This window comes from Ovis aries, chromosome 16 (genome assembly GCF_016772045.2).
Source record: "Ovis aries strain OAR_USU_Benz2616 breed Rambouillet chromosome 16, ARS-UI_Ramb_v3.0, whole genome shotgun sequence".
Taxonomy (NCBI): domain Eukaryota; kingdom Metazoa; phylum Chordata; class Mammalia; order Artiodactyla; family Bovidae; genus Ovis; species Ovis aries.
In genome coordinates, this window is record NC_056069.1 from 5,156,040 (window position 1) to 5,226,880 (window position 70,841).

General features: G+C 47.7%; 1 protein-coding gene and 1 long non-coding RNA gene across 2 annotated transcripts; one reads left to right on the forward strand and one right to left on the reverse strand.

The window, feature by feature from the left end:
* Window positions 1-2,110: 2,110 nt before the first annotated feature.
* STC2 (stanniocalcin 2) lies at window positions 2,111-16,149 on the reverse strand. Its single transcript, XM_027979996.2, has 4 exons — window positions 15,787-16,149; window positions 13,600-13,742; window positions 10,671-10,882; window positions 2,111-5,523 (listed from the first exon to the last, which is right to left on the reverse strand). Exons 1-4 carry the CDS (start codon window positions 15,935-15,937, stop codon window positions 5,121-5,123), a joined length of 909 nt encoding a protein of 302 aa, XP_027835797.2. The 5' UTR covers window positions 15,938-16,149; the 3' UTR covers window positions 2,111-5,120.
* A 1,354-nt stretch (window positions 16,150-17,503) lies between these two features.
* LOC121816790 (uncharacterized) lies at window positions 17,504-48,040 on the forward strand. Its single transcript, XR_006056482.2, has 5 exons — window positions 17,504-17,537; window positions 34,530-34,699; window positions 36,319-36,424; window positions 37,182-37,295; window positions 38,803-48,040. It is a non-coding gene; the product is annotated as an uncharacterized LOC121816790 (long non-coding RNA).
* Window positions 48,041-70,841: the final 22,801 nt, after the last annotated feature.

A 70,841-nucleotide genomic window follows, 5' to 3' on the forward strand; every position in this document is an offset into this window, starting at 1 on the left:
TGATCTCTCTGACTCCACAGAACAATTTCACATGAAACTTGTTCTCTGGCCAAGACTTGTTCCCTCTTCAGTAGGAGGCTTTCTTTTTTGTCAACTTTAGAATAAATTCAGATTTCTGTCTCCAGATTGTGGGACCCACAGCCCCAGCTTCCTTTGAAAACTTTGCTTAAATCCAGCATATTTGGAAGATCTTCTAGCCCTCCCACAGCCTCATCATTCCTGAACCAGTGGACTGGAGCAGTTCTGAGCGTTGGGGGGAGGGAGGTAGCTGCGTTTCTGAACACTGGGTGTATTTAACCCATATTTTCACATCAGGGGTAATCGACAGGTAGAAGAGAATGCTGACTGAGCCCTGCCACCCTCTGGAGCTTGCTAGCCTTGTGATGGCTCTAGGCAAATGAAGATGCCTTTGGGCTTCAGTGTTTTCATATGTAAAATGAAGCTCAGAAATGATATCTGTAAAGCACCAAGCAGCACAGAGGGCATGTAATAGATTCACAGGAAACTGCAGCTATCATGATGAGAGTGATGGCGGTGGTGAAGATTTCAGCGAAGCCTGACGTCTCAAGGCAGGGCTGGCGATCAGGTGGGTTTAGTGGAGAAAACTCAGCCTGCATGGTCACTCCAGCCAGCCACTCCCCAAAGGCTTTCCTTAGGAACACTTAAGAAGCATCTTAAAAAAAAATTACTCATATGCACTGAAAAGCGATCAGACTCCATGATTTTCCTCCCCTCCCTTAATCTGAACTAAAATCTGAGTCTTTGCAGAGAGGAAAGGTGAGAGCATCAATTTTCCTTTCCATTCTAAAGCAGAATTCCTTGGAGGCCTGGTGCTATAAATATAAGAGTATAATTATTCTTTCTTTAAGCCCTGTGTAAAATAGAATCGTACTGATTGGTTTAAATTAAAAATAAATCGCATGTGAAGAATCTGGGCCTGAAGTAGGGGAAAGCATGTGGACTTAGAGTCAGGGATCTGGGTTCGAGTTCAGATGTCCCCCACCCCCACCCCCGCCACTAGTCACATGGTTTGGGAGAAGTTGCTTTACTTTCCTATACCTTGGTTTCTTCACCTGTAAAGTGGGGATAATACCTGCTGCTTGTGGGATGTAGTGGGGATGAGGTTACGTATGCAAGATGCCTGGCATGGTGCTGAGAACAGAGTAGGTATGCCAATGGTGGAATAAACCATAAGATTAGTAAATCAGGGACTCCAGCTCTCCAGTAGTGCTGAGGAAGCGAGAGGGGAGGAGGAGGCTTCCCTGCCTGTGCAGAGCCCCTGGCCCCTGAGCTGTTTTCTGGCCAAGACTTAATTATGCTGGGGGTGTCCTCTGTAGGCCCCATCTGCAAGAAAGGGTAGCTGACTCCAAGGTCTGTGCACTTCAGAAGGAGCTCTGAGGACCACCCTGATGGCCCTGGGGTTGGTGCTTTCAGGCTGGCCACAGAAGCTCAGCCTCCTCTTTGGGTGGTTCAGGCAGGGTTTTGGACAGAGTCCCTGTGGGGGAAGAAAAGCCCAGAGTCGTCTTCTTCCCTGAGTTCCTCTCCCTGTAAACTGAACAGTCACCATTACATTTTTTAAACTGACACGATTGATTTACAATGTTGTATTATCTTTTGCTGTATAGCAAAGTGACTCAAATATATATGTATATGTACACACACATATATGTATACATTCTTGTTCACATTATTTTCCATCATGGCTTATCATAGGATATTGAAAATAGTTCCCTGTGCTATACAGTAGGTCCTTGTGTTGTTTTTTCTTTCGGTTACACCATGTGGCTTGTGAGATCTTCTCCAACCAGGAACTGAACCTGGGCCACCACAGTGAAAGCCCAGAATCTTAACCACGAGGCCACCAGGGAAGTCCTGGGGCCTTGTTTATCCATCCTATATGTAACAGTTTGCCTCTAGTCCTAAACCCCCAATCCTCCCAGCCCCCTCCCCTTTCTGCAGCCATGCCTCTGTTCTCTATGTCTATGAGCCTGTTTCTGTCTTGTAGATATCTGAACATCCAGCATTTAATGGACTCAAAGCCCACTTGCTCACAGCCATCCCCTTGGCCCACCCAGAGCTCTCTCAGACAAAAATGCTACTCAAGAGGAAGTCAGTTATTTAAAACCTTTATTAAGTCTTGGAGAAAGATAATGCAATGTGACAAAGGACAGATCCTGCTGCCTAAATCCGTAACAGAAACAGATCTTATAACTTAGCAAGCCCACATGGTGCTGATGCTGAGATCACAGGAGGGTTGCTCTTCGTTAGGAAACGGGCCCTGGAGGCGCTGTTTGTCCATGTTGTTCTAAACAAAGCCTTTTCCTAGGTTTAAGCTGAAATTTCTGTGTGTGTTTGTCTGTGTGTGAAAGTACAGCTACAGCTCTGGGCTAGCATTTTCTATTTATTTAGTTTTGAGTGTCAGCGTTTCACTCTACTGAGGCCTCTCATTTCAGAATAACAGGGCTATTTATTGATACAAAGGAGAGGTGTTCAGATCATCTTGTCAAGATGCAGGGCTCAAAATAAACATCATATCTTTATTTGGAAATCCACATCCTTCCTCAAAGGAAGGCTCAGGAGTAAATTTGTATGAAGTACGAAGCCCCAAGTGGAGGGTCTATTTTTAAGGACAACTTTGCTTACATTTTGGACTGTACAAATGCCTCTGTCCATGCTTACAGGAATTTGGATTTTCCTCAGTTTTGAGATAAAGAAATCTCAGCAATAAATACTACTGTAGGCTTCAAAAGTTTAGGAACCAGAATGCAAGGATTTCTACCTGGCTTTTGAGGAGAAACAAAGCAGCGGCATGAAAAAATATACAACAGCGATCAATGAGGGGGTTCAAATCAACATAGGAAGCAATTGTATGTCTCGGGGGAAAACACCGAGATAATAAATACAAATGACAAATATTTACAACAGAAGCAACACATGGGGTGTCAGTAGCGAACACATAAAACATTTACACTGCGGAAAATATAAAAGTGATGCCTTTCACCCACCCGGCCCAGAAGCGGGCGAACAAATGAGCAGCTGACCCAGCAACGCGAGAGAATGTTATTGCTTCAGCTTTTGGGTGATGGAAGGAAAACAGTCCACGTGCTGTGTGGCTTCAGACAGCCACGGTTTACGTTCAGTTGCCATGGCAGAGTCTGACACACCGGTCCTCCTCTCTCCGAGGGCAGAGATGGATCGAGCACATCTCCTCTGTTTTCTGCAACTCCAGCTCTTTCTAGGTGCTTCTCCCAGGCTTTTGTACCCCTCCCCCCAACAGATGGTTTCTTTCCAACATGCATCGTGAAAGATTGGGAAAACGACGCTCTGGCACCCTGTCCTGGCAGCAGTGAGACTGGATTTAGGTTATATAAACACTAGCTGGGCTTTGGGTAAGGGCATTCTGTGGAACAAATCATTTTTGAGTAGATAAATATAGCCTCTTTATCTCTGGCCTCAGGTTGCTTTGAGGGAGAGCTATGAGTTGATATAAATGGAGGATGCATACTTTTTTGCCCAGTCATTAGAACAGCAGTCGGCAAACTCAGGCCCAAGAGCCAAATCCAGTTGGGCGCTTGTTAAATAAAATTTTAGCGGAGTGAAGCCAAGCCTATTTGTTACGTGTTGTCTGTGTATGTTTCTGCTTTCAGGCAACAAAGGCTGAGTTGAGTAGCTGCAACAAAAACCATATAACCTGCCAAACTGAAAATAGTGTATTCACTATCTGGACCTTTACAGACAAGGTTTGTTGACCCCTGTTCTAGAAGGACCCGGCCCAGAACATCCATCCATTCCTTGCAATACTGGGCTCCTATTTGAGTACTGGCTGCAAGAAAGGATAAGCTCTGTCAGAAAAGAGAAGAAAAGGCCTACCTCTGAGGCCTCTTCAGTAACGAGACATCCATTGCCAGTGCTTTCTGTTCTAATCCTTTCCCTGTATCCTCAGTTCTGTCTCTCCTCCCTGCTTTTCTTTCTACGCTCTGACTCCTTTTCTGATTGCTACTTCTTCATTCTGGATCTGGGAAATCTTGTCCCCCAGTGACGTGCAGCAGTCTCCTTCTGTGTTCCCCTTTTCCAGCCTCTAGCATGGACAGGCCAGCTTTCCAACTCGGCCCAACAGAACCAGGGTCTGTCTTGGCTGAGGGTCAAGGCGAGGTACCGAAAGGCAAAGGGAATTCTGTCCATTGCACTCCTGTGTGCATTTTTTCCAGGGTGGGCTTTGCTCTAGTGGCAATGAGCCCATGTCAGGCAGTCAGACATAAAGCTACATCACTTTTTGATTACTTTAAAAATAGCACTTAAAAAAAAAATTCAGCCCCCAAAGATGGGTTGCTTTTTGCTTTCCTTTGAGCTGGTTTTAATGACCCAGTTGCTTGTTTGAAAGCTATTTATTTAGACGACAGATAAGGAGATGTAACTGGATAAATAAAAAAAAGTGAAATCGAGACTGGAAGCAGTGGTTAAAATACAAACACACAGGGGCCACTCCCTGCAGCAGGGTCCCCTAGACAGAACAATGGCTCAGAAATTACACTTAGAATCCTCGCCACCCCCACATCCCCCGCCCCGTCCCAAGTTACTCCAAACCTCAAGGTCCCATGCAAGAAACTGGATTTCTGTTTGGCACCAAGCACCCACACGGCCCTGCCCCCGCTCCACCCTTCTCCCGATTCCCTGGGAGATTTGCACACCCACTCCTGCGCCGGAATCCAGCTGCACTCCGCTAGGACGGTCGGCACAGAAGCTGGGGGCGGGGCCCAGCACCAAGCGCACAGTCGAGCCCCTGCGGGTCACCCCGCCCCTCTCGTCACCTCCCATGGCAAAGGGAGCCGCAAGCCACAGCCCAGGGTCTCCGCGGATGGAAAGAAGGCAAAGTTGCGAGGAGGCCGACCTCCCGTCGGGATGTGTGGATGCGGGACACACCAGGCACAACCGAGCCCTCGCTGCCCAGGGAGCCTCTGCCTCACCTGTTCATGCCGCTAACACACCTCCAATCAAGTCCGCAATCCCCATCACATCCTGCGAGTGACAGCCCCCCTCTTTAATGGCAAATGTTTTGGAATGTCCAGAGAGAAGAAAATGGACGGCGTGGAGGAAAAGATTTCCCGGCCGGGCCTTTCATTTCACCTCCGGATATCGGAATACTCAGACTGTTCATCCTCCCACTCGCTGCTTCCAGAAGTTCCTTGGGCCCCGGGTCCGGCCGTTCTGCCCCGGGCGTGGGCGTTGGGGTGGCTCTTGCTAACTCGCTCACCCTTGGCACCTCGGCCGGTCTCCCGACTGCTGGGCTCCGCAAGGTGGTGACCCATTTCCGCGGGGTGGCCCCTGGAGAGCTTGGCCCTGTCGCCCTGGAGCTGGCGCTCGGGCGGCGCCGTGGGGGGTCTCTGGATGGCAGAGGTGCAGAAACTCAGGATGGAGCACAGGCTTCCCCAGCTCTGCTCACACTGAGCCTGGACGCTGTGGGTGATGGCCTCCTTCACCTCCTCCCCACAGGTCAGCAGCAGGTTCACTAGGTCCACGTAGGGTCTGGGGATTGAGAGAGAGACCGGGGCTGGAGAACGCCTCCTGTGGGCTGCGGAGGGCAGGACCCACAGGAGGGGAGAGACCTGGCCGGTGCTTGACTCGGGTTTGGTTTGGCAAACGATGTTTCTGGAATTACTGCAAGCCTTTACCTGGATTCTGTGGAGTACTGGGCTCCCTGCCAGGCACTTGAGGGAACTGGAGCCTGGGGGAGGGAGCCCGCCACAAGAAAAAGGGCCCCAGACAATACACAGGTGTCTGTGCTAGGAAGCCTAGAAAGAAGCCCCAGGGAGTGAGGCACACAGCTGTGGGGATGAGGCCAGCAGGGGAGCTCCAGGCCCGTTTGTGCTGTGCTCTGCGTAGTTGCTCAGTCGTCTCTGACTCTCTTCGATTCCCATGGACTGTAGCCTGCCAGGCTTCTCTGTCCATGGGGATTCTCCAGGCAAGAATGCTGGAGTGGAGTGACATGCCCTCCTCCAGGGGATCTTCCCAACCCAGGGATCAAACCCAGGTCTCCCACATTGCAGGATTCTTTACCATGTGAGCCACCAGGGAAGTCCCTGGGCCTGTTTAGGGTGTGCTAACTAGGAGGATTTTAGCAGGAGGGGAAATGGGTCTTGGAGCCAGTGGAATACTACTTAGGCAAATGGTGAAGGGCCTTAAATACTAAACTGAGGAGTCTTTATGGCAGGGAAGTGAGATTGGCTGGCTTTGCACTGGGTGTCCTTCTCCTCGATACGCCTAATCTAAGTTAGGTTCCCCCAAAACCACTTACCCCATGTGTGTATTTGCCCCTGCTTTGGGCTTATGATAATGAAGGGTGTTTGGGGAAGTTTCTGGATGCATTCTCCTTTGTATCTGGAGGCGTCTGGAACAGGTGAAGGGTGGGGCTGGGGTGTTGATTCCAACCAAGATTTCCCTTCCTTGGTGGCAGAGGCTGAGGCGGGGGAGTGGCTGTCTGAACAGCTCTATTCTTTCTGTCTGGGCTTCCCCACAAAGGGAGGTGAGAGCTGGCCTGGCGGAGAGGGGCCTCTGTGCTTGGGACGTGAGCCAGCTGTCTGTGAAATAAGCATGCTTGGTTCCCAGGGGGAGGACCAGTTCCTCAGGCCATCTTTAGGAAAAGTGCTGAAGGAGGAATGACTACGTACCTTCCTCCTGCGGATGGAGGTGTGTGCAGAAAGCCGGAGCAGTGTGCCTATTTTGGGGCCCATCTGGCAAAAGGTGCCCCCAGCAATGGGCTCTCCTGGCCAACTCACCAAGCCTTTCTTACATCTCACTGGACTCTTAAAATCCCCAAGGTGTGGGGAGGCGTCTGGCATGTTCCAGGTGGCTAACAAGCTTTCTTAAGCAGCCTTCACTGGCAGAATTTCCGGGTCTTTCTGATCATGCACTGGGCCATCCCCCTGGGCAAGAAACCACTCTGGCACATGAGCTCATTTATAGGAACAAGCCTTTTTTTCCTCGGTGAGCCTGTACCACGGGACGCTGCGCTACAGACCATTTGACTCTTTTCTCTGCATGTTGGCTGTTGTTGCCCAGCAGGAAGGGCAGATTGTTTGAAGACTTGTGAAGCAGTTTGCTGCCATTTTTATGAATTAGTCCTCAAGTTGTAATTGAGTGAACTGTCCTCATTTCATAGATAGAAAAACAGGGACATGGTGGGGGAGAAAGTGGCTTTTGGAAGCTTCTGGGCTGAGAAGGCCTGGGGCTGGCCTGAGAGCGGAGAGGAGGAATGTTCCGGCTGACAGAGATCAAGCTGCCTTTTAAGGCTCACTTGATGCCTTTGGAGTCGGAGAGTCTGGGCACAGCTGATGGGCAGGGTGCTGAAAGTCTTGAAGGCAGGCCCCTAACCGTGACAAGGACAGTGATGACCCAAGTTGACTTCAGCCAAGAGAGGAGGGCATGGTCACACGAGGGACGTGCTCCCTGTATGTCTGTTTTTTCCCGTCTTTTGAAAACTAGCACTGACAGCCTCAGGGAGGTCAAGTTCACTGAGTGTCTGCCAGAGCATCATTGGGATTTTAGCACCTGATCCTGCCTGCCACCTCCTGCGGCTAGATAAGCAGATCACGGAGACTAAGCATTTGTCTTTGGGGATGCTTTTTTCCAAGTTTCTTTCCCCAGAGTAAGGAGAGGAGGGGCCCTCTTGGGAACCCATGGACTGCCTCTTGGCCTCCTTCAGCAGGGCATCCTGGCTGCCAGATGAGCTTGCTGAATCCCGAGGCGGATCCCAGAAGGCTGGACTACCCCACGCTCTTTTCTGCCCTTGGTACTCTCTGCCGAGGAGAAAGCTGTGAACCACGGGGAGGGGTGTGTTCATCTAAGCTGTATTTCAAGCTGGCATGGTGCCTTCTCAGGCTGCTAGCTCAGCCCGTGTCTAATGACAAAGCCCAGCTCTCTCCACTGGGCGTCAGCAAGGCTAAAGAGTTTTTAAAAATACTTGGAGGGGGATGTGCCTGGAGGCTGCCAGCACCCAGTGACAGGGTGTCTGATGGCCAAGCGGGTGATATGGAGAAAGTTGGACGGGAAGGGGTGAGGGGAGCAGGGCGTTTGAAGGAAGTCACTTTAACTGAATGTGAGTGTTTTAGGGGTTAGGTGAGGGTCAGGTTGAGGGATGGGGGTGATGTGGATTCTAGGATGCCTATGATTTCCTTCTCTCTAGAGGGAAGAGCAAATTCAGTTTTCATTTTCTTATCTGTGGCCAAGGTCACACATTCTTAAATGGCCTTCTCGCTATTCGGGGACTGATGGGATCTTTGGTGCCCAAATCAGTTAAGGTAGTTAAGAAAAACTAAAAAAAAAAAAAAAAAAAAAAAAAAAAAAATTCAGTTCAGCTTTAAATGCTAGTTGACAGACGTGCAGTTACAGCTTCAAAAGGGAAGGCAGTGGGATTTTGTGGGGAGCTAGAGTTGCTGGCTTAGCAAGAGGAATTGCATGTGGCCACACTGAGTATTTAAGAAAAAGGTCCAGGTTTGCTTTTGGGGTAGACCACCTGCATTTCCAGAGCAGGCTGGCGTAGGGGCTATGTGGGCTCTAAATGATGCATGGAGCCTTTTGGAAGTAAGGGTCCCATGGACGATGTTTCCATGGAGGAGGTATCAGAAAGCCATAGTGCTTTCTGTCCTCTTAAATGCAAAGGTGGGGTGGGGTGGCAAAACCCCTCAAAACCTTCAGTTTTCCCAAAGAAACAAGTCTTCTTGGCTCCAGGAATGTGTTACAGAATTAGTCAACAAACTATCTCTGATGGAGGAGAGTAAGTTGAGGACAAATGAACCTCATGAGCTTCTCAGCAGTGGAGTGTCTGCCTCTTGCAGGGGCACCTGGAGGAAGGAAAGCTCAGTGTTCTGCTTGTGTAATGGAACTGTTTTTGAAAAAAGGGAAAAACTCCTGCTGCACTTGGGGACCAATGAGCCTTTAGTTGGTCTAGTGGGGAGGATGGAGGCCAGGACAAGGAGGTTTGAGGTCCATTCCTGACAACTGGCTTCAGAAGTACCAATTCCCAAGTTGGAAATTAGGAATTGAACCTCAGAGCAAGATTTTTTAACTTTTTAGCTTCGCGTTCTTTCTCTGTTGCATGGGGTTAGTATTCTCTGGCTTGTAGCACTGTTGGGAAAGGTAAATGAGATAATCTAGGCCAAGTTCCTGGCCAAGGGCCTGGCCCACTCAGAAAATGACAGTTATTGTTATTGCTATTGTTGTTGATGCTATTGTTGGTTTGATTCTTTATAGAGATTTGGAAGAACAGAAAATATTTTATTGGGCATTAGTATAACTCAGGCTTCCTAGGTGGTGCTGGTGGTAAAGAATTCGACTGCCAATGAAGGAGATGCAAGAGATGTGTGTTTGATCCCTAGGTCAGGAAAATCCCCTGGAGTAGGAAATGGCAACCTGCTCCAGTCTTCTTGCCTGGAAAATCCATGACAGAGGAGCCTAGTGGGCTACAACCCATCGAGTCAGACATGATTGAGCAACTGAGAACACAGTGTAACTCAAGGTAAAGGCAACATGACTTTGCTCCTGGCAAGAGCTGCCTATAGAGATTCATGGTGTATCTAATAATTCTAACACTGCACCAGGGGTGTTGCAAGTGACAGGTGATGGCTGCTATTCTCTGTGGTCTAAGTGGTGTGGGTGGCATGGGGCGTGGCCTGTTTAGTGACATAGTTGAGGGAGGCTATGGCATGAACTAAGGAGCAAGGGTTGATAAAACTACTGATTTGGCCCAGTGAGTCACTGGGCAAAGACCAACAGTGCAGTGACTTGTACTGGGCTGCTTAGCCAGTACCTTACTTTCTGCCCTGAGTCCCCAAGAAAGGAGCCATTGTATGTTTTTAAAGGAAGATGTCATGGATTTATGATTGAATTGCAAGTCTTCTAAAGAGTATGTTCCTATCCCCTCATTTTGCCATAAAGGTGTTTAGCTGAGTAATGTTTTTATCATTTGTTTTGCATTTTCTCTGGGAGGGCACGAATGTTGGAGAAGGTGAATTGGACTTTCTAAGGGAAAGCAGAGCTTATGGAGGCAAGGGGAAAAGCTATTGGTATTTAAGAGTGTAAGTCCTGGAGCTGCAGTGCCAGGCTCCTCCATCATTGTCTGTGTGACCTTTACCACAGTGAATCTCAGTTCTCATCTGTCAAATGGAGATGAGAATGGCACCTAGCTCATGGTGCTGTCATGACGATCAAGTGAAAAATTCATATGAAGCCTTAGCACAATGCTGGGCACTCAGTACATACTCAGTATATATTACCAGCCCTTGGCCATCTGCTGGGGCACCTACATGGCAACCCGGAACACTCAGAACCTTTGGGATCCTGGCTGAAGGAAAGACAAAAGGTATTCCTGAATCCCACACGTTTCACACTCAGTGAAAAAGATTCCCTGTTGCTATTGCTTTGGATTTTGAAACTGATGGTGGAAATTTCTTTTGCTTTTCCTGAAGGCCAGCTGGAAAGGGATGCTCAGGGGAGTCGGTGCAGCTTTCCGTGGTAAACCACAACCTCCCATTTAACAGGAGAGTTCGGCCTCTACAAGTCAACCCATCAGACTGAAGAAGACTGTCTCTGGACCGCAGCAGGCCTCTCCTCCCTCCATCCACGTTCCAGCATCACCCCACCCCACCCCCGACCCACCCCCACAGGGCAGCACTCACTCATGCAGCAGCAAGTCCTTGAAGTGAATCATCTCCACCATCACCCGGATGTTCTCCTGTGCAGCAGAACACAGGTCATGCTTAAGGTAGCACTCCCGCTGTAACTGGAACACCATCTCCTTGATGGCTGGACACTTCCGGCTTATGCAGCTGAATCTGTGCCGCAGAGCGTGGGCCTTACACTTCAAGGCATCTTTGATGAATGACTTGCCCTGAGAGAGGAGGGGACAGGGGAGGGAGAGAGGGGTGGAAGAGACCAGTCCTTATTACACGCTTTGACAGTCTGACCCTTGTTGGGCTTGCATGGGATTTTTCTGACGCCCGAACCTCAAGGCCCCATCCAGACGGACATCCTTGCTGGTGACAGGCTGAGGCTACATTGGGAGGTCTGTCCAGAGTGATGTGAGACCTCTGCCTTCAGCCCCAAAGGATGTTACCTGGGAGACTGACACAGCTGCTTCCTTCCTCCCAAACTCCTCCACTAGCCTCCCTTGTCCTGCAGCTCCTGTGGCCCTCTGTCCTCAAGGGAGCCCAGTGTTGACTGTATGGTGGCAACGTTTCTGAAACCCTGGACAGGCATAAGCCCAGAGCTCCTTGGCGGTGCGTGGTGAGAGTTCTTCCCAGGTGCCTGCTTGTGCAGATCTCGCATCTTTCCTGCTCCTTCTAGTGATGGGAAGGTCGGGTGCCAGCTGGGCCTGCCTTTCCTGCCTCAGTGCCTCCCACCGACCCCAACCCATATTCTCTCTCTCCTCCTCCTCCTAGCCTTTAAGGAGGAGCATTCTTTTCCTTTTTGAAAGCAATTCGACTCCTTTAAACTGTTAGGATTACTGCCTCTAAAAGGCCCGCCTGGCACACTGCCTGCCAGCATCTGGAGCCTGAACTGCCCGGCTGACAGCCCCTCCCCCTCGCCCCAGGCCTCCGAGTGGCGAAGGCAGCCAGGCATACATCTGGCCTGCAGTTCTCTTTCCTGGCAACCCCATGAGATTGTTCTCATCCTAGAGAGGAGACAGCTGTTGGTGTGGGGGCGAGCCTGGGCCGTTAGCTTCCTTATCAACCTCGCGGGGGCACAGAGGCACTGTGGGATACCCACCCCGGGATCCTCACACCCCCTCTTCTACAGAAGCGAGCTGTCATTGGAGAGGTCACTCCTGTGTTTTAGACAAGCCTGGAAGTAACAGAGTTGAGAAAGTAAATGGGTTTAGGTTGGAAGTGGGAACCTGGCCAGCATGTTTATTTGTCCTCTCCTGTAGAAGCAGCTGAAGGGTCTACACATAGAGTCTGATCACTGAAAAGCCACCTCACGGTGATTCCCTTTCCTCTGACGCGCCAGTGGGAGCCAAATAGGATGGAGGGTAGGGTGTGCCGGTTGACTAAGTAGTTATGGGCTGAGACCTGACTTGAAAGGGATGCTTCTAACTTGAGAACGTACTCCTGTTGGTTGAGGGAAAAAAGGAAGATGAATTTATGTGAGGGCTGCAGCAATCTGTTCTCAGTATTCTTCCCTGACATCCTGTGGGATTGCCCTGAAATACACATCTTTCCTCCGGATTTCCTATTACGTTTCCTAATTCCCGTTAATCCAGAAGGGATGCTTTATTAGGGCATCTCAAGGAGTTCAAACACTTTCCTCCTCTTCCCTTCCCTGGTTTCCCCTGCTGGCACCCCACATCCTCTGTAGGGGAGGCTGCCAGCCCTGTCGCATCCCTTTCTGGTTCCCAGGCGTTGCTTTGTCAGGCTGTCTACAGGATGTCAGTACATGGTAACTGGTGATGTTCACAAATCACACCTCAACTGTTGGCCTCATCCAAACAGTCATGGCTTGCCAATGAAATGACTTCACAATGCGTATACAGGCTGGGGAGGACATGAAGGAGATGAGCCTAATGCCCCACTCCACCTGAAATGTGTCCGTATGGTGTGCACTGGAGCCATGAGGTTACTTGTTGGGTTCCTTTCCTACTCATGCGGCATCTAGGCTTTTACCCTGGGGACCCTGGGATAAGTGAAGTGGGTCAGGCCCTGACTATAGTTATTATACAGAGCAGGACTCATTCAGGGTTCCAACTTTTCAGATTGGGAGAGGAGGATCTGCTACTTAGGAGGAAGAAAAGTCTGCTCTCTGGAGGCCCTGATTTATCCATGCTGCCTGCCCACATGTCCTCTAGGAGATGACGAATTTCTACAAATTTCGTGTCTCTCTTATTCTTGCCTATTAGGTGAAAATAGCTTTTGCCATGTTTAACTGGAGTCCTTGGCCTTCCTTGCTCTACCCCCAGCCTAATGTCATGGTCCTCGCAGACTGGGTTCTGGGTAGCCAGACATAGTCTGTCCCTTACAAGATGTTTATTATTTATTATGAGTTTTCTCTGCTAAGAATCCTCAAATAATTGTTCAGCTTGGTCTCCATCCCACTCTGTGCATGCAAACTCAGTGAAGAGTGGAGGAAGACTCGGCCGAGATGACAGGCCCGGAAAGCTGGACCCCAGGAGTGGAGTGGGGAGTCACTGGCACCCTGCTGCACACCTGGAAGGTCTCTGCTGCTGAGTCGCCCCAGTCGTGTCCGACTCTGTGCGACCCCATGGAATGCAGCCCACCAGGCTCCGCCGTCCCTGGGATTCTCCAGGCAAGAACACTGGAGTGGGTTGCCATCTCCTTCTCCAGTGGGTGAAAGTGAAAAGTGAAAGTGAAGTCACTCAGTCGTGTCCCACTCTTAGCGACCCCATGGACTACAGCCTACCAGGCTCCTCCGCCCATGGGATTTGCCAGGCAAGAGTACTGGAGTGGGGTGCCATTGCCTTCTCCATGCTGGCAAGCACTAAAACCCACCATGACGATCAGCTAGGAAACTCTGTTAACAGGTTTTTCCAATGAACGCTTCAGTCATGCTCTGCTGACCCAAAACATTCTTGGTGCTCAATATGGTTTTTACCTGGGCATCAAATTTTCCAGCGTTGTGCAGAAAAGTCATGCAAATTCCATGTAAGCCCCGAATCTCACAAGAGTTGTTCTCGAAACATTCAAACACGCCACACCCCACATCGCCAGCGTTGACCAAACAGTGCTGGATTTCCGCTAAAATGAGAATTACATGCAATCATATACAAAATTCTCTGCCATGCTGGGGAATGGAAAGAGAGGCTGGTTGAAATAAAAGTAATGACTAAAAGGAAAATTAAGAAAAAGTGTTAGAAATGACTGTTTCGGGATCCAAAAACCAAGGAAATAAAATTTCATTACTTAATCTACTTATGAAGATAACCAGTATATGTAAATATTTGTAAAAATTAGCCAGACCTACATCACAAAAGTCACAAGAGAAGTTAGGTCAGAACACTCCATTTTTTCATCCTTTTCACCTTATTAAAGTATTTGTGGGAATACTTAGTTTGACAGCTGAAGATATTTCAGCTTTCTAAACCCACTGGCAAAAATAAAATTTCAACCCATTAGCTTGGTCTTTCCCTTCTGTCCTTCATCAATGAAATACTCTTCTGTACTTGGATGAAGCTGCTGCTATTAAATCACGGCCATTTCCTTCCTGACCCCCAAATGAGAGAGTCCAGAAAGCAGTTTCAATTTAGCTTTATGATTCAACACCTAAAAATCAAAACAAAATTCCTATTAAGGCAGCGCCTCCAAACCATTCGCATTAAAAATACCAGGCTAGGGAAACTGCGGTTTGCTTGCAAGCAGGCTCAGGAGTCGAGTCAGATAGGGGTTAGTCTGCAGAAACGCAACCTTGGCAGGTCGAGGTTCCTTTTTAATAGAGATCTGGGGTGAGATGTCGCTTAATACCCTAGACTTCTCGCGACCCGGGTGTCCGCTGCCCTCCTTCGCAGAATGTGGCCCCAATTCGAGTCTCTGAAAGGACAGGCTGAGAGGGAGTTAACTGTCAGGCTGCACAGCCTCTCTCCCTTCCCCCCCCCCCCCCAATTCCCTGACTTAAACCAACCACAAAATTACACCAGAAGAGTATATTTTGGAAGAAGGGCGGGTCGGAGGAGATAATCCGCATTCAGATTAAATTTGCCGAGAGAATGAGGGGCGTGTATTTGCTGAGAGTCACCAACTAGCGAAAATCACGTTTGATTCTCAGGGAAATCTCTGGGAGGGGAAAGGTGGGTGAGATTCCTAGGACGAGCGGGGAGCGAGCTGGGGGTGCTGGCATCCGCCTGTGGAGATGGGAGACTCCCGGACGGTCCCATGCGCGGCCCCGGCGCGCCGGCCCGGAGCGCGCAGGGCCGCGGTTCACTCGCTCCCGGCGCCCCTAATGGGCACTCGTGCATTCCTGCTCGTGCGGTGAACGCACGCACGGCACCGCCGGGTTCGCAGGCCCCCTTAATAAAGGGAGGGCCGTGAAGAGCGCAGAAGCGCTAGGCAGATTTTCTTCCTCTCCCGGGGGCTGGGAAAAGGGCCAGCCCCGTGCCCTGCACGCCTGGTCGTGCTTGGCAGCTCGCGGGTAAACGGAGAGCAGGTCGAGCAGCTGCGGCGCACGGTTCGGGCCGTGTCACCATTTCTTCTCTTGCTGACCTGCTCTGGAGCCGGGGACGGAGGCGGCACCGCAGAGGTACGCTTTACTCCACCCGCCCCTGCCCGTTCCGAAAGGAATGCCCCACAAGGGGGAAAGTTCGCCATGCAATTTGTCTCGCCTACAAAGTTCTTGGATGTCGGGCATCTTTTGAGGAGGGGGAGAAGTAGTCCCGCCGGCTGGGTAGAGAAGTTCTTCGGTTCAGGGCGCAGCCCGGTAGCGGGGACGCTCCGTGCCTCCTGCAAGCCGGTTAGGATGGAGCAGGGAGGTTTGAACCCGTCCGGGGACGCTGGAGCCGACCCTGGCCGCGTCATGCGGTGCTTCCTTTACCCTCGACCCCCGGAGGACAGCAACAAGTCCTGCCCCAGCCATCTCATCACCCGGCCAGCACGTGCGGATTCCGGGCTCGCGGAGCCCGGTGTGGACCTTGCTCTGCCGCGCACTTTCCTCTTCACGCCCCGCTCCACCCCAAGAGTTTGCACAGCCCAGGGTGGGCGCCCAGTTCTGGGCGAAGCGCCCGGGGCGCGCTGCGTGGGTGCGGTATGTCTTCTCCCCGCAGCTCCCCGCCGCGGGGGCGCACGCACTTACCTGTGTTCTGCAAGGACAGACGGCCTTTCTGCTGGGAGCCCCTGTCTTGGGGACCTTCGGGGGTGTTGGTGGCGTCGGTCCCTCGAGCTGGATCGAAGGTAACCAGCACCAAAGCCAGGGTCACGAACTGGCCCAGCCGCTCGGCACACATGGTTCTTGGTGTAAACCTCCAGCCCGGAGACCTGGATTCTTTGTGCTCCCCTCCGCCTCTTCCTCCTCCTCCGCCGCTTCCCCTCCTCCTCCCACTCTTCCTCCCGGCTCGCCTTTTCCCTCCTCGCGGCCGCGGCTCTGATAGAGGTTACCCAGCGCCCTCCCGTAGCTCTCCGGAGAGCATGTGACCAGGCCTTTAGCAGCGCCGCGAGTGCCGGGCAATCGCAGGGACGGTGCCTCAAATATCCCTGGAAGCTCTGGTGTCACTTGAATGAAGGAGTCGAGCAGGTGTTGTCCCGGCGGCTGGACCAATCCGAGACCCCCGCCCGTTTGACAACACGGCCGGGAGGCGGGGCCTGCGCCCAACTACTACAGGAGGAAGCCGAGCGCCGCTGGGAGCGCCCGACAAAGTTGCCGACCTGGCGACGGCCACGCGTTTGCGTGCATGTGTGAGTGTGTGAGAGCGCGGCCGGAGATACATGCGCGTGTGCGGGTGCTCCAAGGCAATGGCCGAACGGACTTAACTAAAAGCGAATCCCAGCTCCGGTTGCAGCTAAAGAAAGGCGAGAGGGGATGGTCTGCGCTGGGACAGCGTTCCCCGCACCCACCCCCCCCCAACCCCCTCGGGCTCCTGGCTCGCTTCACACCCGCAACGGGCTGGGAAAGTTTCCTCTTTCTGCCTTTTGTAATTTAGTTGAGATTCCTAGCCCCGAGGCCTTGACAGATTGGAGAAGTTTTCTGGACACAGTGGTGCTGGGGGCAAGCTGGGCACAGATGGGAATTCCTGGCGGTGTGATGTTTTGCATTAAAAACAAAAAATCCTCCAAACTATTTTAGGATAGGAGCAGAAGCGCTATACAGGACTCTGCCTGAGCGGCTGCCCTATCTTCCTCTTTTCGCCCCGCTGTGGTGGGCCTTGCCACACCTTAAGTGTCAGATTCTTGCCCCTCCCTCAGTCCAGACGGATTCTGGGCTGGGCTGCAGGGATCCAGGTGAGAGACTGGACTTGCATCATTTACAGGCGGGTGGCAGGGAGGCCCGGGCAGCCCTGAGTCAGCCCGCGGCGGAGCATCGCGTGCCCCAGAGGCTGGAGCTTGAAAGGCAACTTTACGCGTCTCCAAACACACTCTTCCATTTTCCCAAAGCGCTACTCGCCGCCGCGTTCTGTGTTCCTTTTACTCTTCATTCATCGGATGGAAAAGGTCAAAAAAAAAAAAAAAAAAAATCCCCAAAGCCTGAAAGCAGAACCCGAGGAAATTCTCTCCATCTCTTCTGCTTTCTTGTTCAAGCTCCCTCCCCAAGCACAGCCGGGGCTGGGTTGCCCTCGACTGCTTTCTCCCCCACGGCTTGCGGAAGCAGGGAGAAAGTTGGGCGCCGCTGGGAGCGCCTCTTCCCCCGCTGTGTGTGTACGTGTGCACGCTCACGTCTCCCCCGCGCCGAGGCCGGGGACAGGAACTGCTCCGGGCACCGTCAGTCCGACGGCGCAGCGCCGGGGGCTCGTAGGGCAGGGGGAGGGCGGGGACGCGAGCGCTGCGCCGCTCACCCCGGGTGACGCGCTTTCGCCCCTCCCCCGCCGTCTCCACCCTCCTGCAGGAGAACAGGTGAGCTTGGGTACCAGCTCCAACCCCCGCCCCCGCCCCGCTCCCAGCCCGAGCCCTCTGCGGTAATGCGCCCCGGAGGTTTCATCACCCGCTGCCCGCGGCGACGCGGCTCTGGGTCTCCGCGGCGGGGCGCACCGAGCGCCTCGTTGGGGCAGCCTTTTGACACGGTTGGGGGAAGGGGTGCGGAGACGCCGGGGCCAGGTCGTCCTCTTCAGCCGTTCGACTTCCCAAGCTCCCCTCCCAAGGTCCCGGATGCCGGATGCAGGAGGGCGTTAGGAACGGGGATGCGGGCAGGGTGGGACCAGTGGCTGCGGCTGTCCAGCGTCCAGCGGCCCAGAGGTGGGAGGAATGATAGGACCGGTGGGAAAGGCACCTTCGAGTAGGCCCTTCAAGGGGTTGCAGCGCCTGGGGGCTAGCTGCTGTCCACCGTCCCCACCCGATTTCAGAACCCCAAGAAAGGGTCACTTTGAAGGTCTGAGTCTGCATCGTGACAAAAAACTGACCACTCATGCCCATGATTCCCATAACAATTACATCTTCCCTCAAGAGTTTTTGGGGGAAGGAGGTGGGGTACAAGTCCATTATATTAATAATAGATGGTGCGCACTCCCCACTCTGTTTTTGTTTGGGTATTTATTTCCTTTATTAGTTTATGAAACACTATCTCCTGTAGATTCTTAAGAGACAAAACATAACAAAAAAACAACCGCAGTCTGGCCTCCCACGAAGTCCATAAGCCTCTGAATTTCCTGGGTAGGCTTTCTTTCCTCGGAGAGCCTCTTTTGTAGGTGAGAACATGAGTAATACTGGCATTAAAAAGGGCATCTGGTCTCTTGGCTCTTTGAGCAACACAAACAGGAGAGGTCTAGTGGGTGGGAGCAAGCCCACCTTTGTGGGATGTAGACAGTCTGAGTCTTCTTGTTAGAAGGCTGGGCCACCACCTGGAGCAGGGGTCAGGCAGATGCAGGTCTCTGGGCTCCTGCCTCCCAGAGCTGGGGCACAGCCTTTTGCCACCACAAGGCCCTGGGACTGCCCTCAGAGGACCTGCATAATAGAAAAATTCATCTTGATGCTATTTGCTCCAGTTTCACAGGGGACATTCGTGTCTCCTACCTGAGCCACCTGCCCCTTTTAGAACTAAAAAAAAAAAAAAAAAAGCGGTAGTTGGATTTGAGGTATATCAAGTGCAGTTACCAGTTCTTAAGAGTTTTATATTCAGACTACTTGGCCAGAGCCAGACATCCAGAGAAGAATGCCCATCCCAGTCTGTCCCATCAGGGCTGAGAAAATTCTGCAGAAGCAGGAGGCAGTGTACTGGGATTACCAGTCGAGGCCACGGGCCTGGGGTCAGAGTAGGGAGAAGAGCTCAGGCTGGTGACTGTGCTGTGATCTTCCCTTTCTCCTTCTAGCCTTATAACCCAGGCCTGGTTTGGCAGCCTGTGGCTGGTGACAATAGGGAGTAGGTAAGGGGCAGTAATAATGATATTATTACTGTAAAGGAAACATGAATGGGGGACAGACAATGGACCATGCATTGTGCTTGCAGATTTGGTCTCTCACTCGGTGGGAACTGAGCCTTTGGAGATGTAAGGACAGTCCAGCTGGTATTGCCCTGAGACTCAGCAAGTGTTCTTGGCTGGATGGGCCCTCCTTCTCAGTTTAAGGCCCAACTGGCAGTGGGAAGGATGAGGCAGGCTCCCTTCGTGACATCTGGGGGCTTCTGTGGTTAATGCATGGAACCCAAGTTTTCCTTTCTCACTCTAATTCACCAATTAAAACCAAACAGTGAGGGTGTTAATTCGGGTTTAAGTTTGAAAGGGGAGAGGATACTGACAAGCAGAAAAGGAACAGAGGGTATCATAGGAGGGAAGACCATCAGGGGTAAATGAACAGAGAGGACGTGGTGCATTTCATATAAGGAATAGGAGTTGCCCAGTTTGGTATTCAAATGCAAGATAAAGCTGTCAAGGACGTTTGGGGCCTGGTTGCAGGGCCTTTGTGAATAAATCTGTGCTCACCAGAGAAGATTTTGTTATCTCATCCTGGTGGGGTTTAAGGTTGAAACTCCAGGACGCTCTTAGACTAGATTCCCTTTTGGAGTTAGGAAAAGGTCAGCGGCCCAAAGCTGACACTGAAGGAAGGGATGGATGAGAGGAATGGTAAGTAATTAGTTGGAATCTTGATGTGGATTGCTATGCCTAGAAGGATGTTCTTACTTGCGTATGAGCAGGTGGTGCCTTGGAGGATGGGAAGTTGTTGAATGATGAGGCAGTGTTGTGTAGGTTGATGTTAATACTTGGTGGCTGGTTCCAAAGCCAGAGTGGAAAACGTGGCTTCCACGTGTAGAGCTCCTCCTCCTGCAAGCCACGCCCCCTTGGGCACCCGACTGTCTGGACTGATGGCACCACCTTATGGTCAGAGAGGGAACTGCTTGTCCAAATAGTGGACTCTCCTCTCTTCCAGGCTCAAAGACACGGACACCGGGTCTTCCACCTTCTCCTCAATTTCCTTAGCAAGTAAGTTAATACAGATTTAGACAGTCTCCTCCTTGCAACCACATGCTTTAATCACCCCATCAAGGAAATCTCATTCAAACTTTTTGCTTTTCCTCCCCATGCTTTGATGTGAGCCTCATATCTGTTCTATCATGGCCCCTTTGAGTCACATCTCTGTGAGGGAAAATGGCAAAAGAAGTTGTCCACGTGAAACTGGCCAGACAAAATAACAATAAGATGCTGCTACCAGCCTCCAAAATAAGGAGAGGTCTCTCCCTAAAAAGTCTCTATCTTTCCCTTTGTTTTCCTTCATTGAACGGGTTGTTTCATTAAATGGAATTCAAGAGAAGGGAGACTGTATCATCCATCTTTGAGGCTGTATATTGGCGTTACAGCAAAAGTCCAGGGCCTCAATAACATTATGAATTAAGAAGACTTTTGTGGGGCTGCTCTGGAAACCTCACCATCATTTATAGTATTGCTTGTTGGAGGAAGAACTATCCTGAGTTCCCAAAATAACCAACTCCCAAAGGTTTGGAGTACACCACTTTTGTGAATTGCACATTTCCTCTATGTTGTAGATTAATCGTCAAACCATAGTTGTGGACTGATTGGAAACACAAAAGATGAATGAGAATTTTTAAAAGACCCAAGAGAATAATAACACTGTCTCCTCACTGTAAAGAATCAAAAGCCGTAATCGCCAGGCATCCGATCATGGTCTGAGTTTTGTTTGTGCCTTGCTCTGAAGCCTGCATAGTATTCCACTTGGCATCTCTGTTTTCCTCGGGTCATGAGTTTTGCCTCCTCACTGTGTGCAGAGACAAAACTCCAGGAGGAAGTGTCCCAGGATCTGCCGGATCTCACGAGGAGTGCTCCTGGGTCCGGAGGGGAGCCCCTCTGGCCTTGGAGCACTGTGGCGCTTTCTCTCTGATGGGTTTGGTCGGAGAACTGTGAGTAAAGGAAGAGTTGTTGTTTTATTGTGTCTGTGTGTGTGGGGGCAATTTTCCAGGGAGCCAGATTTTGAAAATCTTCATGAAATGATCAAATCTGTTAATATGATTAAACCAGCAGTATGCCATCAGGGTCCATGGAACTAAATTTTCATTTTAGAGTTTTTTTTTTTTTTCTGAGGAGTTCTAAATATTTGTAAAGGTTAATATTTCATAATTTTGGTTCTTTTTAAAATGAATCTTGCAAAGATCAAAGAGAACATTTACTTTTTAAACAAAAACAGAATAAAACCCATTCTATCTTGAATGTACCATGTAGGACCATTGGGGCCATTTATAAATCTAAGACTTTGTGGAATCTGATTTTTCTTATATCTTGAAGCACTTTTCATTTTATCATCCTTGGGATTATATTATCATTGCCCATCAATTATTACCAATTATACTAAAAAAATACTAAAATAATAAGAAAATGAAAGAATGATGGCATCACCATCCAGAAGGATTATGCCATAGTGAAATAAATCATCATGATTGCATCACCGTTCAGTTTTCTTATAACATTGCTTAGAGTATTACATCATCTTTCAAGAAAGTTTAAAAGAGGCTAGAAGATACCATCTTTGTAGTTTTATTATTATTGCTTTCATTGCATGAGAATAGAGAATTTGTCATTGCCCGCACAAAATGGTGAAGAGAAGAAAATGACAAAGGAAAGTGTTTTTTCCAATAGTTAGACAAATCGGAAGAGACAATAGCGATGTTGACTCTAACGGTAATAGTAAAATTCACTTTGTAAGCAAAGTCTCAGACCCTGAATTTTACCATACAATAATCTAGGTGAGTTTTCTCACACTCCAGAATTGACAAATAAACAATATATTTTTGAGGACAAGGAAAAAATATGATATTCTCATCCAGTTAGTCATTCAACAAGAATGATTTCATCACCCAATATTTTGCAACAAGAACCGGGACCATCCTGTTTTGCTCAAAGAAGCAGGAACCAATGTTCTTTTACCTTTTGTGGTGTTTGTTTAACAAAATTTTCTTGATACTGTTTGAAGGGGACAAATGACAAAATCAGGTGTGTTTGCAAAAGTGATCCAAAGAATATTCTTGCCAATGTTTATAAATGTAAAAATGAAAATGCTTTGCAATTATGGAGAAAGATGACCATCTCTTTGGCAAAGTTATGACCCATCAGAGGTTTCAAAAGTACTAGTTTTATAATGCAAGAAGAGCCAGAATTGACAATAAATCAGAACTTACTGGAGAATTACTTGAAATATGGAATTAGTATTCGTGAGATTGATCTGCCCCAGGTTCACATTTGACAGTTCATGAATAGTTAGTTGCATGTAAGAGAATATTGCTCATTTTGAGTTTATATACCTTCAAAGTCGCGAGAATAGGGAATGAAAATGCGCTGTATTTAAATGATTGAACGAATTGTGTAGTGAAAATGTAAAAACTATCCCTTTATTATTACTTCTGTAAATTACTCAGAAAAATAAAAAGACTTCCATTGGACCAGATGATGACGACAGCTTTTTCTTGATGCACATACAGCAGGGCCTGAGGTCACACACATAGAATATTTTTTAAAAAGTCAAATAAACTCCTTCAGGTAAGCAGGAGACTCCGTCCATCTGTCCATTCTCAGCCCTCCCACCACCCCACTTTCCTTAAAGCTTGAAATGGCAACCCACTCAAGTATTCTTGCCTGGAGAATCCCACGGACAGAGGAGCCTGGCGGGCTGCAGTCCACGGGACATGACTGAGTGACTTCACTCACTCACTCACTCACTTACTCAAGGATTAATGACTGTTTCACAGCAGGGTGCTCTGAATGAAAGACATTGTCATATAGCCTTTCCGTTTATTCTCCCCTTTAGTGGAACTCAGTATTTCTCAAAATTCAGTGGGGATAAGAATCGCTGTATAAGACATAAAATATGAATACTGCATTCTAGAGGTTGGTAGGCAGGATTTGTAAGGTTCATTGTAACCACTCAAGAATTTTTGCTTTGTATGAAGACTTTAGAACCGACCTGTCTTAGTCCTCTGAGGTGGCCATAACAGAATACCATTGTCTGGGTAGTTTAAATAACAGTTTTCTTTTGGCCTGCCTGTACGGCTTGCCTGGTTCTTAGTTCCCTGATAAGGGATTGCAACTGTGTCCTTGGCAGTGAAAGTGCAGAGTCCTAACCACTGGACTACCCGGGAGTTCCCACAAATGTTTATTTCTCGTAGTTCTGGAAGCCGGAAGCCTGGGATCAGAGCGTCCGCCTGGTTGGGTTCTTGGTGGAGGCCTGCTTCCTTGATTATACACAAAAAGAGGGAGAGAAGGAGATGCTGAGAGAGAGCTCCATCTTTATAAGGGCATTAATCCCACCATGAGGGTCTCACCCTCATAAACTATCTAACCCTACTTACCTCCTAAAGACCCCACATCCAAATTCCATCACATTGGGGGTTAGGCTTTCAGCTTATGAATTCAGGGAGGGCACAGACATTCAGGCTACGGCACTGAGCCACTCTGGCGTTGATCCACTCAGTAAACTCTGTGTGTGTCTGTGTCTTAGACCTGGTGTTACACAGCGGGCAGGAAGGAAGAGCTGAACTCAGGCACTGCCCTTCTGACCTCCCTGGTGGTTCAGATGGTAAAGAATCTGCCTGCAATGCAGGAGACCTGGGTTTGATCCTTGGATGGGGAAGATCCCTTGGAGAAGGGAATGGCAACCCACTCCAGTATTCTTGCCTGGAGAATCCCATGGACAAGGAGCCTGGCAGGCTACTTACTATCCATGGGGTTGCAAAGAGTCAAACACGACTGAGTGACTGTCACGACTGCCCTTATAGCAGCATCAATCTAGACAGGAGGAAGCAATAATTTTTCGAGCACTGTGTGGTCAGAATTACCATGGAGATGAGATCAGGGTATCCTGGGAACCAAGAGGATGGTTGCCCTCAACCGCTGACACCTCAGTGGTTGACGCCTTACGAAAGGTGTCAAAGGTGAACATTACTAGTTTTTATGTTCACTTACAAAACAGGAATTGAAGAGGAGAATGTTTAGGAGGCATTTGGAGGGTGGAAACAGGGAGAAAAAACCTCCAGGCAGCAAGGCCAACATATGCAGAGGCCCAGAGGAGTGAGAGAGAGCAGGCAGGATGGAGAGCTGGGTGGTCTGGTGTGGCCAGGCAGGATGGTGTTTGTGGAGGAGAGGACTCTCGGCTGGACACTGACTGGGATTAGACCTGAGGGCCTATTGTGTCTGTCTTCATCTGCAAGTAACAGAAAACCCTAAGCAAAAACCTTATTAAAGGCAAGTGTGTTACTCCCCATTCCAGAAAGTGGATTGGGGACGGAAACCTCTGCGGGGGGAACGCATTGCGAAGTCAGGTGGCAAGTGTAGAGGTGATTTTGAGAGGCTTGTGGGGGACAAACGGATGGGATAATCAACTTGTACGCTTGAGGGGTAAGTGGGGAAAATGGCGGCAGCTTAAGCCTCTCTTTAGCAGTCCTCCCTTTACCGGCCCTGTGCTCCTCCCCACTTCTGCTCCCCACCCACATCTCCCAATCAATGCCATCACTACTTTTCTGGGGGTGTGTGTGTGTGTGTGTGTGTGTGTGAGTCATGTCCAACTCTTTGTGCCCATTAGGCCTGTAGTGGGCTTGTAGCCCACTCGGCTCCTCTGTCCATGGAATTCTCCGGGCAAGAATACTGGCGTGGATTACCATTCCGTTCTCCAAAGGATCTTCCTGACCCAAGGACTGAATCCAGGTCTCCTGCATTGCAGGTGGATTCTTTTACTGTCTAGCAGAAAAATCCAGGAGTAACCTTCCATATGGAAACAATCATTTTCTCCTTCCCTTTGCATGCTGTTTCTGACTCCAAAATACCTGTCAGTCCTGCTCACCTCTCTACGTGTCTCCCATCCAAGCCTCAGTCATCTCTGTCTTGTCCTCCTGCGGAGCTGACCGTCTGCTCTCTTGCTTCCACTTTTGCTCACCGACACTCTATCCAGTCCTAAATCTCTGCACTGTAGCCAGACTGATAAAATAAAACAAAACAAGTAGCCAACAAAAACAAACCCCGAGCCCGATCCTATTATGCTATTGCATAACTCCAGAGGCCTCCTCAAAATCCGGGTCACACTCCTAACCATGGACCGGACGGCCTGGTTAGATCTGGCTCTGCTGGTTTTGCAGACCTCAGGGGACTCCCTCCCTCAATCGCTCCCTTCCAGCACCTTCTTTTTATGCTACTGTTAGGCCAAGCTCTCTCCTGCCCTAGGGCCTTCATACAGGCTGTTCCTGTAAATTAGGGGCCTTGATCAGTTATTACACTGTTGCCTTATTTTCATTGTTTGTTGTCTTACTCTCTCTCCCACCCAAAGTGTATTACAAGGGCCTTGAAGGAGAGGGTGTTGTCCAGCATGTTCCCTGTTCAGTCCCCAGCACCCACTAGCCTGACTCACAGCAGATTGTGTGTGTGTATGTGTATGTTTGTGTGTGTGGTTGTTGCATGATGAAATGCCTCCTGGTTCCATTAGCAGAACTAGGACTTCCAGGGGGAAACCCAATTTGGGGGAAAGGCAGTGGCTGTAAAGGGTTCGTGGGCCGTCAAGGTATGATATGCAGTGCACAATTCAACAGCATCCTCCTGTTCTTCTGCCTTTCATAGTTCAGCCAGGACCCTGATTCCACACTGCTTTATGCTGAGATAATTTCTAGGTTAAAAGTATTTTCATATACGAGGCCCCTTTAAACTTCTCTACAACCTTGGAAGGGAGTAGCATTATTATTCCTTGACAGATGAAAACCTCAAACTCAGAGATTCTTATCCAGAAATCACATATAGCTGGAAGGGTTCCTGTCAAGATCTGAATGTGGGTGTTCAGATTTCTAGATCTTTGTATTGTATTGTTGTTCTGAGTTCATAATCTGCTCCACCCCCAGCAGTGACAATAAGGCTTGCGGATCATGTTGCAGAGCATTTTCATTTTGATGATGAGCAAAGTGAGCTTCGCTTGATGGCCAGAGGAATCCAGTGGCCATGTATGTGCCTATATGTATATGAACTTTTTTCTCCTTAAGACCTTAAAACCTTGAGAGAGGCGGAAGAACTAGGAAAAGAGAAAAACAAAGAGAAAAGTAAAAGAAAGTCCTCAGAAGAGACAAGTGAACAACAACTAAGATAAGATTATAATCTAAAAGAAAGTCCCAGAATGTGTTTTAGACCCTTCTTGTTCTTTGGCTAGGTTACAAACAGAAAAAGACATGGATAACAAGATGAACTAGACATAGAAAACCAAGGCAGGAGGGCCGCTCATTGACAAGAAGAGAGCCCCCATGTACGTGTGTGTGGAGGCGGCCGAGGGAGGGAGAGGCAGGCCCGAGGGGGGTGCTCTGCAAGCAGCCTGGGTTCATCATTAGCAGCCAAGTGACGCTCACTGCGGACTGGCGGGTGTTCAGGAGAGAAGAGAAGAGGTCAGGGTTGGGCCCTTGACGCTCGTCACGGACGGTAGAGAAAGAGATGGGAAAGGAGAGCTCATCTGTGGAGTGTGGAGGTTGGGGCAGCGTCTTTAGGTGCTGCGGCCTTCAAATCTTAGCCTTGGTGCTAATTTGCTGTGTCTTCTCAGCTGGGTCCTTAGCCTCTCTGTGCTTCAGCCTGCTCATCCTGTTTCAGGATCATGCTGTGTGCTTCACAGGGTTGTTGCAGGATTAAATGAGACCGCGTGTCAAGTGCCTTGCTCCGTGCTTGCTTTCCCTGTTTTTTTCCCTGGTGATCAAAGCTAGCGGTGGGGGCTGTGGCAACTCTCTGAGCCACATCCGTGTGTGAGTAAGAACCGTGACCTTCTGTTGCTTGGGACACTGTCAGATCCTCAGAAGGCAGGAAGCAGAGTCAGTGAGCTGCCCCCTCCTCCTGCCTTGAGTGATGGTGAGATTGGGGTGGGTTTCATCTGGGGGCTGCTATGTAGGCAAGTGGGTCCATTTATATTCGCAGGTTACTGTGTGCCGTTACTTAGCAAATCTGCTTTTTCAAAATGCCTTAATGGCCTGCTATAGTAAAAAGAGAGAAAGATCTTTTCATTCGTATGTGTGTGTCGTCCAAATGATATTTTTAAAGATTTATTTTTGTGTGTTCACGATGTTCTTGAATAATGTTTCCACAAGTACGGTCAAAGATAAAACACGCAGTGCACAAAATCTGGTCGTGCATATTGTAGCGTGCGGCTGTCTCTCGACCAGCCCTGGGCTCCGGTTCCCCGAGCTCTGCCCTGGCCGAGTCTCCTTAGGAGGTCTCGCGTGCGCTGGCTTGCTGAGGCCAGGCTGGGGGGGTGTCCTTGTCCACTGTCACCCCTTCCCCTCTTCCACCTGCAGCGGGGCTCTCTGTCTGGACTCGTAGAGGCCAGACTTCTGTGTTTTAGTCGTTTACTCAGCAAATATCTGGCGAACACTTTCTGTGCCGGACACTGGGCTGGACTCTGGTGGCTCACTTGGTAGAGAATCCGCCTGCAATAGCAGGAGACCTAGGCTCAGTCCCTGGGTTGGGAGCATCCCCTGGAGAAGGGCGTGGCAATTCACCCCACTGTTCTTGCCTGGAAAGTCCCGTGGACTGAGGAGCCTGGCGGGCTATGGTCCATAGGGTTGCACAGAATTGGATACGACCGAAGCAGCTGAGCTCAAGCACAGATGTGGCGCATAAGATGGGCAAGGCAGCTAGACGTAAAGTCCGGAGAAGAGTGTCTGAGGGCCTCTGTCAGCAAGCGTGGTCTGGGAAGGCCTCCCTGGATGGGGATCATTTCTGTACAAATCTGACTGACATGAAAAAGACGGAGGGAGGCTGCTCCTAGGCAGAAGCACAGTATTAAGTACAGAGGCCCTGAGGTTGGAATTAAGCTTGACTTGTTTGAAGAACTGAAATATGGTTGGTGTGGCCAGGGTCTAGTGAGTGATGTGGAAAGTGGAAGTAGTGAGGAGTTTAAGGCCAGTGGTCCAGGGCAAGAAGTCTGGATGTCTTGGCTTGGCTTGCTAGAGACAAAATGCCATAGGCAGGGCCGCGTAAACAGCAGAGATCTCTTCTCTCGCAGTTCTGGAGGCTGGGAGGCCTGAGATCAGGGTGCCAGCTCGGCTGGGTTCTGGTGAGGGCCCTCTCTTCCTGGCTTGCAGATGGCTGTCTTCTTGTTGTGTTTTCACAGAGTGGAGAGAGAGAGAAAGAGGGCAAGCTCTCGGGTCTTTTCTTTAAGGGTATGAATCCCATCATGGGGTGCTTCACTCTCATGACCTCATCTAAGCTAATTATCTCTCAAAGTTCCCACCTCTAAAACCTTTACACCAAGGGGTTGGGGTTTCCATATATGAATATTGGGGGGCATAGCATTCTGTCTGTAACAATGGATTTTACTGTTAAGTGTGATGGGACCTGGGAGGCCTGGGCAGTTATCTTGGATAGGTAGGAAGCAGAGGGCATTGGGGCAGCAACAACATTTGAAAGGCTGAGGGCGAGCATAGCCTGTTCGGACTTATCTCTTCTTGCCTAATGTCTGTTTCTCACTGCAGATCCACTTTCTCTGCGTCTCTGGGCTTTGTGGCAGAAGATGGCCTCCCCTCACAGACTGTGGAGTTTCGCATCTCTACCGTTGAGAGACCAGCCCAGAGTAAGCTGGAGTCTCTCTGCTGTAATTCCAAATTCTGAATAGCTCCCAGTTCCAGAGGGAGAATCTGATTGGCTCAAACCTCTGCTCTGATGCTTTGTGGTCAGTGGGGTGGGGCCATGTGCTGTGATACTGTGGATGGGAGCCCATCCTGGGACTCTGTGGGCGGGGTGGGGGAGGGAGCAGTTCCCTAAGATGGGACCTCATGGTAGACAGGGCACCAGGAGGCACCCAAAAGGGTCAGCTCTCGAGATCTGGAGGGAAATTAGGCCCTTGTGAATCTGCCTCTGTTCCCACTCAGCTACACCCAGCTTTCTGGGTTCCTAGGTCAGCGCAGGACTGGGCAGGGAGGTGGCTCTCCCAGCCACCACAGAGAGGGCAGCACCAAGAGTTTGGGAGGCAGGAGAGCCATACCAGGACGCAGAGAACTGAAGAGTTCTGGAACTGTGAGTCTAGGCGGAGCCTGGCTGGAGGGTGCTGGGGTCCTCGGCAGAAGAGCCTTGCCATCGGGCTTTGGGGGGTGGCTGTCAGGGTGACAGAGCTCCCAGGACGTGACCTGCCAGCGTCTGCTCCTTTCTCACAGCCTCTAGAAGTGAGGTCCTCTGGTGACTTTTGCTGCCGTAAAGTCATCTGAGTCTGGAGTGGCTTCTTGGGATCCAGGTGATGAAGTCAGAGTGGAAGGAACATTCTAAGCACCTCGGAACTGATTAGGGTCTCCGTGACTCTTCCTGAGCCCCACCCTGGGGTCACTCCAGCCAGTCGTGGGCTCCCTTTTCTTGTCTCCCCATTGCTAAAGTCAGCTTGCCTCTCTTATAGACTTTTGTTCCATTCTCTCCCAGTTTCCTTGTTCTTTTCAACAAGTTAATGGAAAACCTCCTGAAGTCAGGGGTGGCTGTGGGCGTTCTCTTTTCTCTGTGACTCTCACAGTCCTGGACACAGCAAAGGCTCTCGGTGAATATTTGTCCACTGAATTGAAAGTGGTTTGTGAGTCTGATCTGTTCTCAGTTAACCAAGGACCAAAGCGGGCCTGTGAGATGGGTCCATATCTACGCAGTTAATGTCAGCATCACCAGTCATGAGTCATTTGCTTATTGCTTTTACCATACCTGCATTTTACCCACGTGTTTGCTATTTTCTACTTTTCTTTAAAGTGGCTTATGTTTTTCACAAAGAAAATTAATTTTAACAGGAAACTTTATTCCATACCCATGCTTTAAAACCAGTTTTTATCTTCCTGGAAATGGAAGTTGATTGTAAAAATAGATACACATCTCTTCGACAGAAAGCACGTGCCCATTACCCACTGAGTGACCTCGAGGGGTCCAGTAGCACACAGGCCACACTTTGGGGAATGCTGGTTTATATGATGGGTGAGGATGCATTGGGCACACTTCTGGATCTTGGGTGACTTGCCATTCTGTGATCCGCAGTCACAGCAGCTAGGCGCTGCCACCTGCTGTGGCTCTCATTGAAAAAGCAGCTTTGGTGACCGATAAGAGGGCCCATGGGAGGGCTGTGGTGCCTTTCTCTCGTCTCTGGGGACCCCCTGCTCTTTGCCCTCCTGTCCTATTCCAGGCTCCTCCTGCCAGAGTAGAAGCCACTGTTTTGTCCCCATCATGGGAACAGCTATGGTGGAGGAGGTGAAGCAGATGGAGGAGGCAGGGGAGGGAATGAGGAGAGGAAGGGGACAGAGGAGGACAGGCAGGAAGAAGAGGAGGAGGGCGAGGAGGAGGGGGGAGGAGACTGAAGAGGAGGAGGAGGAGGAGGAAGAGGCCAGGCTGTGTGGCTTGGGAACGGGAACCTGGCTTATGGAACAAAGCCTGGGCAATTGTCTTGGAGAGGAGAGAATGGGGTGAGGGGTTGGACAGGGGAGGAGAGGGGGTGGAGAGGTGTGGAGAGTTGGCCCTAATACTTTGCAGCAGGAGAATGGTTTTGGGTGAGAGTGAGAAAATAGTACAATGTATATTTGTCTCTTGAGCCTTAAGGCCTTGGCTGGGTGGACAAGCACAAAATCAACATTTTGGTTCTTATGTTGCAATAGGTAACCCTTCTGTAGGGCAAAAGGTTTTATTAGCAAAAGGCAAGGTACAAATGTAAAAGCAATAGGTTATTTTTTAGGGCAAAGATGGTCTCTCTGTGTGTTGGATGTTTCAGTTCAGTTCAGTCGCTCAGTCGTGTCCGACTCCAGCCGTGAAGAGATACCCCACGTCCAAGGTAAGAGAAGCCCAAGTAAGATGGTAGGTGTTGCAAGAGGGCATCAGAGGGCAGACACACTGAAACCATAATCACAGAAAACTAGTCACTCTAATCACACTAGGACCACAGCCTTGTCTAACTCAATGAAACTAAGCCATGCCCTGTGGGGCGGGCATGGTGGAGAGGTCTGACAGAATGCGGTCCACTGGAGAAGGGAATGGCAAACCAGTTCAGTATTTTTGCCTTGAGAACCCCGTGAACAGTTGGATGTTTGGACTTGCCTTAATTACCAGTTTGGATTTTGGCAGGTTAAGAGGTCAAGTGACACAGCAGATCATCAGTATACCTCCAGGTTCCAAATCTGTGTTCTGGCTCAGCATAGACACAGAGGCTTCTAGAGCCGACAGGGACCTTGGTGTGAAGCATCTCCTGAGCTACTTCCAGCATACTCAGCATCTCTGGAATCTGGCCATGAGTCTGATGGGGGACTTGCCTGGCGGATGAAGCCCTGCTTTCTCAGGGCCCATCTAGTATTGTCCAAGCTGTGATGCTGGCCAGCCCCGTCTTCTGGACCCTGGACCTCTGGCTCCTGGGCACAGATCATGGTGGTTTAGGACAAGTCTTTGCAAGGATGTTGGGAACCAGTGTGCCTGGCTAAGGACTGGAGGGACTGGAGGGCGCATTGCAAGCTCCTGGCGAGTGTTCTTCTTCTGCCTCCAGATCAGAGGATGCTCCAGGCTGTTGTGCATCTGGGTGGGTAAACCCGCCACCGTGTATGCTTGTGGAGTTCTGCATTTATCTTCTTACTTTATTTCAGACAGGGCTTTTAGTCTCTCACACCTAGGTTGACGGTCTAGTTTGAATTCCCGTTCTGTCACTTCCTAACTGTGTGACCTTGGGCAGGTTCTTAACCTCTCTGTTCCTCTATTTCTCTGTAAAATGGTGGTAATTATTGTACTGCACCTCTTTAGGGCTGTGGTGATTCAGAGGCTTGACGTGCATTAGCATACAGAGCTCCTCGAGCTGTGTCTTATGGTCAGTAAGCACCGCGGAGGAGTGTGAGCTGTTGACATCTCTGGGGCTGCTGCCTCTACCATCTCTTGTTTAAAGTAGTCTTTCATTTTTTCAAGGTCCAGCTGTACCTCTTTTTCCACCATCCCTTTTGTACCAGGCAGAGGTCTGAAGCAGTGTGGGTTGGTGCCCACCTAGTGATGCTAACACCACCTAACGCTACCGCCGCACTAACCTTCCGTCCTTGCCTTGAGCCTCAGTATCCTGTGAACCGCGGTGTGTGAATCATCTGTCTATCAAGGAAGAAGGTGCCTGCTCCTCCTGCCCTCCCCCGTGGTCAGCTGCCCCGTCTTTCCCCAGTTTACTCTCTTGCAGTGGCCTTTGTCTCTGCTGCCTGCTCCTCCACTTTCAGTAACCTGTCTCCACCTCCATCCTATTAGGTGTCTGGGTGCTAAGTAGACCTCCACTGAAGTCCAGCGCATATCCACCCATCGCCTCCTGGGGGCCCTCTGCTCACCCCTTCAGGGCTCCGAAGGGCTGGGGAGAATTTCAGGGAGACACTGCTTCAGCCTCCCCCTTTGACCACATGGCCCGTGCCCCAGGCTGTAGATTCTTCTCTCAGGTTCCCTTGCAGGTGGGAGAGGCCCTGAGGGCAGGTCATGTTTCTTCCTGGGGTTATGCCTAGCTGCTTGGTCGCTGTGTTGCTTCTGCCATTTGGAAAGCTTCTGCTTATACCCTGGTCTGCACGATGGCCCTCCACTCCTTCTGTGGCCTGGCTGGCATCTGTTGATGGCCTGTCTGACTTTCTGGTTCCGTCCCCTTGGTTTCTGGGTTCTTTGGAGCCACCCTCTGAGGCTCAACTCTCCCAACTGTTCTTTTTGGTCTCTCCCTGGGAGATGCCACCAGATGAATTAGCGCTGGCCTGTTTCTCTCTGTGGTCACCTTGAGCTCTGCTCTGCATGTGGTTGTGTCCCCTGGGGGTTCAGTGAGCACACCCCCAAGACCCAGGACCCCCAGCCTGACCTCCAAGCTGGCTGCTGCTCTTGATCCCCACTGCTGCCTGTGGGGATGGGGATGTCCTTTGCGGCTCAGGCCCCAGCACTGTCTGTCCCTTGCATCCATCTGGACTGCCTGCCTCTTGTAGCCATCCATCCTTCCGCTCAGCTCCTCTCCTCTCACCAGTCTGGGATCTGGTCCTTCCCTTGGGTGGATTCATGCAGATTTCTCAGTGGTCTGTTCTTCCTGGTTTATCCTCCCTGCAGACTGCAGAATCGCCTGTATCATGGGAAACCTTTAGTGACTCCAGAGGCTGGGACATGTGCCCCGAACCTCTGAGCACAGAGTTCAGAACCCCCGAGCTGACGCCCAAGCGGCTATTCCTGCCCCGTGATCCTGTTTTCAGCTCACTACTTTCAGCTCTCTGACCCACCATTCTCTCCTCGACCCAGCTGGGCTCCACAGTCCACAGCCTGCCCCTTCTTGCTTCCTCTCCGGAGGCCTCCTGGGAGCTTAGTTTTATGTGTCAATTGGCTGGGTTGTAGACCCAGCTGGTCAATCAAATGGGAAGCTAAGTGTTGCTGCTAAGGTATTTTGTGGATGTAGTTAGCATCTACAGTCAGTTGGCTGTAAGTAAAGAAGATTGCCCTGGATGATGTGGGTTGTTCCCATGCAGTCAGCTGAGCTGTCCCAGAGAAGGAGCTCTGCCTGCAGAATTCGGTATCAACTCCTCCTGTGTTTTCAGCCTGCATTCTGTCCTAAAAATTCAGAGTTGTCAGCCCCCATGATCACAGGAGCCAGTTCCTTACAAAAAATCATCCTCTGTGTGTGTGTGTGTGTTCAGTCGTGTCTGACTCTTTGCGACCCCATGGACTATAGCCCACCAGGCTCCTCTGTCCATGGGCTTTTCCAGGCCAGAATACTGGAGTGGGTTGCCTCCAGAGGATCCTCTAGGGGCTCTTCGCGACCCAGGGATCGAACCTGCGTGTCTTGTGTCTGCGTCTCTTGTGGTGGATTCTTTACCACTGTGCCACCTGGGAAGCGTGTGTATATGTGTGTAAATATACATACACACAGATATGAATGTATATAGTCCTGGTTGTGTTCTCTGTGAACCCTGACTGTGAATACCTCCTGTGGCTTGGCCCAGACCTCACTTTCTGGACCCCTTCTCTGAGTAGCCAGCGTTCAGAAGCCATGCCTTCCTACCTACTCTGAGTGCCCTGACTGGACCCTGATTGGTTTTGCTCACCTAGTGCCTGATAGGGTTATGTAGCTCTAAGGCTGTACACCCACAATTCCACTGTTGAGGAGAGGTATCCGTTTTGTGCTTTTTTTTTTTTTTTTAAATTGAAGTATAGTTGATTTACAATGGTGTGTTAGTTTTAGGAATACAGTAAGGTGACTTAGTTATACATATATATATGCCTATTGTTTTCAGATGCTTTTCCCTTACAGGTTATTACAAAATATTGAGTGTAGTTCCCTGTGTTATGCAGTAGAACCTCGCTGGTTATCTGTTTTATTTCTAGTAGAGTGTATGCGTTAACACCTAATTCCTGATTTGTCCCTTGCCCCCTCCCTTTTCCGCTTGGTAACCATAAATTTGTTTTCTGTGTCTGTGGGTCTATTTCTGTTTTGTATTTAAGTTCATTTGTATCATTTTTTTTTAAGATTCCACGTGTGAGCAGTATGGTATGATGCTTGTCTTGGTTGGCTCGCTTTGCTGAGTATGGTAATCTCTGGGTCCACTTCGTGCTTCTCAGGCCCTGCCTCAGCTCCCAGAAGAACTGGGCACACAGTGGGTGGCCACCAGGTCTTTGCTGGATGCACGTGGGGAACCAGTGAGTTGGGGATGGGGGTGACCCTAAGCTGATTGCAAACACTCTCCTGGATTTCTGGTGGGGGTAATCAAGGGTCTCTAACCCAAGGTCGTTTTTCAAAGAGTTGATTTATTCCTTTTTTTTTCTTTCATATTTATTTGGCTTCTCTAGGTCTTAATTGCAGCATGCAGGATCTTTAGTTGTGGGATGTGAACTCTTAGTTGTGGCATGTGGGATCTAGCTCCTGACCAGTTACCGGACAGGGTTCCCTGCATTAGGAGCAAGGAGTCTTAGCCATTGGACCACCAGGGATGTCCTAGGTTATTCTTTTGTGTTTGTGACCTGAGGCTCTAAAACGTACCCAGACTACATTTCTCCCCCCTTCTTCTCTGATTCTATGCCCAGCAGTGGTTTCCAGATAATAAGATATTATACAAATTCAAATATAGCGAAGGAGACTAAGCCTTGGGACTCCTGAGTTTCCAGGTGATCATTTGGTTGGTGGATACACCTTGATTTTTGTGTTGCTTAGAACTGCATCTTGCTGGAGGTTGAATATCATTCTTGGATTTGTCTCCTAAGTGGCCAAGCCTTGGGTATCTCTAAGGAGTTTCAGGTGAAAAACCATGGAGGTGGCTGTATGCCTTGAGACAGCTGGCTAACCTGCAGGACTGGTGCAGCCTCAGGACCGGGGGCCCAGCCTCTACCTCAAGCTCAGTCGTTCTGTGTCCCTGGTGCTGTGACACCGCATTCACTCAGTGAGCTCCTTGAGCTTTTCAGTTTTAGCAAAAGCCGTGGCCTTCCCGGACTTTCCTTTTATAGACCTAGTACATAACCCTGCTGTACATCTGCTGGGATGTTTTGAAATTGACAGCCCTCCTGCTTTCTCTTTTAAGCAAACCCCGTTCCTGCTGGTGAGCGAGGTGGAGTTAGTGGGCCCGTGGACAGCACGGCAAGTAGCTTTTGAAATGACCCAAATTCCTTTAATTTTGTTGTTTTTAAGGAAAGGTCAAATAATTGGGGAAAAAAAACTTTCGATGAGGAGTTATACTAAGGATTTACAAAAAAGCACACTTTGTTGATAAAATATGAACTGTTTGAAAGATTTATAAGAGTCTAAGATCCTGCATAGCCCTTCAGAATTTGAAGCAGCAGGAAACCACTGTGATATTTTTAAAGCAAGTATTTATAAAAGTAATTGGGTACTCTTGATGTGGAATAAGGAGGAAAAAAATAACGGTAAGGAAGCTATATTGGACTTGACATAAAAGTGAGGTATGTAATTTGGGAGCAGAAGGAAGGGCAAGTGACGCGTACACACAGTACCTGCGGGCCTCTCGCCCTGCAGAGCTGAGGGCAGGACAGAATGGTGCTGGAGGGAGGAGGGCTCTTCAAAGCCCATGAGCAGTGCTCAGGTATTGCAGCTAATGTCTGAAACCCCAGTGTAAAACTCCAAGGCCCTCTAAGACAGATTCCATGCAAATGGGACAGAAAACACATGTTTCTGAGAACATTTTGGTTAAAATTAAAAAATGTGGCGGAGATTGTGCCAATGATTTACTCGAGAATATCCGAACCAGATGCTGCTAGCCCGTAATTCCAAGTAATTTGCCAAAATTATGTATTTACTTTAATCCTAGAGATGAAGTTAAAATATGCATGGTTTTTGTTGTTTGTGATGTAGAAGAAAAAAAAATCTGATGTGACTTCAGCTAATGCCGGATAGAAGACAAAGAAATGGGCAAGGTATGTCTATTAACTGCTGCTCGAACCCATAGAGGAGTAAAAATGCTGAAAAACAGTTCGTCAAAAAGTGCAAGGCTTTGGGAAGTTAGGCAGACATTTTTGGGTAGGATGTTAATTCTTGAAACAACAACCTTGCATTAAGACAGTGTTTCTACCGGTAACAGTTCTGATTCCCGAGTGGCTCCCACTCACGGACTCACTATATTATGGATGCCAAACATTTGGATGAAAATGGGAAAAAAGTTCACTCATCTCTCTGACTTCTGTTCTCTATAAAACCAGATAATTATATAGTGGAACTAGCTGGTCAGCAGACATTTTTGGGTTCCTATTTAGATATTTAGCATCTATCTGGACAGAGGCAATTTAGTTTAGTAGGTCAACATGCAGGCTCTGGAGTCAGACTAGATGGGTTCAAATTCTACGTTGTCATATATAAGCTACGGGGTGGTTATTTAAGTTCTGTGGTTAGTTTTCTCATCTCTAAAATGAGTGTAGTAACAGTATCTACCTTCTAGAGTTGTTCTGAGGGTTAAATCAGTTAGTACTTGGTATAGTACTTAGTATAACACCTGAACACAGAAAAACCCTGAAAAAAATACTGCTCATCTTCATTCTGTATGACCTGGAAGCAGGCTTCCTGTTCCATCTAATTTGTATGTGGCTCTAGACTAGTCCTTCTAAGATGCACATCTGATCCCTGTCAGTCCTTTGGGGTCTTTCCACAGTGCCCCCCAGCCCCTAACCATTCCTACAGGAGGAAGCCTGGCTCACTAGCATGGCACGTAAAACTTCCTGCCCAATGGACCTGTACTTGGCACACAGGCTCCAAGAAGTGTTCGGAGGTTTCTGAAATGTGCTACCTGTTCAGGTAAGGGATGAGGGATCCATTTTATGGGTGAGTAGTGGTGTGGGCTTCAGTCTGGGATGGAACCCCTCTTCTGACTGGGTGCTATTTGGGGTCTGTCTTATTGTGCATGATTTGAGGGGCATTAAAAAGCAGAGACATTACTTTGCCAACAAAGGTCCATCTAGTCAAGGCTGTGGTTTTTCCAGTGCTCATGTATGGATGTGAGAGTTGGACTGTGAAGAAAGCTGAGTGCCAAAGAATTGATGCTTTTGAACTGTGGTGTTGGAGAAGACTCTTGAGAGTCCCTTGGACTGCAAGGAGATCCAACCAGTCCATCCTAAAGGAGATCAGTTCTGGGTGTTCATTGGAAGGACTGATGCTGAAGCTGAAACTCCAGTACTTTGGCCACCTCATGAGAAGAGTTGACTCATTGGAAAAGACCTTGATGCTGAGAGGGATTGGGGGCAGGAGGAGAAGGGGACGACAGAGGGTGAGATGGCTGGATGGCATCACTGACTGGATGGACATGGGTTTGGGTAAACTCCGGGAGTTGGTGATGGACAGGGAGGCCTGGCGTGCTGCAGTCCATGGGGTTGCAAAGAGTTGGACACAACTGAGTGACTGAACTGAACTGAGGAACCAGGCGGCACCCTCTGTTTCCAGATTCCTGCTTGGGTTTGGACCGTGTGTGTGATATGGTGCCACCAATGAGTCAGGTCTGAGGAGAGCAGGGTTCTGGTCTTGCCTCTGCCCCTCATTTGCGGGTGGACCTGAATGGTTTCCTAGGTCTCTGTGGAAATGGAGGAGGCCTATTGGGGTGGGGGCGTGGCTTTCCTCCAGAGGGTGGAGAGACACGATCAGGGGCAGGAGGGGGGCCTCCCTACTTCCCCCTCCGCCTGGCTCCCAGTCCAGTACCCATGGATTGAAGAAATGATTTGTGTCGTTAGTGACACTTAGGACAGTCCTTCACTCGTGAACAGTACTCTCTTCCGTTCGGGTCTGATAATCAGCTCCTCCACCCAGGGTCCCTCTGCATTAGCCAGCATGATCCTGCAGTTCACCTTGGGGAATTGACATCTTTTTTCTGGATGTGTCAAAAAATAACCTAAGTGCTCACTAGGCTCCATTCCTGCAATTTGCCTCCTATTTCTTACACTTGCCCCTTTGCTTTGGAAATGATCCGGGAGCTCTCTGGCTTTACAGAAGGGACAAGGGTCTCCCTGGAGGACTGCAGCTTCCCTACAGCTGCCCCTCCCCCAAATCTGTAGAGAGGCTGCTCTTCAGGGCACCTCCCTTATTGACCTGTTTCCTTCCTGCTTCTCCTTCTCACATGAAGGTGGAGTATCATGCAAGCTGTCCCCGGGGAGGGCTCTGCTTTTTGTCTTGAGTTGAGAAGCAGTTGCAAAACTGCTGGCTTCTAGTACTTGCAGTATGCTCTGAGGGTTTTGATAGTGTTAGCCTTAGGCAAGGAAGATCCCTGCCTGCTAAGACGTTTCCATCAAGGCTCACTTTTTTGCTCTTTTCCTAGTTTCAAGAAAACTTCAAAAAGTAAGACACCTCCTCCCCGCCCCCCACCACCGCCTTGGGGACAAGAACCGTACCAGCTATCAGACACACTTGAGACTGCAGTCATTGTCCCAGCCAGAAGAGCCCAGCCCAAGAATGTGTGGGTTAACCCATGCGCCCCGCCAGAAGGAGGGTTTGGGGCGGTGACCCGCCTCTTGGTGTTCGGGCGGCGGGCCACACGGTGCTGTCTGTGCGGTGCAGCACAGTGCTGGTCATTGACACCCTGTGTGTCTGCAGGGAGAGTGGGCTAAGCAGGCCTTTTTCTTCTTTAAATCCGAGGAATGTGTGAAAGGCGAGAGTGTCCAGCCAGAAAGCGGTGGCCACTGACTGTGCCTCTGGCACTCCCCCCCGCCCCCACCGGCTCTCCCGGCCCCTCTCCAGCCACAGCCTCGTTTGCTGTCAGTTTGTCAACAACTCGGACTGAGGTGCTCTGTCTTGGGACTCTGTGGGTGCAGGGCAGACAGAGGAGGCATCTGCTGCTGCTTCAAGCAAGGGGTGGACGGTCGACTCTCCCGGGAGGCCTTTTATTTCTGTTGAGGAATTCTGCTGGCAGTTAGGCCAGGTTGCCCCTGGGAAAACGCAAGTGTGTTGGGGATGGTCTGGTGCTCATGTGCACACAGATGCACACGTCCTTGTCTCTGCGGATGCACACGTGCACCCGTACCTCCACATGCACACACTTCCAGGCCCTTGCGCCCCCTCCCCCGCTGCAGGCCCCCGCCATTCATGCAGGAGCATGAACACACACTCACACACACATGTGGACACACACTCACTTCGCAGATCCTTTATTAAGCAGAAGAGCATAAACATCAAGCAACACCCTATTTATAGAAGCAGTAAACCGGGAAACTAGCAGAAACTAGCGCGATCCATGCCAACCCCAAAGCTCAAACTTTTCTCTCTGCTCTCTAACTGGGAATGCTTCATCTGTTTCCTTCCCTCTTTCTCATTCCTCTCTGAGAGGCCACTGCTTCTTCCCACGCTTTGGCTCTGAAAGATGCCCTTGAGCCTTATTTTCGGCTCTGACCAGGATGAAAGCGCTCACTCTGCCTTTTCTGGGTGTGGTGGCATTTTGTGGCCTCTGGGATCAGGCTGCCTGGGGCTGTAGGGCGACTCTGACACTTCCTAGCTGTGTGAACTGGAACAAGTCGCTCTTTGTGCCTCAGTTTCCTTTTCTGGAAGATGGGGATAGTCACAGCACCACCTTTTGGGGTGTCTTGAGAATGAAACGCTGAGCCCAGTGTCTGGCACATAGATATATCTGATAAATAGTAATGATGATTTGTTTCCTCCTGCCCCTGACTAGTCTTCAGAGGCTCTTGGCTGTCTTGGGCTCTGATGCTCAACTACCTAAGTGTTTGTGCTTCGAGGGAACAAATGGTCCTTCTTTTCCACCTGAGCTGGAAGAGAAAGAGCCAGCATGATTGGACACATTTTTTCATGATTCCTTTCTTTAATCCATAGGCTTCTGTGTACCTGACTGTCTCTGTTTTCACCCTTTTGAGCTACAGTTGGGATTATTCCTAATTTGCATCACATGGTTCCTTAGCAACCATCACTAATATAAGATCAGGTACAAAAATACTTTTGGTTAGAATTTCAAACATCTTAGTTTATTGTAGACCATTGCTTTAAAAAATATTTACTTTGATTCTTTTCCTACATTATTTCAAAAGTAATGCGACTTCATTGTAAACTATTTAGAATGCCCAGATAATCAGAACAAAAATCACCCTTCTGTCAGCATCCTTCCGGTTTTAAACATGTATATATTTGTACCAAACGGGAATTGGTGTACAGATTCTTTTTGCAAATAGCCCCTACCTCCATTTCACAATGTTCATCTGTCCATCATGTTTTTTAATGATTTTTTTTTAATGATTTTTTAAATTAAAAAAATTTTATCGAAGTATAGTGGATTGACATCGTTGTGTCAATTTCTGCCGTAGAGCAGAGTGATTCAGTTATACATATATAGACACTCTTTTTTTTTTTAATATTCTTTCCCATTATGGTTTATCATAAGATACCAAATATAGTTCCCTGTGTTATACCGTAGGAACTTGTAATTCATTCTATCTATGATAGTTTTCATCTACTAACCCCAAACTCCCACTGCATCCCTCCCCCACTTTAATATGATTTTTTTTAAAAGATAGTATTTTAAATCAGATGAAATGTGGCTTCTCCAAGAGAAGCACCATTCCTGTGTACACGCTCAGTGGAGAGGGGGTGGCTGTGTGCTGGCAGTGAGCTGGATAGGCTGCATCCAGGGGCGGCCCCGCTGTGCACGCCTGTGGGAAGGGCAGGGAGGATGCAGTTAGAACGTGGGTGGGGAAAGCACCTCCCCCTCCTGACTTTGTTCTTGCAACTGTAGATGGCTTTCAGCCCTGGTGTGAGTAGACGGATGGACAGCCTGCTGCCATTGGCATTTACTGACACCAGGGCAGTTACGGGGAAATATGGACTTCTTGGGACCTGGTCATGGAGCTGAGGGATGTAGGGCTCGCCTCCCAGTGAAGCAGGCGGCGGTTCACAGAGATGTAGGAGCCAGATTGTCTGCATTCAGGCCCCACTACTGCTGCGTGTATGTTGGGCAGATCTGTCTCTGTGCCTCAGTGTCCTCAGCTATGAAATGAAGATTACTCTCAATGCAGTCACATGGACTAAGTTCACAAGCACGGACCAAACACTTAGGTCTGATCTGTAAGTGCGGTGTGAACATTGCTCGCAGGTATTACTGTTGCAGGGTAGTGATTCTTAACCTTGGTTGCACATTTAGGGGGAGCTTAAAACATCACTGGTCGCTCTGTCCAACCCAAATCAACGGAATCTGAACCTTTGTCAACACAGTGAGCCTCAGGCAGAGAGCTTTTTTTTTTTTTTTTACTCCCTTGAGTGATTCCAGTGTGTAGCCAAGGCTGAGAACCATATAGTGGAGGGGGAGCTGGTGCCCCTCCAGTCTTTGATTGACAGCAGCACTTCACTGTTAACGAGGGCAGGTGATAGTACTTGGGATCTGCCTGTGGCTAAGGTAGTCAGACACGGAGGCTGTTAGACAGGGGTGGCCCTAGTGACCTTGGCACCCTGTATAAGCAAACCGAAGCCTAAGCCAGAGTCAGTGCACTCAAATCTAAGAAAACAAAACTCAAGAATGACTAATTATAAACAGCCAACTAGATTTCCTCGAATCTGAGAAAATGAAACTCAAGAGCAACTGTCCTGTTGGCCAAATAGATTTGTCCAATTAAGGTAACTGTTTAAGCTATAGCCAATTAAATGATTGCTTTGCTTTGCTTCTGTCTCTTCACCATAAAAGCCTCCACCCTCACCCCTGCCTTCCTTGCTCCTGTAAAGCCTTCAAAATTTCACATGTCTCAGTTTACCTTTTCTCACTCTGCAGACATAAGGATTTACCCTGGCAGCTCTAAGCGACCCTGTGTGGTGGTGCTCAAGCCTACCCCCGAGGAACTTGGGAGCAGAGATTCTTGGGTTTGATTTGAACTTGGAGATTCCTGGAGACTCTTATTCAGAGGGTCTGCAGCAGGGCCTAAGAAGCTAGATTTGGAAAAGCGTCGAGGATAAAGGGTGGACTAGCCGTTGCCAGTTACAGATCCTCTGCTTCTCTGAGCCTCAGTTTCCTCGGCTGTAAAATGGGGATGACAGCACACCTTGCAAGGTCGTTGTGAGGATTAGAGACACGGGGGCCCCACCTTTCTCCAGACAGCAGACAGGGTGGATGTGGGCACAGTGGTGGCTGGCGGCTGAGCAGGCCCTATACCCATGTCCTCAGGCTGGCAGTGCCCCCAGGCCAAGCCAGACGGGGTGGGATTCACGCCAGGTGTGGCCAGTGCTTGACTGCCACACCCTCCTTTCCCAGCAAGAGGGGGTGCCTTTTTCTGAGCCCCCAAGGCTCCTGTTTTTCTGTGTGTGGAACGGCTGCCATCGTGTTAGATGTGTACGGTTGCTGTAACAGCTACCGTAAGCTCAGTGGGTTAAGACAGCACCAGCTTATCATCCAGTATGGGTCTCCCTGGGCTACAGTCAAGGCGTCAGCATGTCTGTGCTCCCTGCGTGTGTTGGTCACTCAGTCGTGTCCGACTCTGTGTGACCCCATGGACTGCAGCCCACCAGGCTCCTCTATCCATGGGATTCTCCAGGCAAGAATACTGGAGTGTATTGCCATTCCTTTCTCCAGGGGATCTTCCTGACTCAGGGATTGAACCCACGTCTCCAGCGCCTCCTGCATTAGCAGGCAGATTCTTTACCACTGAGCCACCTGTTCCCTATGGAGGCTTTAAAGGTGAATGAGTTCCTTTGCCTCTTGCAGCTTAGCAAGGCTGCCTTTCTCCACCTTTAAAGCCAGCAGGGGCGGTTTGAGTCCTTCCTCTGAGAGCATCCCTCTGACCTGGTCTTCTGACTCCCTCTTCCACGGTAAGGATGCTGGGGACTCCGTTAGGCCCTCCTGGAAATCCAGAATGATCTCCTTCTTTTAAGGTCAGCTGATTATCAGCCTTCATTCCCATTTGCCATGGAAAGTAGCATTTTCATAGGTTCTGGGGATTAGGATGTGGACATCTTTGGGGGCTATTCTGCTGCCCACCACTTCTATTGTCTTGAACAATTTTTTCTTTTTAGGTCATTTGCTGTTATAAATCTCAGGTGGAGATTAATCTCATCGCCCTATGCCGGTGTAAACTCCTCAAAGACGGAAATTATGCTCCTCCTATAACTTGCATTTTAAGCCCGGGTTTCTGTTGTCCCTCGGGGTGTGGAAGAACTTTCTGTGGGGATGTGAGCAAAAGTAGTTCCAAATGAATCCACTCCAGCGTCCTTTGCTCAGACACATCTGCCTGAGAGCACACCTGTTGTGGAGGCCAGTTCTCCTTTGCTCTTCTTTCCAGATGCTTTTCTCTCGCTTTTTTCAGAGGAAGTGGCAGCTCTTCCTCACCCTACAGTTCCAAACAGAGACATTAAAAATACCCATGTCTGTGAAACCCTCATATTTATTTATTTGGCTGCGCCAGAGCTTTGTGGCATGTGAACTCTTCATTGCAGCATGGATCTAGTGGGATCTAGTTCCCTGACTAGGGATTGAACGCAGGCCCCCTGCACTGGGAGCTCTGAGTCTTAGCCCCTGAACCACCAGGGAAGTCTCTGTGGAACCCTCATATTGATTAAGACTTGTATTTTCAACAAATTGTATTATGTATATTTAACATGTATACACCAATATTTTTAATATATCTACGATGCCTTGATCAAATGTATAGACTCCAAAAGAAAGGATTGTAACATTCAGATCCTAACATGCAGAAATGAAAAAGTAAATTACAATTTCAATTAATGTATGTTTTTCCTGCATAAAATTTTGATAGGATGATTAATAAAAGACTTTATAGTGTAAAAATTACAAGTACAATAAAATTATGTTAAGAAGAGTAAATATAATTTCAAGGAGGAAAAAGGAAAAATGTAAACTTTTCTGACTCATAAGAGTTTGTTTATGTAGTTTTAAAAATAGCTGATGGTGGGTATCAAATTGCTATGGCATTTAGATTCCATTGGAAACTTTAAAAGAGTGATGTAACAGTTTTATATTTTATAAAATGTCAATATTTACAATATAGTGGGAAGTGCATGGTTTGTACTATTTAAATTTACAATGAAAATGTGCAAGGGCTTATATAGAGCATCAGACTTCTTTTAGGAGTAGTATGCGCTTAAAAGTTTAAAGACCATCTACCCTATGGCACTTTACACATGACGGGTGCTTAAAAATGTTTATATTCGAAGAGGGATTTAAGTAGAGTTTGTAAAACATTAGAAGAAAGAAAAGTGAAAGTGAAGTCGCTCAGTCATGTCTGACTCTTTGCGACCCCATAGACTGTAGCCTACCAGGTTCCACCGTCCATGGGATTTTCCAGGCATTAGAGAGAGTACAGTTAAAGTGGTCATATGAGTTTAAAATGAGAACATTTTTATGAATAAGATCCTCTGACGGATGGCTGGGATGTGCACCCTTTGACAGCTAGTGAGCATCTTTGGGATCTCGGTTTCATTTTTCCAGTAGCAACTTCTTTCCTTCCCTGCCACGGATTGTTCTGCAGTTCTATTCAGTTCTGACACTAAGTACCTGGAGCTGGCACAGAGCCCACGGGTCAGGATCTGAGTCTCATAAGACTGCTTCCCCCCTCCAGATGCCAGTTGCAAATAGGGTCCCCAAACTACCTACACCCCTGTCTGGCCAGCTACAGACTGGGGGTTCCCATGGCCCCCAATCCCAGTCAGGTTCCATAATTTGCTAGAATGACTCAAAACTCTAGAAAGCGCTATGCTTAGCAATAACAGTTTAATTATGAAGGATACAACTCAGGAATAGCCAAGCAGAAGAGATGCGTAGGATGAAGTTGAGGGGAGAGGGAACTTCCGTGCCTTCTTTGGGGTGCCAGCCTCCTATCACATCCATGAGATCAGCAACCTGAAACCTCCCCCAGCTTTGTGTTGTTTCATTATATAGGCACGGTTGATTAAATCACAGGCCATTGTTGACTAGGCTCAGTCTCTAGCCTCTCTCCACTCTCCAGAGATCAGGGCTGTGGGGAGAGCCGGGGGGTGGGGCTGAAATTTCCAACCTGTGGCCCACTCCTGCGGCTGGTTTCTCTGGCATTCTGCTGCCATCCTGAAACTATCCAGTGGGTCTGCCAAAGTTCATGTCATTAGCATAATTTCTGGTACTGTCAAAGGAAGTCATTATGAATAACAAGAGACATTCTCATCACTCAGAAAATTCCAAGGGTTTTAGGAGCTCTGTGCCAGTCACCCAGGACAAAGACCAACTACTGTGTGTGTGTGTGGTGTGTGTGTGGTGTCTGTGTGTGGTATGTGTGTGTGTATGTGTATATGTATATAATACATGTCATATATATATATTTATTTATTATACCACATTGTCATTCTTAGAAATCAGGAATCTTCTTTCTCAGTCTGGGAAGTTTGGGGGTTGGCTTAAGGGAGCAGAAGCAAGTGTAACTTTATGGCCTTTGCCGAGTCTCAGAGGAAAAGCACTTGGGAAGGCTCTTGTTAGAGATTTTAATTGCTCACTTAACTAACCACCCAGCCACCCCAGCAACTTCACAGGGTGCTACATCCCAGGCTAGGAGCCTAGGAGCCAGGAGGTGGAGGGTGGAGGGGAGGCGGGAGATACAAAGTTGAATTCAGCACAGTTTCTGGCCTGGAGGAGCCTGCAGTCCATGGTGAGCTGCCCATCTTTCTCTGCTGTCCTCTGTATCCTTTCAGATCATCTCACTGGTAGAAGATGCTACTGGTAGAAGGGGATTGGGCCGTCCACACCGCCTGCCATTGGGAGCAGGGTCCCAGTGCGGCAGCTGCTTTTCTCCCCGCCCCATTGCCTCGCACATCCCCCTGGGTGACCCCTGCAACCTCCCCCACCTATGCTCCAGTCTGCTTTAGTCTGTTCATTCCTCCTTAGCAGGTTTGAGTCCATTTTTAGGGGTGATGAGTGGATGGAAAAATGTCACTAATCACTTATGACAGATGTCGCCACAGCTTAATTAAGACCAGACAGTTTCAGCTCAGGAACTTCATAGATGATGTGGGAAGAATGTTGGATCACAGAGCAAGGATTCAGGGTCTCTGGCAAACTCCTGTTATCAGTCTGTCTCACCTTTCTGCAAAGAGGTTAACTCTACAGTGTAGGAGATGCAAAATGTGTGAGATGTAGTTTCCATCCTCATGGAGGTTTTAATTACAAATTTAAAAGTTTGTGTGTGAAAAGAAAGAAGGCATAAAACTGTATTTAGCACCAACACCTCCTCAGAGAGAGAGAAACTGGATTGTGGAGTCTGTCCCTGGCTGCTTGGGTTCTGCCTCCTCTCTCTGCTAAGGGAGGCGGTGTGTCTGTTTGCTGGATCAGTGGTGAAGGAGTCAAGAACCTTAGGCTAGGTTTTGGGGAGAGATTTTGATGGGGAATTAGTCAAGACTGGGCAAGAGGAAGCTGTGGGTTAAAAAAGATGAGAGATATGAAGGAGAGCAATGGGGAAAGAGGGTTTGATTAAGTGTTGGTATAGATTATGAATTAGATCCCCTGTGATGTTCTGGAAGAGATGCCAGCAAAGATTGGAATTCTCATTATTTTTGGTCTCTAAATTGCACTTCCTAAAATGGACTATTAGACAGACACTGGACCACATGACACTCTGGTTTGTATTTGAGTTAAATGCATTTTTTAATTAAAGGAATTAATGCATCTCATGGTATAAATGATGAAATAGGATGTATTTGTTATTACCAAGACTCCAGTAAAAATAGTAACTCCCAGTTCAAACAGGCCAGCTGTGCTTTTGAAAATACCTTCAGGGTGCAAGGTAAATTTAATCATGCTATTCTTATGCTTAACACTCTTCAAGGGATCCCCCTTTCACGTGTGGTGAAATCCCATCTCCTTACTGTGACTTCAGGCTAGGCCTCTGCCCATCCCTCCCAGGATACCTCAGGCCATCCTCACCCTTCTCTTGGCTCTGCTAACCTTCTTTCAGTTTCTAGAGGACTGTGAGCTCAGCAGCTTTGGGGGCCTTTGCATAGATTGGGCGCTGAGTCAGCAGTGCCGTTCTCCTCGTCCCTGTGCACGGTATGGGGAGACCGTACTCTGCTCTACTCTGCGAGGTACGTTCCTCTTCATCCTTCAAGTCTTTATTAAATGTACCTCCTCAGAGAACCTTCTCTGACTCCCCCCACCTTTGATCTAAATTAAGTTATCCTATTGCTGTTTCCTATAGTTGAATGGTGACTCCCAAGTTCCGGGTTCCACAACCCCTTAGAACCTGTGAATGTGACCTTATTTTGAAAAATGGTCTTTGCAGATGTATGTCATTAAATGAAGGATCTCAAAATGACATCATCCTGGATTGTCTGGGTGAGCTCTGAATCCAACAACAAACGTCCTGTAAGAGATACACAGAAAAGAAACACGTGAGGAGAAGAGGAGATGGCCGCGAGAAGATGGAGGGAGAGATTGGAATGACGCAGCCATGCACCAGAGAGCACGTGGGGCCACCAGGAGACGAAAGAGGCAGGGATGATTCTCTCCTAGAGCTTTGGGAGGGAGCGTGGCCCTGTCCACACCTTGATTTTGGACTCCCCCAGAACTATGGGAGAATACATTTTCGTTGTGTTCAGTCACCCGGTGTGTGGTACTTTGTTACAGCAGCCATAGGGAGCTCATACACACAGCATTCTGTTCTTTTCCATCATGTCGCTTACGACAAGTTGCTTTCGCATCGTGAACTTGGTGATCTATTTATTGTATACTTCCAACTCCTCAATATCGCTTGCCGCTGTCACATTTGGGTCTTTTCCATTTCCTGCTCTATCTGCAGTGCCGGGCGTAGTAGCTGACCCACAGCAGATGCTGAATAGATATTTCTTGAATGAATGAAAAGAAATAACATGACTCCTGTTTTGCAGTTGGTAAAGAAGGTACCACCTTCTGGAGAGCCTGGGACTTGTTGAGGTTGGAAAGCGTGCTTCTCAAGTGCTTGCATCACCTGAAGATGTCAGATGATAAAGAGCTACTGTTCTTTGTAAGGGTTGTAACCATTTCCTCTCAAGTTGAGCCCATGCTTATAATTCTCCTTGCTGATCCTTTCTTTATGGAAAGGGAAGACACTTAGCTTCCTTGTGGTCTTTGAATGACCCCAGACACCAATGGGGCCAGAGGCAGCCTAACTTGGAGCCTGATGCAGAAGGCTTGGGCACATCAGATTTCAGCAGGATTCAGTGCCAAAGAAAACACATTCTTTAAAGAGAAGGGTAATTGCTGAAGGCTTTGTCTAATGTTAAGGCAGAGGGGATGAACCATTTGAACTGGTTTAGTATTCATGATAATATATGGTTTAGGACTCAATAAAAGGGTATAATTCTATTCAGGGATTCCACTGAGCTCATAAACCACGGGAGTGTGGCTCGTCAGCAGAATGTAGAGATTGGGTTACCACGGAGCTTGTCAACAGGGACCACTCAGGGCTGTTGATCACTCTTGAGAAAGAATTATCATGGGGCTCCTCTGGACTGCATGCCTAGAAAGATTTGTGCCCAGATAATTCCGTTAAATTGTGTGTCTGTGGTCCCAAAGTATACCAAGGATCACAGTGGAACAAACAGTTTCATTGCATGGTAAATAATGAAATTTACGTATAAAAAAGTTTGTCCCCATAGATGCCATAAATAAGCAAGTGCGTGTTCCCTAGAACTCTGGATGAAACAGTCTTTACCTTTACTTGAGAGTTATGTCTGTAAAAGTGAGAGTGGTATAGTGTGGGACAATAGGGAGTAGTGGGGACTGTGGTCAGTTAGAAAGTGAATGTCTTTCTTAGACCCAGGGTTTGCCAAACAAAACAGGTCTGCAGGATAGTGTGAGATCTTGGTTTACATACTTATCTTTCTGCTAGACTAGGGCTTCACAAACTATAGCCCTTGGGTGAAATATGGCCCACTACTTTTATCAATAAAGTTTTATTGGAGCACAGTCCATTTGTTTGCATACTATATGTGGTTGCTTTTGAGCTTCACTGGAAAAGCTGAGTAGTTGCATGAGAACAAATGACCTTCAGAGACGGAAATATTTATCATCTGACCTTTCACAGAAAAAGTTTGCCAACTCTTGCGCTGGACTGTGAGCTTTTAGAGGGCGACTTGGCACATACTCTAACCTCAATAATGTAAACTTGTTTACTTTGGGGAGGAGATTTTATATTATCTATGGCAGGTGCTGTGTGCTGTTTCCCAGCAGCAGCTTCCCTCTTCTTCCCTGCTAATGGGGTAGCCTTGGGCTTTAAGAGTAGGGTATGGGCTTCTCCCCTGTCCCAGAGGGTGAATTTTGGTTAGTTCAAGCCAATTATGGTTATTCCACTCCTCCAACTAATTCTGTGCTTTAGGCATAGGTTTGTGATGGGATTGTGGCCGCTGAGATGCAGGAAGTGTAGATTTCTCCAAAGACTGAACTCTACTGGGGGTTCCTGAGAAGGGAAATCCTAAGGGATGGTTTCACATCCTTCAAAAAGGACCCATGGAGGAATTCCCTGGTGGTCCAGTGGTTAGGATGCTGTGTGTTCACTGTGGAGGGCATGGGTTTGATCCCTGGTTGGAGAATTAAGATCCTGAAAGCAGAGTCAAAACCACCCCCCCTAAAAAACCCAACAACAACAAAAAACCAGAGCAAAAGGGACCCAAGGAGTGCTGTTTTTACTTTTTTGCCTCTGGACATTGTGGAGGGAGGCTGTGGCACTTGGATCAAGTGGAACATTTGGGGACAAGCCCAAGGGCAAAAGCCAAAGTTGAGGACTGCAGAGTGAAAAAATACAGAGCCTAAGTTTTCAGTGATCGAAAACCAAATTAATCAGCCCAGGATCTATCTTACTCTTTTTGGTGGTTAAATGTCCTTATTGTTTATTCACTTTTAATTGGATTAAGAAGCTTGCACCCGAAAAATATTATATTGTTGTATCTGCCTATTCTTTATTTTGGAGCTATAATATTTATGCTTGTTTACTAGGAAGGCCTCCTATAGATTTTATAAAAATGTCCTAATATTATTTCTCATTTAGAACTTTATTAAGAGTTAATTTTTTTATGTGGTATGAAATAAGGGTCTAACTTTGTTTTTCTTCCAGATGGAGAAATAATTTTTTGAGTGTATGATGGTGAATGAAATCCAATATACTCATAGAATTTTCATAAAGATAATATTATATTTTCTGCATTGAAAACTAATATGACAAGATTGTTTTCTTAAAAATGTCTTAGAAAAGGGCTAACTTAATTGATGATTTTTAAGTGTGGTATTAATGTAACCAGAATGTTCTCTGATTTCCAAGAAGGAACTTAAAATAGCGTGCAAATCTTTGCCAGAGGTTATCAATTTCAGACAGACCATATCATGTCAGAGAAACACCCATCCTGTTAAATTTATCCAATCTGGCCTATCCCAAGGAAAGATATTGGGTTATTTCCTAGTGCTGATTTAGAAAGTTGAAGAAAAAAGTCAGTGAAAATTTATCAGTATCTTGCATTAATGTAAAGGAAAGTGATTTTGAACTGCAGAAAATCCTCGAAGCTAATTATACTGGGAAACAACCTTTCAGGTAAATCTGCTTAAAATAGGGGTTAATATTTCTTATTGAGTCTAAAACAAACAAAGCCCTTTGATATATGCTCTGTTAATTAAAAAATACCTTCAATAAATTGAACTGATAACTTACTAGGAGAAGATATTTGCAATACATACAACTAGAGATTAGTATCAACATTATAAAAGGAATACCTACAAGTCAATAAGAAAAGAAACTGGAAACATGGCAAAGATATGAACATATGTTTCTCAGAAGAGGAAGCACAAAAAGTCAGTAAGTTTATTAATTCTTGTTTGTATTATTTGTGTCAGGGTCAAAATCTCAATGAAATTCCTCTTCACACCCATTTAATTAGGAAAAATGAACCATATACTTAACCATATTTAGTTTTTAATTGTAACTGTGCACTAATTGGTGGAATGTGCAAAGCACAAGTCAGATGTTTATCTTTTTGGTGTAATTAAAAAAGATTCAACTCATACGATGCATTACTGGATACCCAGAATCTTATTGCAAAAAGGATCAATGTTGACAAAAAAAATTGAGGACATCAAATTTTCTGTTTAAATCATTCTTTTTGAAACTCTTATTTTTGCATCATCCCTGCAGACTTTTCCTGTTCAGTTACAAGCTGTTTGACTTTGGCCATATCCTCCCTTGCCAATAATCTTACGTTTGGCTTGAGCAGCTCTCCATCATCACTCATCTGTAATTCACGACTTCTTGCATCTTTGAGGTGACTGTCAGTGTCACTTTGCAATCTGTTTGCACTGAAATGACGGGGCATTGGAGTGCCTTTGTAGTTCCCTTGGATGTTGACAAAAGATTTCATTTAGAATTGAGATTGTAGTGATGGGAGCATGTCTGCAGGTGGAGTGGCTTCCAGCTGCTTTTGTCTCTCTAGCAATCATTTCCACCTATTGGACATAGATTCTAATTTTCTTGCAGAGACTTACCCCTCCCATCTCTTAGTCCATGTGATTTGGCTGAGGCTGCTCCAACCTCTGTCTCCAGAGGTGGGCATGATCCCAGGACTGGCCACTGAGAACACTTGCATTTCTGTGGCCACAAAGGTTGGTTCAGGGTGAGCATGTGACTGAAATGAGGCCAATGAAATTTCATTCTATGACTTTTGACGGAGCCCTTGGAAAAGGGGGTGTCTCTTTCTCCCAGAGTTGCTGAGCTGCTGAAATGTAAGCCTGGACATGCTGTGGTCATCTTTGCTGCCACTTGGGAGAAGCAGAGCTGAGAACAGAGCCGGCAAAAGGGCAACAGTATGCTGTCATGGAGGGGGAGACAGTTTCTTCTTGACATTTTTTGAGAACCTGGAAAGGTTTTTATTTTCTAGTGTTCTTATAAATTGTGTGAGTTGGGTTTCTTTCACTTGCCCTCCAGTGAGGCTGGTGGATCAGCCTCAGATATGATATCAAAATTGGGATTGGATTCTTAGCCTTAGTTCATCGTATTCTCTACTTTTGCCACAGTCGCTTATTCAGTTTACCGTGCCTCTGGATTTGTGGTCTAGTGAGAGGTAATGTTATCACATGTGGAAGAATGTGATAGAATAGAATTTGCCCTCTATGTTGATGGAATCTTGTTCACATCAGCCAAGCTAGATATCTAGGAAAACATTTGTTCCATAGAAGAGTGGACCAAACTTCCCTCCCCATCAGTAGCCTTGTATAATACCTTCAAAAAGAAACTTCGTAGCAGAAGGTGATTGGGAACTAGAAGTGGTATGGAAAAGTGTAGGTGTTTGTAGAGTGTGAGAGGAGGGACTACTCCATGGATCCCACACCAGCTCATATGCAGCTCAGTAAGAAGCAAAGAAATTCATTTGGCCTTTCTTTCTCTTTTTCCTGTTTTACCAAATTCTGTGCCACTGAACATGACCAGAAATGACAGAAGAACACTGACATATTAGTCATAGGTTTGGGGGAGAAAATAGGCAATTTGATAAAACACTTGTTAAGTTCTTCCATCCTCCAGAGTGCTGAGGGGTAAAGCAGATGAAACTCGGGTATATGTATCAGACAGGTTAGGCTAGGCTTTGCTGCAATAATGAGCAGTTTTTAAATCCCTGTGGCTTTTAACAACAAGAGTTGATTTCTTGTTCATGGTACAAATGAACATTTCTTGTTCATTGTTGGGTTGGCAAGGGCTCCTAAGCAGAGAGAACAGCTACCATCTTCGTTATGGTCAGTCACCATCCCAGATGGGAAGTAGAAATTAAATGACTCATCACTTTCACTCACAACTCATGCCCCACCCGACCATAGGGGACCAGATTGTACAATCTTACCATATGTTGGAGGGGTAAAACTGGAAGTACGTGGGATAACAGCACTGTTGATGTCCATGGTAGCTAAGTTCCAGCCTTGTGTTTGATGGATGGGGGAATAAAATGTAGAGGGAGAATAAACAGGACACCAGTCTGAGGGAGGTGGGAAGAAAGACAGGGGTGAGAGGATGCTGGGGTGGAATGAACAAGCCTAAATGTCCCATGAGTGTATGATTCGGTCTTCTGAACCTTGCGTTGCCATTTGTTGCTTAAAAATACAGAATTTCAGATCTCACCCCAGACTGGACAGAGTTAGAATCTGCATTTTAACAAGATCCCCAGCTGATTGATATGCATTAAAGGTCTTCCCTGATAGCTCAGTTGGTAAAGAATCCGCCTGGAATGCAGGAGACCCCTGTTCAATTCCTGGATCGGGAAGATCCCCTGGGGAAGGGATAAGCTACCCACTCCAGTATTCTGGCCTAGAGAATTTCATGGACTATATAGTCCATGGGGTCACAAAGAGTTGGACATGACTGAGCGGCTTTCAAAGTTTGAAAAGCTCTGATATGTATGACAATTTTAGGTGGCATATGGATATACTTTGATCTTAATAATTCTTAAACATTAAGTTGTTTTAATAATATTTGATGATTTTTAGTTTTATTGTATTCTTTCTATTTTTTATGGAGTTAATATCAGATGAAACAACTTATTTCACCAAAAGTTAGTCAATTTAAGAAAATATTAATTTAAGAGTAGCACAGGGAAGATGCCAAAATAGGACAAAGTATTAAACATGGCACCTGGATGCCTGAAGTCTGAGAAACTCTGCTCTGCTGGAGATGTTCCCAACCCTCCATTTTCCAAATTCTCTTGCCCAATGCAGCCCCCTGTCTGCTTGAGAGCTCCCAGGGAGCAGCCTCCTGGTGGTCAGAGGTAGGAGAGATGACAAAGACAGACCTACAGTCTGTGTGTGCAAGGGGAAATGGTCAGAATGTCTGAGTGGGAGAGGGCTTTATCTGAAACATCAGGACTCATATGTGTTAGGGCCCTGAATCATACAGGTAATGTCTTCGTTTTCCTAGTCTTTGAATGTGTGTGTGTGTGTATATGTGTGATCACGTGTGCGCGTGCACACTACATTGCCAAAGAATGCGGGCAGCCTCTAGAAGCTGGGAAAGGCAAGGAAGCAGACTTCCCCCTAGAGTCTCCGGGCATAAGTCCGACATCACAGAACCCAGGTCCACTGAAACCATACATCTTCGTCATCTAGAGCCTCCAGAAGAACAGCCGTGATGACACCTCTCTTTTAGCCCCATAAGCCTCATTTTGGACTTCCGACTTCCAGAGCTGCTAGATAACAAATTTGTCTTGTCTGAAGCCACTAAGGCCATGCAGCTTTGTTCTAGCAACAAGAGCAGGCTGGTTCACTTCAATCCTCACTGCAGGGGTAGTGAAATAGGTGTGGACTCCAGGAGCCTGTAGGGATGGCCACAGGGACACCTTCTCTATTAAGACCCCCCGATGGCTATTATCCCATGAGTCTTGTTGACTAAGTTGCTCCCCTGCCCCACCCAATAACCTGTGCAGTCAAGTGCCCTTCACGAGCAAAACTCACTTCAGTGTACATGTTCATTTAAATGCTGTAAATGCCAACCTGGATGACAGACAGGCTGGACCAAAAGATACCTCATTTTCAAAGGAGGTATCTTTTTTTATGTTAGCATAAAACAAACTCTTAAAGTCACTCTCATAGTAATGTCCACACGTGACAAGCTAGCCCTGGATTGAGGGAGAGGGGTTCCCACTTTCCTGCTCCAAATCTAAGTAGGATTTTGTGTGTTTAGGAAGAATGTATGATGGCTTCCTCCTAATCATCACAATTCTTCTGGTTCCACTTTGCATGTTATTTTTAAATTTTAGCTGTGTGTGTGTGTGTTTCCCCATGGACCCAGAGGCTGAAGGTCATTTATTTCCTGCTTTCTGACAATGGTGTTAGAGCCACGTGAAATTAACTCACACATCCTACTTTTGTTTCTCGAAGTATAATAAGCAAGATGTTGTGCCGGGGCTTTTTGTACACAGGAATCCGAGTTTGTTGCCCTATTCTATCTCTCTGCGCTGTGTGCATGGTACTGCTCAAAGCCTTGTTTCTCAGCAATAAAATAGGAGTATAAACTCCAGATTCTAAGGGCTGGTGTGAGGATTAAACAGTTAAACAGCATGATGCAGGGAAAGTACCTATCTCCATGTTCAATTGATATTGCTCAGTAAATAGTAATTATTGTGACACTTTTTTCTTAAATTCAGTGTGTTGATCTCATATTAGACTTTTGACTTAAGAGATATGACGTCTTATGAGATTTCCGCCCTGGATTCCTAGGCACAGTACTTTCTTACTGTGTGTCCCCTGCCCTCCACCATCCTTGTGGGATGGGCTTTGTTAACTGAGTACTTAGCACCTACTTTTTCTTTCTCCAGCCCAATAGAGCCTGGCTTTCTGGTTTCCACTCCTCCTCTGAGGCCCTTGGGTCCCACAGAATCTGAGTCCATCCTCACCTCAAGGCCCTGATTGGCCTGAGGGTGATTGTCAATAACTGATTCAGGGATTTGAATTTGATCCAATGATCACATGATGTTGCCCCAGCAGCTGTTATTAGGTTGGGGTGGGCGCGTGGCCCAGGATGGAAAGAGGCACAGTCTTCTTTCTCTCCCTGGATATGGAGAGTAAGCAAGTCCCTTTGCACAGGCTGTCATTTGCTCCCATGAAGTTCAGAGTCAATGTGTGGCGGAAGGCTGAGCCCAGAGAGCCCAAGGAGTTCAGATAGATCCCTGATCATATCATACCTGCAGCCTATACCATCTCTCGACTCCCTGTTATAAGAGATAGTAGTGTCTTTTGATTGTTCAAATAAGTTTGTGTCAGGGTCAAGCTAGAGATTCTTTGTGGAAGAATTTTCTCCTCTAGGTAACTGGGCATATGCTGTGTAAAAACACTTTTTCCTTTGTTCCCAAGCTTACAGAGCATCCTTTAAGTCAAGGCAGATCTGACAAGTTCAAGTCTAGGTGACTTTAAGGAAAAAAAATTAGTCTAAGGATCATGCTTCTGCCTCATGGAGGTAAAAAGTCCATTGAAGTTAAGGTATGAATCATAGAGCTTCAGTGGAAAGTGAAATAAGACACGAATTTACCTGTATCTACCAGAAACTCCAAGCCCTCCTATGTATGACTAATAACCCTGTGAGAAGCAGCATGGCTCTGAGAGGCAGCAGGGCATGGTAGGAAGAATCATTTAGAATCTAGACTCTGATCTGGGTCTGGATCCCGACTCCCCTACTGGCTAGCTGTCTACCTTTGGACAAGTCACTCAGTCCCTGATTTATTATTGATTTGACTGCTTCCAAAAGTCTCCTATGTGCTGAGCACTGTTCTAGGTTCTTTTCATAGATTAGCTCACTTTATCTTTGTGCCCATAAAATAGGTATGTTTTGCTAATGGGGATATGGACTCAGAGAAATGAATAACTCAAAATCATAGAACAGAAAATGATGATACTGAGATTTGGAACCAGGTAATGGAATGCTAGAGACATCTGGTTGACCCAAACCACCATATCGTACTGCCTCCAAGTTTCGAAGGAACAGGAGGGACTGGTTACATGCAGGCGGGAAGATGAAGGTAGTGACAGGGAAGCTCTAACACCCATAGCTCCTTTCTTCTCTTACTTTTAACTCACTTCTACAGACATCCCGAAGGCTACGAAGACTAGTTTTTTGCTTTGTTTTACAGCATGAAACCTTTGCTAGGGGCCTCCTGAGTCAAGTCTGTTAGGGATGCAGGAAGGGTTAGGAGCCGAGCTTCCTTACAGTTGCACTTCCCTAATTCCACTAACACCACTAAGTAAGACCTACATGCACTTGACAGTGGAGAGCTCCCCTGAGAGTCTCCCGCGAGACTGAGACCAAGCTCTTTCTTCAGAGGCTCTGGCTTCCCACGCACTTCAGGTGCCTGGTCATTTCCAACCATAGTCTTGCCCTCTGGCCCCAAGCTGACCATTACCTGTCAGCCCCACACCACAGACCAGCAGAGTAAGTCCCACACCTGCCAGGAAACAGCTAAGCCATCCCTTGCAACTGGAAACAAGACCTAGAAATGCAGTCTCGAACCCCACATCTTCATCCAGTATATGAGATGGGTGATAGAGGGTCTGCCCACCTCACACTGTGTAAGGGCAAGGAGGTCATATATGTGAAAACACTTTGTAGATGGTAAAGTGTTCTGCAGATGCGATGGCCACACGATTAGTGGCAATGTGACCATTTTGTGCTCCTTCTCATTTTGATGTGCCATGATAAATGGCAACAAAAAGGCCACCAGATCAGTGTGAGATGGCAGATAACGATGGCAAAGGTACAGACACTGGGGTCCCCACAGCATCCGGCTTCAGACACTTACTAGCTGGGTGATGTTGGGACATTCCTTGTGTGCTAAGGCTCAGTTTCTTCTTGTGTAAACGGGGAGGCAGTACCCATGTATGGTTGTGATAATCCATTTGGATTTAAAGTGCTGTTAGGAACATCTGCTTTGCCTGAGCCATCATTGATCACCCCCTTGTTCTGGAAGCAGCACCTTGATTTCCTTCGCCGGGGTCCCTACTTCACGACACTTTAATGTGGCTGGCCTTCCCTCTCCGGTCTGCACCAGAACCCGAGCCACGCCATAGCCTCTCTGCCGGGAACATGCCTGACATGAAGGCAGGACACACTTGGAGCTGATGAGGCTGTGGTTTGGTCTTGCTGTCGAGAACCCTGGAGCTGCTCTGATCTCTGTTGGAAAGCCTACTTCATCTGCTTTCCCTCCAGTTCTGTGAGCTCCTCTGAAGCCTTCTGTTATTACCCATCTTTGGCCAGAGTGGATGTCTTTGCTAACCTGAGCATTCTGATTGAACCAAAAGCTTAGCACAGGGTTTACCAGGCGCACATGACACGTGTAACAGACAATAGCTCTAGATTCCGTGACTGAATCACACGTCCATGGGATGCTGGGGCCTGCTTATTCCATGCTAGCACCTCCCACCCTCACCTTTCTTTCTTCCTTTTCATGACTGATACCATTTTAATTCCTCCCCTAAATGTTATTCTTCCTCCATCAAAGTCTAAGGCCCATAACTTACCTATTATGGGTCACATGAGTGCTGCTTACCACATATTTCCAGTTCCACCTCTTACAACACATGGCAGGATTGTATTTTCTGGTCCCCTTATGACTGGACAGGGCCTGGTTCCAGCAAATGAGTTGTGGGTGGAACTGATTTGTGCATTTAACTGCCAGTAGCTGATGCCCCAGAGTTTTTATGCCCTCTTGAATGCTGACTGACCATATTTGAGATGGTCAGCTGCTCTCTCAGCCTGGGTACCCTTGTCAAACCCACAGTAGACATGTTCCATGAGCAAGAAATAAACTTTTGTTGTTAAGAGTCACTAGGATTTAGGGATTGTTTGTTACTGCAGCAAAACCTAGGCTAATCTGACTGGTACATATACTCACTTTCCTTTCAGCTTTTTGCATGTTGGAAGCACTTGGGAAGTGATTTCTTAAGTTGCTTATTTTCCTCCTCATATTGGCACTCTGATACCACTGTGGGCCATGTTCAGTGGCACAGAATTTGGTAAAACAAGAGTAGGAAAGGCAAATCTTGTGTCCTTGCTTCTTACTTAGGGTCATGAGGGTGTACACCATACTTCAGGAAGTACTGAAGTGGGGTCATGAGGATAACGAGGTCCTTGAGTGTAGACGTGTATCCCATTATTCTAGGGGGACTCATTCAGCCAACATGTGCCGAGCTGGAACTCTGTGTCGGATGCTGTGCTAGGTGTAGGCAGGTGGGAAAAGATGTGGGTGAGAAAGCCAACAATCTCAGCCCAGCACTCTTCTGGATGTGAGCCAAATGGCCTGGGAGTAGAAAGGCAGGAATGACTAAGCCCATTTTTGGAGATTCAGGTGTACTTGAGTCCAGTCATTAAAGAGAGCAGGACTTACCTGGGTCCAAAATAGCTTGGGAGCAAAGCCAAGGGCACCAAGTATGTTGGTGGGGAAAATTCTTGGCCTCCAGCTTCCCAGGCACATTAAACAGCAAACCCCTAGGAACCGTGGTGTTCAGAAAATCTGTGCAGAAAAGTTGGTAGGTTAGCTCTCCCAGCACTTTGTTGTTGAGGGATGGGGATTTGGGCAGCTGAGGAAGCCAGTTTCCATCAAGTGTTTAGAAAAGAGCAGGGACTTGATCTAACATGATGCCAAAACAAACGGGAACAGCTAAAGCCAGACTTTCTCCTTGGTGCTTGGAGGAAATCTAACAGCCCCAGGAGTCAAGAGGGTGTCAGGTGGGGACTTGGGGGTGAAGACTATGGGAGATGAAAGGGCTTGGGCATTGCTGTGGTTTCAGTTTTCAGATGGAGTTGAGTGTGGGTACGGCAACATTGAAGTTACTATTTTAACAGAATGCTTCAGGAGACCAACAGATCATCAGAGTGAAAGTCTTCTGCTCAAAAAAGGGCAGAAAAGTGTTGTCGTTTTTTAGTCGCTAAGTTGTGTCCAACTATTTGCTACCCCATGGACTGTAGCATGCCGGGCTTCCGCGTCCTCCCAGAGTTTGCTCAAGTTCATGTTGATTGAGTTGGTGATGCTATCAAACCATCTCATCCTCTGCCACTCAAAAGGGAGAAGCCTCTAATTTTGGCAGATCCAGGACACCCCCTTCACCAGAAAATACATGCTTTTCTCATATTATACATAATGAACAAGAAGCTTTTCAGTAAAATGATGAGCTTAACACCCTTTAATAATATGAACGCCATGAAAATGAAAATGTGCTCAACCTTGTCAGTAATCAGTAAAATGAAGAGCGATGATTTGTACTGGTGTTATCAGACTGAATTCCCAAGTTTGTGCAGGCTCTACTGAGGTATAAGCTACGTTTTTTCCTGCTGGACTTAAACCTGGACGGATATAGGGTGATGCTGTTACCATCTTAGCACCATAAAGGGAAAGCTTGTCTGAGAATGGAGCTACACCAGAGGAAGGGGAGACTAGATGGAGAGGGGGAAAGAGAGAGAGATCAGAGCCTGACAATACCAGTGGAGTCCCAGGATCAAGTTATACCTGAGGCTGGTACTCCTCTGGACTTTTCAGTTAAGTGAGCTAAGTTTGAGACTGATTTTCCACCTCTGGCAAGAGTTCTAGCCAACAAAAGCATGGTAATAGGGGAGAAAAGGCCCATGATATTTGTCACTTTTAAGTGTTTACTGCATACTGTTATAAGCACTTCATTTAATCCTCCCAGCAAGCCCGTGAGGTAGGGTACTGTTGTTTCTTTTGGTTGCGTTGGGTTCTTCGTGGCTACATGTGGGCTTAGTTGCCCCATGCAGCATGTGGGATCTTAGTTCCCTGACCAGGGATTGAACTCGTGTGCTCTGCATTGGAAGGCAGATTCTTAACCACTGGATCACCAGGGAGGTCTCAGGATAGGCCAATCTTATCGTCATTTTACAAACAAGGAAACTGAAGGAACTGAAGGTTCAAGATCACACAGCCAAGTTTGACCCACGTAGTCTGGCCCCAGAGCTTGTACTCTGAACTACTGTCTCATCAGAACTCTTGCTGCTTTCTCTGCAGTTGATCAAGCCTGGCTTTGCCTGAAGGTCTGTGTGCAGAGCCAGTGGGATCCTGGACATGCAGTCTACGAGGAAAATCCACATGGTGTTTTCAGATTCATTGTCTTTCTGCATTTAGAAGCTGATGATGATTTTCCATTCTTCAGTAAAATGCTATGGGATTATTTTGGTAATCAAATGTTTGTTGTTGGGAATGAATAAATTGTTCTCATCACCAGATTTGGTCATCTCACTTTGAAGTTGCAGAAGCAGGGCGCCGGCTTGTTCACAGTGGCATTCACTTCCACTTTGTAACCTCATATAATATATGCTGACGGTCTTTCCCCATTTGTAGTCTCTGGGAAGATGTTATTTATGATCCCTGATGCCAGAGGAAAAAAATTAGGTCACTACCTCACACATCTTCCTTTAACCATCCAAACGCGTGGTTCACTAGGCAGAGATGCATTTTCTGAAGAGAACTGGCTCTCTTTATTTTTTCCTCTTCTAGTCCAACTTTTCTAAAACCAAGACTGCTGTGTTCTCAAATGTTTGCAGATAGCATTTTGAAATGATGCCAAATGTGTTTCTTTTTCTTTTGTGAAGTAGGTGAGCTGCAGCCTCTGTTCAATGGTAGCATCATTATATTTTTTATAAAGTTGCTTTTGAACTGTGGTGTTGGAGAAGACTCTTGAGAGTCCCTTGGACTGCAAGGAGATCCAACCAGTCCATCCTAAAGGAGACAGTCCCGGGTATTCATTGGAAGGACTGATGCTGAGGCTGAAACTCCAATACTTTGGCCACCTGATGTGAAGAGTTGACTCACTGGAAAAGACCCTGATGCTGGAAGGGATTGGGGGCAGGAGGAGAAGGAGACAACAGAGGATGGCTGGATGGCATCACCGACTCGATGCACATGAGTTTGGGTGAACTCCAGGAGTTGGTGATGGACAGGGAGGCCTGGCGTGCTGCGATTCATGGAGTTGCAAAGAGTTGGACACGACTGAGTGACTGAACTGAACTGAAAGTTCTTTAAAGGGCTTCCCAGGTGGCTCAGTAGTAAAGAATCCACCTGCCAAGCAGGAGACACAGGTTTGATCCCTGGGTCGGGAAGATCCCTTGGAGAAGGAAATGGCAGCCCATTCTTGCTGGGGAAATCCTATGGGCAGAGGAGCCTGGCAGGCTGCAGTCCATGGGATTGCAAAGAGTCAGACGTGACTTAGCGACTGAGCACAAAGTTCTTTAATCCCTGAAGCACTGACTCTCTGCATCTCATCTCCCTCTTGCCGTTAGAGGACATCCAAGATGCCAGGAGGCCTGCTCCTCCCACTGGGGGCCAGCCCCTAGGTGCCAGGGTTTGCACTGCATGGTGTGCACAGTGTGGACAGGCAGACCTGTGCACGTGAGCTCTTTGGAAAGCTCCATCTCAAATACTGATGTTTCGTGGTTGACACCTTATAAAGAGAGTCATTGGTCCACCTTGTTCCTGCCAAATTATATCAGCGTGGAATTAAGCTTTTTTTTTTGTTTGTTTGTTTGTTTGTTTTTGGTTTTGGGGAAGTCATAGTCTTTTAAAAATAATTTACTTCGTTGTTTTTTGCAAAATACACAGACCCCATGGAATGTGTGTTTTGCTTCCTATTGTACCCTAAAATTGTGTAGAATTTTCATCCCTTGAGAATTAAAAAACCCCTGTTACCCGAAGATTGATTGTTAAGCCCTTTTAGAGACCCATGCAACATTTATTCTCAAACTATTTTGCGTGGGGGGATGCTGACCGAGCATGCAGGTAGAGACTTTTGAGTTGGATGAAGGTCACATCCAGGGGGTTTACTTAGTAGTTGTGGAACTTTGGGCAAAATACTCCACGTTTTTGAACCTCAGTTTCCCTCCTCCATAAAATGAGGAAAATAATACCTCTGTGCAAGAGATGAGGAATGTACATATCAGAGGTCGTGTTGTTGTTTAGTCTCTAAGTCGTGTTAGATTCTTTGCAAGCCTATGGACTGTAGCCTTGCCAGGCTCCTCTGTCCATGGGATTTCCCAGGCAAGCATACTGGAGTGGGTAGCTGTTTCTCTCTCCAAAGGATCTTCCCAACATGGGAATCGAACCTGGGTCTCCTGCATTGGCAGGCGAATTTTTTACCACTGAGCCACCAGGGAAGCCCATCTGAGATATAGCAAGCATTCATTAAGTGATTGGAGAAGGCGATGGCACCCCACTCGAGTACTCTTGCCTGGAAAATCCCATGAACGAAGGAGCCTGGTAGGCTGCAGTCCATGGGGTCGCTAAGAGTCGGACACGACTGAGCAATCTCACTTTGACTTTTTACTTTCATGCATTGGAGAAGGAAATGGCAACCCACTCCAGTGTTCTTGCCTGGAGAATCCCAGGGACGGGGGAGCCTGGTGGGCTGCCGTCTATGGGGTCGCACAGAGTCAGACATGACTGAAGCGATTTAGCAGCAGCAGCAGCATTAAGTGATAATTGCTTTTTTGTTTTTTATTGACACATAGTTAATTTACAGTAATGTGTTAGTTTCTGCCATACAGCAAAAATATTCAGTCATACCTATGTATTAATTCTCTTTTAAAATATTCTTTTCCATTATGGTTTATCCCAGGATTTTGCATATAGTTCCCTGTGCTATCCAGTAGGCCTTTGTTGTTTATCCATCCTGTGTATAAATAGTTTGTATCTGCTAACCCCGAAGTCCCAATCCTTTCCTTCTCCCACCGCTCAGATAACTGCTTTTATTATTACCCTTCCTTGTGGCTTTTCCCTTTCCATGCGATTCCCATAAGAACTTAAGTACCAACCATTGGGTAGATGTAATATGTGCCCAGATATACACTGTGTTAGGCAAAGCTTGATCAAAGTTAGGACTCGAACCGACACCAAGAACAAACAGATACTGGAAACATTAATTTGCTTTCAGAAAGATTCATCTTTAAACTAAAAACTTCCCTCATTCATTTACAACTTCCAGTTTAGGCTGCTTTGGGGAATTTATTCCAGACAGTTTGGGATCTGTTCTCCAGGATCTTGTCCTAGACACAGAGGAGATGGGGCTTCATTTGAAAAGTGAATTTAAGGTAGAAGTCAAGATGTAGCTAGTCCATTAGAGGAGCCAGAAGACAGAGGAGAGGTGGAGGAGAGAGGGGCGGGGAGGGGGCCAGGGGAGGGGCAGCCTCGGAAAGCAGGGGATGCTCCCTTAAGGGGAAGGAGTACTGCATAAGAGGAAGGCACGTGTCAGGGTGGGAGAGGAGGAGAGAAGAGAGGAGAGAGGGACCCCCAGCTGCTAGATGAGGAAGGCCACGAGCAAATGGTTAAAATATTGCTCGCTTCTATTACATCATGAAAAAATGGCAGTGACCAGAGCTGCCTGGATTAGGAAAGAAGGCTGTAATTCCATCTTGGGGCTTCTGGTGAATTGAGCTTGTGGTTCTGTGGTTTATGATGTCACCAGAACCCCTGGCTGGAATTACAGCCTAATTTACAACTTGGTAAGAGGGGAGGCTGAGGGTCCATCATCCGTGTTTCAGATGTGGTGAGGACCTCAGGGTCAAGGTCCGCCAGGGAATCCAGACTGGCCCCTTCACCCTTGGTGGGTAGGTAGTCTCAGTTAAGCCCCTTTTCCTGTTCTGTCCTCCATCTTTCCTCCATCTCCCCATCCCTCCCGCCTCATTTCTGTGAGTCGCACAGCTTGATTTTCCCATGATTTATTTTCTGAAAAACCCATGTTAGCTAGATTCCTCTGGCCTTCATGCTCATTAAGTTCACAGTTCAAACCTTTCCATCTCAAAACCCACCCAAGAAAGACTCAAATGTGATATATTTGACTGTTAAATACCCCTACAATGAATTGGGGAGCTCATTTCTGTCTTTTCTTCTGCCCCCAACCTCCCACTTTAGCATACATGCCAAGGTTTGGAAGTGATGGAGCCATGGTACCGCTGATCCAGTGGTGACGCCTTAAGACTGACTGTTCATAGCCTCCTCAAACTTGGCGCCATCTGGTACCCCAGTGTCTTTGGTTAACCTAATTCCGCAGCCTCCATTTATTATTCTTCAACCTTTAGCAAAGGTTTTCTGAATATTTATTATGTACCATGAAGCCCTGGCCTCAGATCTGGGGATATAATGGAAAGCAAGATAGATATGAATGCTGTCCTCCAGAAGGCCCCTCCTGCCTGCTTGACAGTATTTTGAAGTTGCAGAGATCTCAAAGGTATAACATCCCAGCCCTTATTTCCAAATCCATCCCTGCTTAAGGATTCCATTTCAGTGTCTGCCGCTATCAAGCAGAGATCTAGGAGTGCCTGACTTTTCTTTCTCCCTCATCCCCGGCATCCAAGCTATTGGCTAGTCCTCTCCATGGCACCTCCAGGATGGAGCTCTTCTGGACCACTTGTCTCCATTTCACTGACATCATTTTACTCCATCAGCTCTTAATGACTGCAGGATTGCAATAGCATCCCAATGGTATCTCCTAGTTCTTTATTATTCTCTCTAATCCAAGAGTTCTCCAAGTGGGGTCCCCAGACCAGCAGTAGCATCAGCTCCTCAGAACTTGTTAGCATTGCATATTCTTGGACCTCCCCCAGACATACTAAATCAGTCTCTGGGAGTGGGGCCCAGCAATCTTGAGTTTTACAAGCACCCCAGGTGATTTGGGGGCAGGCTTGTGTTTCAGAACATCTTCAGTTCCTCCTCTGACTAGAACTCCTGTCCTCTGACTAGGACTTTCTTTCTTTTTTTTTTTTTAATGCATTCTCTTCTTTTTAAAAATTTATTTTATTCAAGCATAGTTGATTTACAATGGTGTGTGAATTTCTGCTGTAAAGCAAAGTGATTCAATTATATATATACATATATACACATTCTTTTTCATACTCTTTTCCATTATGGTTTATCACAGGATGCTAAATATAGTTTCCTGTGCTGTACAGTAGAATCTTGTTTTTTTAATACATTCTTTATGTTGTAGTGGTTTGCTAATTCCAAACTCGCAATTCACCCCTCCCCACCCCCACCCCCCCACCCCACCTGGCAACCGCAAGTCTGTTCTCTGCATTTGTGAGTCTGTTTCATAGATAAGTTAATTCGTGTCATATTGCAGATTCCATCTGTAAGTGATACCTTATGGCATCTGTCTTTCCCTTTCTGATTTATTTCACTTAGTGTGATCATCTCTGGGTCCATCTATGTTGCTGCAAACGGCACTACTTTGTTCTCTTTAATGCCTGAGTAGTATTCCACTATATATACAGATGTATTTATTTACCGCATTTTCTCTATCTATTCATCTGTCAGTGAGCATTTAGGTTGTTTCGGAGTCACAGTTCCTGGTTGTGAGTAGTGCTGCCATGAACATTAAGTGTGCATGTATCTTTGAATTACAGCTTTCTTCAGACACGTGCCCTGGAGTGGAATTGCTGGATCACATGGGAGTTCTATTGTTAGTTTTCTGAGAAGCCTCCATACTATTCTCCATAATGGCTGTACCAATTTACATTCCCACCAACAGTGTAGATGCGTGCGAGAAAGCTAAGTTGCTTCAGTCGTGTCCAACTCTTTGCGACCCCATGGACTGTAGCCTGCCAGGCTCCTAGTTCCACGGGGTTCTCCAGGCAAGAATACTGCGGTGGGTTGCCGTTTCCTCCTCCAGGGGATCTTCCTGACCCAGGGATGGAACCCATGTCTCTGGGTCTCCTGCACTGGCAGGCGGTTCTTAACCACTAGTGCTGCAACAGTGTAGGAGCACACATCCTCTCCAGCATTTATTGTTTGTAGACTTCTTAATGATGGCCATTCTGGCTGGTGCAGAGTGGTACCTCATTGTAGTTTTGATGTGCAGTCTCTTATTTACTCACGTTCTACAGATGAGGGAGCTGAGGCCTGATCTTAGAAGGCAGATTAAGAAGACACAGGGCGGAGCAGCTGGCTGTGGGCAGGGCAGCTGCTTCTCAGCTCTCTTGGAAAGCCTGGGCAAGTCTGGGTTCCGTTCCTGCCCTTGCTCGGAAAGCCCTGGGCCGCCCTGCGGGAAAGGACCTGAGCTGATGCTCCTTTGTTGTTCCTCTTTCCAAGGGACACGGATTTGCAGAGTATGCTCAGCAGCCAGTGACAGCCTCCCGTTCTAAGAGAAAAATGGACACTTTGGTTCCCAGCCATTCTGCCAGAGAACCGAAGATCACTGCAGTTTGATTTTTACAGAGTCTGTATCACTCTTGCAGCCTGGGACTCTGAGGTGCAAACTTGGCCAGCCCAGTGAGGTAATTTTCGGGGTGAGTTTGTTTACTTTAAACCCCATACTGCCAGTTGGGTCAGATTTTTACGTGATGATTTTGTGTTCTGCATATAAGGAAGTACTACTGCTCGTTGACCTCTGTGAATATGCCCAAAACATCTTGCTCCAGAATAAACTCGTGCTTTGCTGATGAAATGAAACATACTGGGGCCACACTCAGAATAGAATGTCCTTGGCCCGGTGATCCCTTGTGAGCTGCTGGCAAGAGCCGGAGAGCGGGCACTGCCACGCTCCGTACTTGGAGCTCCTGACTGAGGGCAAGAGCCTTCAGAACATGAAGCCAAAGGCTGTGCTGGGAGACAGGCTGTGGGGGCATGCTCAGGCTCCCTGGACAATTTACAGCGAGTATACACTCTCCCGCAGCATTTGAGAAGTGGCAGTGGAGGGCCAGTTTGGTCCAGGAGGGGAGCCAAAACAGTCACAACTCAGACCTTCTACCCAGAGAAGGTTAGGTTGTATCTTCGTGGAAAATGGAAGTTGTTTGAAAATCTGCTCAGAACACACAGGCAGGCTGACCATCACTAGTGAACTGTGCGGCCGAAGTATCCTTTTTATGCGGAATGTGGAGGTTAGGCTGTCAGGTGAGCTAGCAGGTCACTTTCAGATTTTTAGTCCAAGTGAAGGAGAGGTAGGGGCTTCCCAAGTGACGCTAGTAGTAAAGAACCTGACTGCCGGTGGAGGGGACATAAGAGATGTGAGTTTGGGTTGGGAAGATCCCCTGGAGGAGGGCATGGCAACCCACTCCAATATTCTTGCCTGGAGAAACTCATGGACAGAGGAGCCTAGGGGGCTATAGTGCATGGCATCGCCAAGAGTTGGACATAACTTGCTGAGATTATTTTGCTCAGTGTATTGAGCCATGTTCTTCAGCTGCAAGCAACGGAAACTCTCTGGAAATTTGTTGGTAGGATGTTGGGGGCACTCATATTGTAGGAACCATGGAAGGATACAAGTGCCACTTGGAGGTGCAGAACAATAGGGTTTATTCAGCACCGGTGAGGGCTCGGTGGGGTCGCCTCCAGAGGGTGAATGCCCGTGCTTTGTTCTGGGTATCTTTTATACACCGCAAACTTCCAAGTCTTTAGGGTTTTCCCACTCAAACAGCTCAGATTCTTCCCCTCCCCAGGCAGCCCAAGTTCCCACCAAGCAAGCAAGATCACAGCAGCGAAAGCAGGGAATGATGATCAGCAGCTGTTAAAGCAAGATAACAGAAGCGGAAAGCAAAAGGTTGTTACTCTAATTGGGGTCTTTGATCTCACTCCCATCTCAGAGGATCAGAAGAAAAGCTGAATTTCTGCAAAGGACAGCTCTGGGGATCTGGGTGCTTGCTTAGCTGCTTAGGTGTGTCCGTCTCTTTGCAACCCCATGGACAGAGCAGCCTTGCAGGCTGCAGTCCGCGGGGATTCTTCAGGCAAGAATACTGGAGTGGGTTGCCATGCCCTCCTCCAGGGGATCTTCCCAACCCAGGCATCAAACATAAGTCTCCCACATAACAGGCAGATTCTTTACCATCTGAGCCACCAGGGAAGCCTGGGGACCTGGGTTCAGTTCAGTTCAGTTCACTTGCTCAGTCGTGTCCAACTCTTTGCAACCCCATGAATCGCAGCACACCAGGCCTCCCTGTCCATCACCAACTCCTGGAGCCCACCCAAACCCATGTCCATTGAGTCAGTGATGTCATCCAGCCAACTCATCCTCTGTCGTCCCCTTCTCCTCCTGCCCCCAATCCCTCCCAGCATCAGGGACTTTTCCAGAGTCAACTCTTCTCATGAGGTGGCCAAAGTACTGGACCTGGGTAACATCACTTAAACCCACTCCAGTGTTCTTGCCTGGAGAATCCCAGGGACGGGGGAGCCTGTTTGGCTGCTGTCTATGGGGTCGCACAGAGTCGGACACAACTGAAGTGACTTAGGAGCAGCAGCAGCAGCTGCAACATCACTTAAATGCTGTCTCTGGAGGTTTGCCAACATGTCCATCAAAGCCTAACCTTTTTTTGGTCTTATATCACCCTATTCTATACCCTATTGCTTCTGCAATGGCTCATAATGGCTCATTGGGTAAAGAATCCACCTACAATGCAGGAGACATAGGAAATGCAGGTTTGATCCCTGGGTCAGGAGATACCCTGGAGAAGGAAATGGCAACCCACTCCAGTGTTCCTGCCTGGAGAATTCCATAGACAGAGGAGACTGGCAGACCACAGTCCATGCAGTTGCAAAGAGTCAGAGATGAAAGAGTGCATGAGGGCATGCCCTATTTTAGCTTTGAAATGTCTGGGTGACCTAGGGTCTAACTGACTGTATCTTGGGTGCAGTACCCACTCATTGGGCAATGGAGCACAGGGTGCCTGGATTAACAGGCTCATCAAGACATGCAGTGTGTGTGTGTGTGTGGGGGGGTGGGTAGGGAGAAAAGGGGAAGAACAATGCCCCAAAAGAAAGGTGTGTTGTTATCTGAAAAGGGGGGCATAAGTGCTGGATGGGCTAATGTGGCAGATTTCTCTTACTCAGAGGTAATAAATAAAAAGGTGACACTTCAGACCGTCACATTGCCCATTTGTTGAGGTCATAGTGAGCATGACTATGACTTTTGGCCTTCCTTGCCCCATCCTATGGAACATTTGCTTAACTATTCCAGTTGGCTGGTGTAGGCAAGCATTTCTATGTGTCGTCCATGACTTGACTGTAGTGCAAAATCCTGGCTATTTCAGTCATTTGTCCTATCTGCTGTATGGGTAGACTGGAGTGGATAAGCTTAAGTGAAGCCGTAAGGACTGGAATGATGATACTGGGGTCTGTCTTTTCAGTTTGGGGCTCATAAATATAGCTTTTTGTTTTTCTTTGGTCAGGGTTATTTGCACATGTTTCTTGGACCAGCAGGGCAAAGGAACAGGAAAATACGAGGGAAATTGACAGTGACCCTTAAAAATGTCTTGGTTAATTTTTTAACTTAGTTTACTCCTTTGCCCTCTTGGGTTAGGTAGGCAAGTTATATTGTTAAATTTCCACTAAGTAGTATTCTTACTATGCATTGACAGTGGAGAAACAGCTCTAAGCATTATTTTCCAAAGCATACTTTAGTTCAGTTCACTTGCTCAGTTGTGTCTGACTCTTTGCAACCCCATGGACTGCAGCACGCCAGGCTTCCCTGTCCATCACCAACTCGCAGAGCTTGCTCAAACTCATGTCCATCGAGTCTGTGATGCCATCCAGCCATCTCATCTTCTGTTGTCCCCTTTACCTCCTGCCTTCAATCTTTCCCCAGAATCAGGGTCTTTTTCAATCAGTCAGCTCTTCGCATCAGGTGGCCAAAGTATTGGAGTTTCAGCTTCAGCATCAGTCCTTCCAATGAATATTCAGGACTGATTTCCTTTAGGATGGACTGGTTGGATCTCCTTGCAGTCCAAGGGACTCTCAAAAGTCGTCTTCAACACCACAGTTCAAAAGGATCAATTCTTAGGCACTCAGCTTTCTTTATAGTCCAACTCTCATGTCCATACATGACCAGTGGAAAAACCATAGCCTTGACTAGATGGACCTTTGTTGGCAAAGTAATATCTCTGCTTTTTAATATGCTGTCTAAGTTGGTCATAACTTTTCTTCCAA

What these genes read in the sequence shown, in the direction of transcription:
- STC2 (XM_027979996.2), bottom strand. Translation starts at nt 15,937, where the DNA reads ATGTGTGCCGAGCGGCTGGGCCAGTTCGTGACCCTGGCTTTGGTGCTG. An exon ending in CTGGAAAATTTGATGCCCAG is followed by an intron (nt 10,883 to 13,599) that starts GTAAAAACCATA and finishes CTCCTCTCTCAG; the next exon opens with GGCAAGTCATTCATCAAAGA. An exon ending in AAGGACTTGCTGCTGCATGA is followed by an intron (nt 5,524 to 10,670) that starts GTGAGTGCTGCC and finishes CTCAATCCCCAG; the next exon opens with ACCCTACGTGGACCTAGTGA.